Here is a 70,836-nt window from a genome sequence, read left to right as displayed (position 1 = left end):
TGTCCCCACTGGTTCCCTCGGGGCTTTGTGAATCAATAAAAAAGCTTATGGATGCACCTTTTCAGCTGGGGTCTATATACTCAGCATTAGTAACATAGTATCACACAGCCACAACACATCCCACTTCAGCAATTACAGGAAAGAACTTTCCTGGTTTGCACTTATTCTCATGCAAGTCAGAACATTTCCTCAACTCTTTTCTTGCAGCAGCAGCCCTGTACTCCCCCCTTCCCTCTCCCCGCCGCTCTGCCTCTGTCTGTATCCACTCTGCAGTATCTCTCTCTCCAGGCCAGATCCTCCCTGTCCTCCCCCATATCCCAAAACAATACGCTGGGGGCCCCTGCTCCCACAGACCTGGAGGAACATATGTTTTATTTTTAGAGCTCACTCCCTCAGCCCACGATAGTAAAGTAAAAAGAAAAAGAAAAAAGAGAGAGAAAGAGAAAAGCCCTCCTTCTTTATGGTTTCTAGAGGACACAAAGTCAGCGCAGAGAGCTGAAGTATATCATCACAATCCCCACATATCAGTAATCATTACCCAGACATGGCCTGCTATTGCTTTTTTTTTTTATTAGCTGGCGACAAAAGAAGGAACTGGAGAAGCTGCTATTACTGTATATTCTCTTAGTGTCTCTCATTTAGTCTCCCCCGCAATCTCTTTGACTGTCTTCCTCTGCCCCCACCTCCTCTGTCCCCCTCTTTCCAGAAAATGACACATGATTCTTCATAACACACACACATACACACGCACATGCACACACACTTATTTACTTATACAAGAAAGTTAGCCTGATCCGTGTCAGGTTGAGGCACCAGATCAGGAGTAGGGCAGATGATTTGGTTGGGCTCCCAGTATGAACACAAGCTGGGCAGGCTTTAACCTCGGGGCGGCCATGCAGAGGAGAGGGGAGCATGAACCTGGAATATAAGAGCGGTTATTGAAAGCTTTTATTGTGACGGGATGTTGCCGCTGGATGTGGAGCAGCTGTGAAATTTGCTCGGATAACTTCAGCAACAAGAACAAGATAATTTTGATGAAAGCTCAGCAGAAGGAATGAAAAAAACTTTGTTGGAAATGCTTTTTTTTTTTTTGCATTTGATTGGCCCGAACTTCATCCTTATTCACATTTTGGTTGCCCTTCATCTTCTCTTTTTCTTCTTTTTCTTTTTTCTTTTTTAAATTTCAGCCTGGTCCCACCCACTTCCTTCCTGCCACTCCTCACAACACCGTTTGTTGAAACTGGCGTGTGAGGTTTCCAACAGAGACGTGGAGCATAGACACAAGTCGCACATGTCAAGTTGATTGGAGACAGAGCAGAGGAGAGCAGAACGCTTTTTCCCTCCAGTCCCTCTCTCCCTCTCTCTCTCCTGTACCTCTTTCTATGTCTCTTACTCTTTCCCCTTTGAGTTTCTGCCTGCAGGATCCTGTTTCACTGCAGCCCGCATCACAGCCAGACTCTAATGTTGGTGAACCAGATTGATTGTCAACAGAGAGGAATATGAGATCTGGTCCACCTAAAGAAGCTCACTGCATGTGGCTGTGTGTAAGTTTATCTTCGGAGTGTTCGTGGGGCGATGATTGATCAAGTCTTTCGATGTGTTTGAGGAGTACCGTGCGACTTTCTGCTTTTTGAGGTTTTATTTGAAACTGAGCTTCCACTGTGGTCTGTGGGGCGCACATAGGGACTAATTCAATAAGAGGCTGTGTGTCTTTTTAAGACAGCCGCTCTGTCTTTAGTCATCCTCACAAGCGTCTCTTCAGAAGACCCCTTCAAGGTCAAAGTTTATCTGACAACCCCAAACTAAGGATTTAGGATAGGAACTGACCCCCAGTGACCCCTCACCTCTGACTCAGACAGGATTTCCTCCCCGCTGTGTCCAGCATTGAACTTAACCCTCGTCCTTCCATGCAACGGTCCCCCCCCCCCTCTCCACCACCACCACCAGTCCAGTGTGGTGAGGTCCAACAGAAGTTTCAGGCTGCGGGTTGGTGAACAGAGGGCTGCTGTTTGACGGCTGTTGGCCATGTAATAGGATAGGGCCCTTTAACTACTGCACCACTTGACCTGAGGTTCCCACTGCGAAACATCCAGCTGTGCATGTGGATCGTTTGTGACAGACAGGCTGTTAATGTGGAAAATTGGATGAAATGATGATGGAGGAGAGCTCATTTAAATCAATGATAAAGAAATAGAAAAAGGCCAGCCCTTGAAGTGCACACGCAGGTCCTATACCACAGAGTCCTGGTGCATGGTTTACAAAAGGGAGACAGTGGGATTCTTGTGAGCGCAGCTGGGTTCACATCGATACCACGTCCAGTACCTTCTGTCTTCCTGCGCTTCACAAACGGTGTTTACCAGTATTAGGGACACCACAGGGTGGGAGGTGTTTTCTAACCCAGGCTGTGGGCACATCTGTTCCTGGGGACTGTGTGCCACACAGGCCCTGTGCGAAGGGAAGGCCAGGCTGTGGAAAACATTCCCGGCTTCAACTTCTGACCTTCTCGCCCCAGTTAACCCCTCACATTCCTCGTTTCCCCTCCTTGCCTGGCTTCATTACAGTAACCCTTAGCGCTCCAGTATCTTGCACACAGCCTGTCAACGCATAAACCTCTCTGCAGAACTTGTGCAACAGATGAATAATTGTGTTGCAAGGAGGCTTCTCAGATTTTAAGAGATTGAGTGATATTCTATACCCGAAGCATGGATATGTATTATTTATTGCATATTACAGCAGCTAGCTTTTTGTCTACCACAGTCAAGAAAACACACAAGGAGTGACAAATGATTTTTTTCCCCCCCATTGCTTTGCTTTGTTTAACACAGCAGTTTGGTGGATGTGGGCAGCAACTTGCAAACATCTTCTGCCAAAGAAACATATCATATCATATCATCACTGTGATGAGATTTGCACCTGCAAGTATTTAGATATTCCAGGACCAGTATTCATGCCCCCCTGTTAAATCAATGTAGTTACATAAGTCAGTCTATAAGAGCTCTGCACCACAGTCCACCTATTACAGGATTTGAGAGGGAAACATTCCTCAGTGTGGGGAAAAAATGAAAATATGAGGCAGACACAATACCAAAAGCCTTGTTATCTCAAACTGTCATCAAAAGCAAAGCGAGGAGGAGCTGCGCTGGAATCAGAGAGGCATAAAGAGAAAAAGATGGGGGGTTGATAAAGATGGATAGTCAACGAGAGCAGATAAAAAGCCAGGAAAGCTGAGACTATACAAGTTAAGAGAAGAGACACAACAAGGAGCAATGCAAACAAACAGGGATATGCCCTCATGTTGTCTGGTATTTTCACTTCAAAGAGGAAATAAAGAACAAATAAGGTTCCCCTAGACACTTGCTCAATGCATTTTCTCGCTTCAAGTTAATGATCTGTAAAGACACAGAACAATCGAGTTAGCTCTCTCTTATTGCTGTGAAATATCCCTTCACTTTACTGAGTTATCGCATGCTCGAGGCCGGCCACATTAGAATAATTTATGATTAACTTGTGGTCTTTGGGAGGCAGAGGGATGTTAACGGTTGCGGTGCTGTAGGTTAAAAGCTGTGAGTGTTTGGTACGAGGGAGAAGATAACTTATTGACAGTTAGGGAGGCCGGGCAGAGAGCCAGAGTCCTTCAGCTATTTTTAGGATGCTGACTGTGTGAAAGTACACTGAACACAGAATTGATGACACATAGCCAGAATCTGAACCTGTGCCGGATTAGTGGTGTCTCAGTGCACTTGCACTTGTGTATGTGTATGTGCATAAGCGCACTTTGGCACAGAAGCACGTGTTTACATATGTATCCAGTGCTAAGAGAGCAGAACTGGGCCACTTGTAACTTTGTGTGCATACAGTATGAACAGAGGCTAGACTTGGTTTGTTGGTCACCACTGAGAACAAATGAACGATGGACATATGAAAAAGATTTGCAGAATCATCTGAGACAGTGTGGTATTTGTGAGTCTAGCCCTATGCGCCTGTGCTCAGATCTTGTTCTGTTTCCTGTGTTTAGATATCAGCCCTGAGAGCGGCTCTTAGCAGTACAAGCAGTATAATTACTGAATATGGAAAAAGTGCCCGCTGCTTTACTTCAGTCTGGATGGCAGCCCTTCACAGAGCAACCAAGTAAACTATTCCTTTGGTCCTATTTGCAACGTATGTATCTGGGTGTCTTCACAAGAAAAAAGAAAAAAGAAACACCCTAAAGCAGAGCTGTGCACTGTCAACATCACTGCAAACAGGAATTAAGAACAACAAGGCTCCAGAGACAGTGAATGGGAAGATAATCTTCTGGATAATTACATGCAGTATGTTGTTTGGACTTTTTACCATTTATTTGCTGTAGTTGAAAACATTGCAGGCAATTATATTAGCCTGGAGACAAAATGTGACTCTGCACACAATAGAAGTTTATTATTCAGAGTTAATAGGGTTGTTAAGTAGGCTGTGCAAGAGATGGAGGCTTACAGGCTGTATCATCTTTATCAAACAGTGCAGAGAAGAGAGGTAGAATAGACAAGGAGAGAAAGGATGTGATGCAACAATTTTAGACTGATTTCAAACTTAAACCAGGAAGTCTGTAGAATATTGTGCACTTACAGCACTTTACCTATTCATGTTCTTTATTAATTCATGCCCCAATTACTTTTGCATTTAGGTTTTCAGTCCACACTGTCACTGTATCATTTTTCCTATGAATCCTCTCTTTGTATGAGTAAGAAATGAATGCAAGAGAGAAACAAAAAAAGTGTTCTGCCCTTTAGATAAATCAGTGATTTGATCTGAGATAACCAGGTCAGTCATGCAGACACACGCTTGGTAAAATGCAAATATATTTTTCTGCACTTGGGTTCACCATCATATCACAAGACAAAGCATGCCAAACAAAGTTAGCTTAACTTTGGTGTGTTTAAGAAATTGTATGTTAGTATATAATCTCTGTGTGTGCGTATAATATAGTATATGTGTTTGTGTATGTGCTTGCCTGCGTGCTGTCTCATGTTTCTTTCAGGACTTGATCCAGGCCGTTGCTAGGTGCCGTGACCTCCAAGAGCAACATTCATGTACGCAGAGGGTGAACCCTGCAAGGAGGAGTAAGGCGGTATTTAATTTCTGCGCCCTTCCCCTACCACAAACACACACACACACACACACACACACACACACACACACACACACACACACACACACACACACACACACACACACACACACACACACACACACACACACACACACACACACACACACACACCTACACACACACACACACACACACTGTATACCACAAATTCCCCATGGGCTTGCCCAGTGTGGCAAGGTTTGTTCACTAATGGTTCATCATCGGGAACAACGTCGACTCTAATAATCCCTCCCCCACTTTGACTGTGAGAAGCAGAGCAATCTGTGATTTTAAGAAGTGAGGCTTTTCACCTGGGAATAAAGGCTTTGGTTTGAAACCAGTGCAAACTGACTTAAACACATAAGAAATACATCTCCTCTTACTTCCATTAGGCGCAATGAATTTCTGCCCTCCAGATGTCCCACGTCCACCTGCAGGTTTGAGTGGAGCTGGGCCCAGTACTGAGAGGACAAGCCGTTCTATGCGTTGCTGCCAAAGGTACTTTAATGGAGCTGAGCTCCAAGGAACTGAACTGGAGAGAGGAAGGACACAGTTTGTACGACTAGTAGCTAGACATTTATGTATACACATATACACATATAAGCACATACAACCTTTCCTCCTCCTGTCCTGTCCAGTTCAGCCAATTTCCCAGTGCCCTCTTGTAGATAAATGTGAAGAGAGTTGTCGCTTTTTGGACACAAACACAGAAACATTGCTGTTTATCCAACCTGACCACCTTCATACTTTGTCATTTGGCGTGACTCTTTTCAACCTCACTCATCATCCTCCCAGCTGCAACTGTCATTTGCTACAGTTAGCAGTTTACATCAAACAAAGCCCAAGGCAGAGCAACAAAAGAGAAAAAGACAGTGGGCAAACAAACTGGGAGGCAGACTAAATAACTGCGGCCTGTCTGCTGTGTGAGTGAAACACAACCCCACAACCCTGTGTGTGTGTGTGTGTCACTGGCTGTGCCACTGCATCTGTGTGTGTCTCTGTGTGTGTGTGTACTTGTGTTGGCAGCAAACATGAGAAACAAAAGTGTCTCAGCTCCATGCATCTCCACCAGGCCACAGCTGTTGTTGGTATTTGAACTTACAGTAATGCAGGTGTCAGAGCTGCTGTCTTTGTGTGAGCTGTCGTTGTGTGTCTCCCCTGTGAATAAATCAGCTTTGTAAAATGTATATAAGTGTGTTCATGTTCATTAGGAATAGTCTGCATGTGTGTGTGAGGATGGTTCAGTGACAGCAGTCGGCATCAGGACTTCAGGACATCACTTTAGTAAAGTGGAATCTGATGAGAGCTCGGTGGAGTATAGATAGATGGATAGATAGATAGATAGATAGATAGATAGATAGATAGATAGATAGATAGATAGATAGATAGATAGATAGATAGATAGATAGATAGATAGATAGATAGATAGATAGATAGATAGATAGATAGATAGATAGATAGATAGCGCAGACATAAAATGACCAACGACGCCATTGTCAAACATCACTCAGTACATCAGACTACATCAGAGGGAAAAGGTAAAATCAATAATAAATGGTCTGGGTCTGCACCCTCCTTCTACTGACTTTGGTACCAGTTTGGCTTGGTGTAATCCTGCCCTGAAATACACGGATCATTAGTTAGATAAGAAAGCTGACACCACTCTCTTATCTGTAAAGCAAAAACAAAGCCTCCGACTACCAGCAGCTAGTTAGCTTAGGTTGGCTGGTTTAGCTTAACTTGGCAAAAATGCAATAGTGTTTTATGTCTAAAGGGAAAAATGCATCTGCCAAATGACACACATGACAATTCACAGTTTTATTGTGGTTATTGGCCAAACAAAGTCTCGATGGGGGCCAGTTACAAGGCAGCAAACTGTCTTCTGTTTTCTTGATTAAACCTTTCACATAATTTTGTTACCTTTGGACAGAGCCAGGCCAGCTGTTTCCCCCTGTCTCCACTCTTTGTGCAAAGCCAAGCTAACTGGCTGCTGGCTCCAGCTACGTACTTACTGTAGCCTACAGACGTTGAGTATCGATTTTCTCTAACTCTTGGCAGGAAAGCCAACGAGTGTACTTCCTCAAATGTCAGACTATTCCAAGGTCCTCCCTCCTCCAAAGCCATTGTGACCTAAATATTTACTATCTGTGGCCAAACTGAGCTGGTTTGTGTGTCCACTCTGAAGTGTGACTTGGTTCAACAGGTTGTAGCAGCTGTCTTGGACTCACCAGTTGAGCTAACACTGGGGGAGGTGGGAGGTGGGAGGTGGGATCCCAGTCTGTCCATCCCCTGCTGAGCTGGGATTGGCCCTCGCCAGCAGGGGGTCAAACTGGTGTATGGACACCTGAGAGCATCATGCTGCTTTAATAGCTGTTTATAGCAAACCCCTACCCCCCACCACCCTCTAACCGCCCCCAAGCATGTATGTAGGAACATTGGGTTCCCATAGATGTCGGCCAAAAACAAACACCTGTCCCCGAGACTAACCGGAGAACAATCTTGCTGAATTCTCCAGTTTCTGACACACGTTTTCAAAGCAGCCACCGTCAGCACAACTTGGGTCTGTTTTGTGTCCAACATATCTGATACACATAAATAAAGCCAGCGCTCATCACGCACAACTTCTCAGATTTTCTCATCCATCTTCATGACAAATTGTGCTCAGCCGTGATAACAGATCAGCAAAACTATCTCTTGGAAACATCTGGTCTTGAGTCATGACTTGACCCCTGTTTGTGAGTAGACGTGTGTTTGTGTGTCTGTGGTTGTGGTTTTGGTGGTGCATGTCTACTTGTGAGAACGTGCATGTGTATGTGTGTGTGTCTTCTGTGTGTGTTGCTTCTACCCTCAGCATACACACATCCTATGCAGTGTACAGTGGTACCCCTATGGAAAATGCACACAATGTTAATGGGGGCAGAGCAAAGTACAATCTGATACAAAAAAAAAAAAAAAAAACATCCCTGTGAGAAATGCGGCCATCAGGGGTTTGTTTGTTTGTGCATACGTGTATGGAGGGGGAGGGGGAGGGGGGGACATTTTAAGACATTTATGACACTTTAGTCTTTTAGTAAAAAAAAAAAAAAAGGTCTCACAGCTTTCTGTTGCTTAAAAATGATCTGACATATTGACCCGTCAGACTCATTTTATTAATGCAAACATCACCTTGCTCATTCACTCATAATTTATGTCAAAGTTTAATATATTTTGACAGCATGAAAGACAATTTAAGAACAGCAGAATGAAGTTAAGTGATGAATAGACTGTGGGAGAGACATGGACAGCATCTTATCAGTCAAATCTGCAAGCTGCCATTATGTGCAAGGAATAGGGATCCAAGTCTGAGCTTGATCTGACATCTAGTGGTCAACTGAGGTTTTACGCTCTGAAACTGTGTGACCTTAAAAAGTTAGTTCATATACACAATTTAAAAAAAAAGGGGGATCACACTGTATAAAACAGATTATGTACATTACATACATGTTACATGCATGAATGTCATACAACTGAACTAATCCAGTTTCACAATCTTTGTAATGTGTTAACCTTCAACTGTCAGTGAGGGATTACTGAATATCTTAATGTTAGATATGTTTAATTATCATAAATGAATATGATATACAATTAAAAAAAATAAATAAATAGAAATGACACATTAATTTACATCACCTCAAGTAAGAACACAGTCAATCAAAGTGACATGCCTGGCTAAAGACAAAGGCTAAGCTAACAGCACATTTATAAGTTATGATGATAGCTTGCAGCAAATAATGTGAATTGTCATTATATAGTAGTCCAGCCTGGTTCTGCTTCATTGTAAAAAACATTTTATTTTCATTTATCTTATTTACTATTCTGTTTTATGAAAGGTCACTTTTTTGATCATGAAATGTGATAATTTTCAACCGACTGACATTTTCGGGTTCCAAAAATACCACGACTTTGTGACTGAGTTGAAGGGAGTCTGTGTTACGATTGGTAATAAATTCTGTGTCTGATTGCTCCTGCTTATCAGTTTATCAGTTTTCAGCCTTTGTTGTCTTATCCAGATGAATCATTTAAAACCAATTGGATCGTATTAGGTCTTCTTTGCACTGGTCTCTATGGTAACCATGAGGTCAAATGTAAAAGGTCATTAGGGAAACAGATGGGCAGATCCCATCTTACCACAACCCTCACATCTATAAGCTAGGTGCAGATGTGTGGGAGGAAGGATGCTCATGCTTTTGTGTTTGTGTCTGTGCACTGTTCGTGTCAAAACATGTTCACTCTGACTGTCATTTCTGATTTGACAGAAACTGTATGATTAAAATCCTGCAAAAACTGAACACACCATAGCAGGACTGTAAGATAATTACACACCTATTAGTGCCGCTGCATCTTGTTTGAGCCTCATCTTGAAACTAATGAGTGTATCAGTGAAATAATAGAGGTTATGGATGAGAAATTCTCTCCAAAGCTCTTGCTGAATAATAGATTTCCACTGAGATCATGATAATTTACTTCAGCAAATCATTTTGTACCTGTAAAATAAATACTTCTGCAGTGTCTGGGCCTCATCTGCAACTAATTCCCCCTGCTGATTTGATGGCCTAGTTTAATCTCCCATGCCATTTTCTTCTATTTGCCATTGTCTTCTCTCTGCAGATATAATTCTATACTCTTACGGTATTTCAGGGTGGGCAGGAAACTAGAGCCGGGGAGCTTACAAACTGACAATCTGATTTGATTGAAAACACAGTAAATCCCACGCTGGCCCAGCCATTCAATCTCACATCATCGTTGACTCATTGACGTCCCATAAACCCACTTCTTAATCCCAAAGCTTTTTTTTATTATTATTATGCTGTGGTCAGTGTGCCACACATTGCCACAAATCCCCCACTGCCTTAGATTCACCCCGCCCCCCACTGCTCCTGTGTGTGTATATGTGTGTGTGTAGTGATGAGACTGAGCCCAGGCACAGCTGGCATCATCAGCTTGTAACCTGTTCTGCTTTGGGAACATTTGAGAGTGCACTGGCATAAAGTGGATACCTGGGCAAGGTCAGAGAGGCAGCCAGCAGAACAGTACTGCCTGCAGGGCTGCAGTGGCTCTGGTTCTCTGTGGTTCTGCTGCTGATACGGGATAATAAGGACATCCTTTTATACATTTTCTTGGAGGGAGGGGGTTAAGTTTAGATCTGCTTTTCTGGAGAGAGAAAGAACTGCTCAACAGTGCTCTCATTGACGCAGTGCAATTTTGGTCAGCCATGGAAACTGTTTCAAAGGAGGACAGGAAATGTCAGAGAAGAAAAGAAGAGGACGTCATTTGACAAAACAGACAGATGCAACTTTGTTTTTTTGGTCAGGAATTTGAAAACAACCTCGTTTGTTTCATAATCTTGTAAAAAAGAAAAGAAAAGAAAAATACACGACCAATCTGCAACGGGACGTGAAAAGTTTTCAACCCCATCATCCCCCTCCTCGTTCTCCTCTGCGTCCAAAAACAACCTGCTTCTTGCGGAAGGGACAACAACAACAACCAAAATTCCCACTTTTCCTCTTCTGAGGCACTCGGCCAGGGACGCACATCCACAGACAACGCTGGATGATATAATGCAGGGGGAGCCAAACCATGCCATGACAGACATGTGAATAAAAACTGGTTAAAAGAACATAGCCGAAGGAACTGCGCGCTCTCGGCATTCGATGCGCGCCCCCGCCCCGGTGGAGGCTGCCCGACATCCCGGGAAGAGGAGTTGGAGCTGCGCGAGTTAAAGTTGGGCTAAAGGGGGGTTGAGAGGATGCTGCAGAACAATCAACGATTACACTGACATAGCCTATGTGGAGAAACGCGTCCTAAGTGAAGGATGACTTGCAAAGTACTGAGCATATGCCTCTTGTTTTTGGGTTTTCAACATTGCTCATCACGTAAGTCCTGTGAAACAGCAATTGTTCCTCTGTTATCGGTTGCTAGAATATCAGTCAAATATGTCCAGGTGTATATAGGCTATATACATGCATTATCTGCAGGTTAGTCAGCGCGTGGTTGTGTGCTTTAGGATTAAAACAAAAAAAAGTTGCAGGATAACATTTGATGCAGGTGAATAAGTGGAAAATATCACCGGAGGGCAAAATGTATCCTGAGGTGTTGAAGGGCAACGCACGCTGCGATAAAAAACAGACATAATCTTCAAACACTGGTCATGACATTTCACTGCTTTTTTTTAATTTCATTTTTATTTTTTTGCCTGACGCGGTTTCAGTAAAAACGTTGTTTTATGGGCTCACGCGCCAAAGCAAGAGAGAGAAAAAAAAGTGCAGAGGCAGAGCCGCGCCGGTCCTGCAGCAGAAGGTGCGCATAGTGTTCCCCATCACACTGGAGTGTCTGCATTGCAGTGCTTTCTCAGAGCCAGCGTGCAAGTTTGTGCACCGTGTGGGTTCAACTCTCCACTTGTCCGCAGAGCACGATCCCGCCCGCGTGTCTGCTCTATTGTTTCTGAATAGAATCATCAGCATGTCGCATTGATGCTGGTTGCTGTTGTTGGTGCTGAAAATAATCAAGTTGAGGGAGCAGGGTATCGGCGTCCTGACCGGGACCAGCCCACTGCAGTAGTTTTTTGTGTGTTTTTTTTTTTGGGATGGCTGTGTGCACATCACCTGTTCATATACAGAGTCACGCATCCTGCGTGGATTCACCTGGCAGGGAAATAATTTCCCACTGATCAATGAAGCAGTCATGTGGTGCAGCATATGCTTGGACAGAGGTGGGGCTGTGTTGGGGGCTAAAATTGGTGAGGGGGCGTTTGTTCATTTATCAAGCCTGTTATGTATGCACACTAACGAGCCTTTCAGGTGATGTCAGAGTGAGGAGGCTCTGCTGACTGTTTATTAACCCCATACACTGCATTGAATGACTCACTAGTTTTTACATCACTGGGAGATTAGAGATTAGGGATGGGAGCTCATGTGACTTCAGGATGGTTTGAAATTCTGGATGATGGAGTAGAAGTGAAGTGACAGCCATCACCTAATGCTAGTATAGCCAGTATGTTGATAAAAGGAAAGCTAAACCAGGTAGGTGTCTGTGTATTGGGTGTTTATAGAAGTGGATCCACTTCAGATAGATGTTCTCCACCTTTCTGAACTGTGCCAGTGAAGCTACAGGAGGATTACCTTCCTCTCCAGGCACTGCATTATACTGTAATATACATCTATTTTGTACTGATGATCATCCTAGTGCCACTGCTATTACTCGAATGTTCGTCACATCTGGTGCCGAGACGTGAATCATACCATCTTGCTGTAATAGAAAACTGAAAAATGAATGGAAATGGAGGCTGCACTTGAGTGGAAGTTTCATAACCTTATCGAATCAACGCATGCTATCCAGTTAGTTGAGGCCTGTGGGATTGGCCCATACTTTATCTCAGGCCAGTGCAACGCTACGTCTGCTGTGTTCATGTGCACAGTGCCGAATTAAAATGGAGCCTCAGATCCCAGAGCAGTGTGACCCATGCGGTCGGGTGGGGCTGAGCCTTGTTCTTCAGTGTGTGTGTGTGTGTGTGTGATTTTGTACTAGCATACTCAAGTTTATGCTTTGTGCATTCTGTCATGGTTAGCAGTTTGATCAGCAGGGGACTGACTACTTGGTTCATGTGAGGGAAGCTAATAGCTTGTGAAGGAAGCATGTGTTGCTCTATGCTGAGACAGAAGCAAATGTAAACCTGAATTTGACTCTATCGTGCTGCACAGTTTGGGTTTTTATCCCTGGCTGTAGTCAGACACCACCCACTGTGATGCCTGCCTGGGAATTAATAATTTAGTGAAATCCATCTAATAGAAAAATGCTATATTTCTTTTTTTCACTTCCTTCCTCTTACGTTGCAGCATTTCTTTGATAGGGTAGTCGTGTTTCTTTGATATAATGTCGGTGGACATCTGCATTCAGTTCACATTTGCACAAATGCAGGGCTGCTGTCTGAATCCTCAGCTGCTGCACGTCAAGAGCAAGACGGTGACAGCCGGAGGAGGTGCCTCTGCATACTGTATGTAACCTGCAGTGATGATTGTGTCAGCCCAGACAGACCGGCCTACACTTACAGTAGACTGATGATTCAGCAGGAGTGATGATATAGCGCTACGCAGCCACACGGTTCCCCACAGCTTCTTAATGATGAATGGAGAAAGAGATTTCACTGTGTGGGTGACGAGAAGGCAGGAAGAGAGAGGGAGGGGAGGCACGCAGGATCACAGGAAGAGAAAGGGGGTGCAAAGGATTCAGGTGAACCTCAGTTACTGCAACATGACAACGCCTACTTTTTGAAAGAGAGAGAGAGAGAGAGAGAGAGAGGCTGGGAGAGGAAGAAGAAGAAATGATTATGATGAGAGGGGGCATGAGGTAATGGAATGCTGTGAGTGCACAAGAGAGCAGTTGATTACTGGATGGAGATAAAGAGGGAGAGGGGGGGTTCAGAGTGAGGGGAGAGGAGGCGAGTCGTGAAGAGGCTGGAGTGTGGATGGATTGTGTGACAGTCTTGCCATGAAGTGGAGGTGTGGAGCTGCTGAGTGTCCTGGGTTAACCTGCTGCAGTCTGGGATGGAGCAGCTGCTCTTCACATTTAAAGTCAACCTCCTCTCCCTTTAACTACTAATTGAGGGGCATTAAAACAAATCGATACATTTGAAGCCATTAGCGGGCAAATGAGCTTCGGTTGTGTAACTGCAGCACAAAGCCTCCAAATATTTTTGTTTGAAACAGCTTGTTTTTAAGCAGTGGATCACTTGAAGTGTTCTCCACAGCACAGTGATGCAGCATGCAGGGAGCTGTTATCGATTCCTCCGTAAGCATTTCTGTATCGTGTGGGTGGTGAGGAGGCTTCTCGTGCAGGCAGACAGGAGCTGAAAGTCAAGGTCACATTTCCCTTGTTCAGCACGTTTCTTCCACATGAGTGGACGACGGTGTGTCCTCTCAGGACCGGTGACAGGACTCACGCTCCTGTGACTCGATTTTGTTCTTCAGATGATGGCGTATTCATGCTGCATATTATGTCTCACATGACATTTGAAGCAGTGTCAGGCAGCAGATGAAAGCATTCTACGTAATTCTTTGCTGTAACAATCTGCTCTCATCACTCAGACTTCTTTCCCTCTTCAAAGGTGTTAAGATTTTGAGGCTGTGCTGTACCCGTCCTTTCTCTCACTCCACCTGCAGCCTGCATACAAATTGTGCTCAAGCCTCCTGCTTTCAGCCACAGCTCACTGCCTCTTTCTGTTGTGCTCCAAAACCTCTGAGACTGTAAAAACACGAGTTACAGTAAACAACTCCATATGTTCAGAGAGGATTACACTGTGGTGGATTGCACTACACTTTCCTCATAGCTCTACTTTAGTTGGTCCTGTATCTCCCTAAACTTCTCATTCAAGTTAAACCCAAATCCATCTATATTTTCTTGCAGACTATCTATATGAAGTATCTTGGGGGTATTAAAGAGCATACTTCAGCACTTAAATGAGACAATGTTTCACTTGCAGCTCGGGGTGAGGGCATCATGCATTTATCCCCAGCACTGACACAAGCAAGATTAGGTAGAATTATGGTCACTTCTAATAGCCGTGGGTCGGATAGCAAGCCTCAGCAGATGGGTGATGGGCCTATCGGTCTCATAACCACATGCACAACAACACAGCCGCAGCCTCAGTGTGACTGTGTCCTCCCTGTCCAGGATACTGCATGTATAAACACACAGGTATACAGACAGTGGCAGGCGAATACACACAGTAACACGACCACAATGACATCCACATGACGCTGCAACATCTTTTTCTGTCTGGCCGACACACACACGAGATCCATCTTTTAACTCTTTTGAAATATGAAAGAGGTGGTTGTGTAACTGCATGACGTTCACAATAGTTAATCTCAGCTATGGTTTCATAATTTACTCCCAGTCCCACACAGACTGTGAAGAAATGAGGATGCTAAGATGACACATGCTCTGAGTAGGTGTCAGGACACTTAGTTACACCTTGATCCAACTGGTTAAAAGGAGGCTATTTAGTGGCTATGCATTAATGAGGGTTGTACATCTTTGACCTCCCCATCTGAAAAATGTTAATGACCAAAAAAACTAAATGTGTCTGTGCTGTGCTTTGAATTATTAATTGGACTGATCCGGCTAAATTTGATGTTTGTGTCCAATGGAGAATGCGTTCACCTCTAATTAAACTCCAAAATGGTGTTTTCTTATCAGGCTGTGCAGCAGTGCTTGTCTTTGTTGCCCTAGAATTGCATAATTTTGAAAACCAGTTGCAAATGCAGCATTGTGAGGACGTTTATTGAATATCTTCTGACCTTGGTTTCTTCCTTGTTGTCACTGCAGATGAATGTGTTGATCCGCTGGTCTCTGGGCTCTATGCCTCCTCCTTTCTGGCTTCCTCCAGATATAACTTCCTGTACTCCGCCAATTTTGCCAAATTGTACGGTAAGTCCTCAATTTTTTACACCGTTCACCTGAGAGACCTTTCTCGCTGCAGATATTTGAATTTATTATACCTGAAAAGGCACAAGTGTAATTAATAACATACAACATAATGGCTCCTGTTGCAGCATGAATAATGCCAACCCTGACACTACTGTCATTAGTTTTACAATATTAAACTTGCAGTATCTGCGTGTCTGTGTCACTTGGGGCTACATTAGCTGAACTGCTGGCAGTTGAGTTGCATTGTGGGTATAGTAAATACCAGCATTTGACAAATGAGAACAATACATGGATTTAAAAAAGATAACATATTTGTTGTGCTGTGTCCATTTTGATATGTTTCTGGTTTTCAACTGTCCATTATGAATCTGACTGTGTAGAAGTGCAACACTAAAAATTATTCAAAAACTTATCAAAGCACTACAAATATAGACCTGCTTTAATCTGAGCACATAAATAAGGACCTCAGATTACATAATCAGGAAAACAAGGGGACAATTATAGTAACTGTGACTAAATTTGGCTGCAAACTAGAGGAAAAAAAGAATTTAGGCTCATAGTGTAAGTAACTGGTGATATATATTGCTGCTATATACTAAATGCTTGTCAACAAAGTCGCTGAACTCCACCCCCAAATCTGTATCAAGTTCAAAATGGCTGACATAAGTTACAAGGTCATTTGATATCTTAATTGGCTTGGTTATGATTTCTCTCCACCCTCAGGCAGCAGTGGCTGGTCCCCATCTCCGAGGGACAGACAGCCATGGCTGCAGGTCGACCTGGGCAGGAAGTACCGACTGGTGGCCATCGCCACCCAGGGGACGTTCAACTCATATGACTGGGTCAGCAAGTACTCCCTGCTTTATGGAGACCGACCAGATTCCTGGACGCCGTACATCATGCGTGGAGGAAACTCTGTAGGTGCCACTGAGCCATAATGATTTTAGTAGGGGTGTGGGATCAGGGCCATGACGGGGGATGAGAGTGAAGGATTATCTAGTCAAATCTTCACAATTGCTTCTGCATTCAGTAGGTGCTCCATTATAGCCATTGTCCCTGGCGCTGAAACACAAGACAGCACAGCATATTATCTCTCTGAACACTGACAGAGCTAATCTCATCATCAGTTCATCTCCAGTCCCTTAATAAGGTGTTAACGCCACTGCAGTGACTCAATAACTCTCTCGTCTCTTTCCCTGGCTCATCTGTTTGCAGACAATGCCTGGAAACTGGAATTATTATCAGGTGAAGAGGAATGTCTTCCATTACGCCTTTACTGCTAAACACATTCGCCTGCTGCCTCTGGCGTGGAACACGGAGAGCGGAGGGAAGATCGGTGTGAGGCTGGAGCTGTTTGGCTGTCCTTATGGTAAAAATGACTGATGGATGCTACACAGGGATTTACATGCCTCTGATAAAGATCTGGGGAGATTTTGCAGTCCCGGTGCTTAGTCATATTTGTCAATATTCCACTACATTCAAGCGCCAAATATCCCACAACATCTTCCCAGTTAAGACACGACTAAGCTCACCTGATTCTTACTGAAGAACATCCTACACCAGCTAAATACCAACACCCACGAGGTACTGCATAAAATCACCAGATAATCCCAATAAATGCCACATAGATTTGCATATAACCTTGGATGCAGACTGCTCAGTAAACCGTGGGCAGTATTTTAAATCAGTAGTTATATTCAAAATGTTATATATCTAGATATTCTGCTCTTCGTTTCAGATTCGTATGTGCTACAGTACAACGGGGACGACTCAGTGATCTACATGTACCCAGACAAGAGGTCCCGCACACTGCACGACCACTTCGCCATAAACTTCAAGACTCTGGAGCAGGACGGCCTGCTGCTGCACAGCGAGGGGATTCAGGGAGACGTCCTCACCCTGGAGCTGAAGAAGGGCCGTCTCTACCTGCACATCAGCCTCGGTACACCAGGACTCGTAAATTAATTTTCTTTTAGAGCATTTGGGCACACATTTGTTTTGCCCGGGCAGTGGAGAAGATGACAGGAAATGAAAGAGAGAGGGATGCAACAACAATATTGGTCCATGTGACAGTGATATCCATCTCAATAAGAAGCAAGCTTCTCTCAATCGTGAAATCAATATCGCTGGTTAGGTTGTTGGCCAGAGCCCTGAAGTTACTTCCAGCATTTTCTCTCATATAGAGCTGCTCTGTGGGTTTTCTGCCATTTGTTTCCTATAGGAAGCAGTATGGTGCACAACGTGAACGGTCGGATTACGCTGAGCGCTGGCAGCCTTCTGGATAACTTGCACTGGCACTACGTCACCATCAAGCGCTATGGGCGACAGGTGAACTTCACAGTGGACAGCCACACAGTGACGGGCATCTGCAAAGGAGAGTTCACATACCTGGATCTGGATACGCAGGTAACTCAGCATCTGGGTTTTATTATCCTCCTTTAATTATATTAATATTAGGAATATGTATACTACTGTAGGTCAATGAGGCTAACTGATTGTCTTTATACCTCTTAGTTGTATGTAGGAGGAGTGATAGAAGCAAACCTGCCTCACCTGCCCACTGTGCCAAATTTCCGGGGCTGCCTGGAGAATGTCTTCATCAATGGAGTCAATATCATCGACAAAGCCAAGAGAGAAGAGTCAGATATCCGCATACCGCGAAAGGTAGGACTTAATACGGACCATTATTCCACATTCGAGTCATAATACAATAGTTTCCTATGATCTAATGATGTTTTCACCAAAATCAATGAGATATGTTTCTGTTTTCTTCTTCTCACCCTCAGAAAAAGATGCACTACGCTTGCCGTGACATTCTCCTCAAACCGATGACCTTTGCCGGACCCAACAATTATCTGCAGGTGCCGGGCTTCTTCAGGAGGCCTCGCATGTTTGTCAAGTTCAAGTTCCGCTCCTGGGACTACACTGGGCTGCTAATGTTCACACGCTTTGCCGATGACCTCGGTGCCCTCGAGCTGGGTCTGAGTGAGGGACAGATCAATGTCACTATATTTCAGCCCGGGAAGAAGAAACTCCAGTTTGCTGCAGGTGATAAGATCTTTGCCTCAGATGCCTTTGTCTAACAGATAGAGGTAGATAAGGTCATGCTATTTATGTTTGGTTTTGTAAAAGCTAAAAAAAGACAGACTCCTCTCTCGAAGGACTTGCCATGCCTAATCTAGATCGATGAGCTGTGACAGGACAGTCTCTGTTTGAAGGCAGGGACGAGTGAGCTGTCAATTTTAGATGAAGGCTGTGCACATGATCTCATGACATGACAGACATTTCTCCAATCTCTAGGATACAGGCTGAACGATGGTTACTGGCATTCAGTGGACCTGGCCGCCAGAGACAACCTGCTGACCCTCACCATTGATGAGGAGGAGGGCTCTCCACTCAAGATCACCAACCCCTTCACTATTCGGACGGGAGACCGCTACTTTTTTGGAGGTGTGGTGGTTGATTACTTAAACAACAACTGACAACAACAGAAAAATCAACATGTGCCCTAATCCATTTTTTTTCTTGCACTCAGGTTGTCCGAAAACCAATAACACCATACGGAAATGTGAAACCAAGTTGAACCGCTTCCATGGTTGCATGCAGCATATCTTCATAGACAATGAGCAGCTTGATATAGACATTATTCTGCAACGACAATGGGGGCGCTATGCAGAGCTGTTGTTAGGAACCTGTGGCATTACTGACAGGTAGGAAACATCACTTTAAGCATCTAAGCTACTTTAAAATACAGTGTTTTGTCTGTTTTTTATTACTTTTTGCAAAGGGTACAGATTCCAACTCAGATTCTGATCCTCATCTACTCTACAGAATATAAAATTTTATTTCATTAAAAGTAGAAAACCTGCCTAAGACTAAAATAGAATAACTATGCTAGAACTATACTGTATGTTACAACAATGAAACACACTTCATTGATGACATGAGTCAAGATGTTTGTGAAGAATTTGGCCCTGAGACTCATAAACCTTGAATGACTGTATTTTACAAATGGTTTTAGAGAAAAGCAAGAGTTTGGAAATTAAAGAAGGACAGTTACAAAAGCTATTCTTTCACATTTTTAACATTAAAATACTCACTTCATCCATCTGTTGTATTTCCAGATGTACTCCAAACCCGTGTGAACATGAAGGCAGATGCATCCAGTCCTGGGACGATTTTATTTGTCTCTGCGAGAACACCGGCTATAAAGGAGAAGTGTGTCACATGTGTAAGTGCTGGTTTTCTCATAAGCATTTCTTCAGAGTTAATCACATCTGTCCCATTGCTATATTTCTCCCTAATAATAACAAATCTCACCTCTCTCCTCAAACAGCCGTTTATAAAGAGTCATGCGAGGCCTACAGGCTCAGTGGCAAGTACTGGTCTGGAAACTACACCATCGATCCTGATCTCAGTGGGCCGCTGAAACCATTTGAGGTGTACTGCAAAATGAAGTGTAAGTAAAAGCTGTCAATCCGAAAAACACAGCTTCATCAGCAAAGTGTTAAGTATTTACTAGATCCTCTGTGAGTTGTTAATGAAAAGATGAAAAAGCAAGACATCAGGTTATCTTGTTCCTATAATGAGAAATGTGTTATGAAATTTCAAGGGAAATTAAAAGGGTTCATTAAACAAGATCGTTCCAGCTGTTTCTATGTGTGTGTGCGCGCGCGTGTGCGTACTGGAAAGTTGTGCATCTTCTGAACTAGCACTCTGTCTTTCTGACAGTCTTATCAGACCTTAAATTGCTTTTCATATTTTTAATTTTTCTTACATTATCATCCTGTCCACCCTATGCTCTATATCTGTCACACCTCTCTGCAGCCTATAAAGCTTGGACGGTGATTCTGAATGACAGAGTGGATGGTACTAAGGTGACTGGGAGTTCAATAGACCGGCCATATATCGGAGATGTCAACTACTGGAATGCTACCTGGGATGAAGTCACCGCTCTGGCCAACATCTCCATGTACTGTGAGCAGTGGATCGACTACTCCTGCTACAAGTCCCGTCTTCTAAACACCCCCAGTAAGTGGGATTAATCATGTCATTTAATATTTTACTTGTGTGCTAATGGACAACAAGGGAGATGGAAAACATCAAGGAGACTCTTAACATACCTTTTCCATTCCAAATAGATGGAAGACCGTTTGGTTACTGGATTGGCCGCAACAATGTGAGTCATTATTACTGGGGTGGGACCTACAGAGAGGTCCAGATGTGTGGTTGTGCCATCAACCAAACCTGCACCGACTCCAGGTTTCTGTGCCACTGTGATGCCGACTACAGACAATGGTGAGAGAACGACTCATTAAGCCGCTTTAGCTTTTATCTGTGATGCCTGATCTTTAACATCCACCACTGTGTGGTTTCTCAGGTATTCAGATAAGGGCTACTTGGACTTTAGAGATCATCTCCCTGTAAGGAAAATTGTGGTCGGGGATACCAACAGGACCGGCTCAGAAGCACAGTTCACTGTCGGGCCTCTCCGCTGCCATGGCGACAGTAAGCTTAAACTCAAAGTGGTTGTGCTTGGTTGGTGTTGTACGAGGGGTCGTCGGTTGCTGTTTTTTCTCTACATGAATTCCAATGTTTTTCCACAGGAAACATCTGGAACACCATAGCCTTCACCAAGCCAGCCAACATAACCTTCCCCACCTGGAAGCCGGGATCCAGTGCTGACATCTCCTTCCACTTCAAAACCTATCGTGGCAACTGTATCTTCATGGAGAACTCTGACGAACATCTTCGAAACTTTATACGGATAGAGCTCAATTGTGAGTCGACCACACTGTTATGAGGGAGATATTCACCTCATGCAACTGACTGATTTGTCTAGTAATTATTATGTAATTCTTATATGTACTGTAACTATTATTTCTAATTATATCCTGTTTCTCTTTCTAGCCACCCATGAACTTGTGTTTGTATTTATGGTGGGTGATGGCATCCTCAATGCGACCCTGAACTCTCCTGTGCCTCTCAATGACAATGAGTGGCATTTTGTTCAGGCTGAGATCAATGTGAAACTAGCCAGAATCAAAGTTGATTATCAACCTTGGGCTGTGAAACGCTTCCCAGGTCAGACGTTTGTCACCATGAAGTTTAGTCATCCTTTTGTCGTAGGTAAGTTACCTATGCTGCATTTGGAAACTTAAAACTGTCAAATATCTTCTCCAAGTCATTGGTCTTCTAAACTTTGAAGACTTACCACCACTGATAAACTTTTCCTTTGTATCAGGGGCAGGCAATCGAACGCACAGACCATTCTTGGGTTGTTTACGAGGGTTACGGCTGAACGGCGTTCCTATTGATTTAGAGAGCAAAGTAGATGAAGAAAAGGGTATACGGAGGAATTGCACAGGACAGTGTCTCAATGCGTCCATACCGTGCCGAAACAGCGGTCAGTGTATTGAAGGTTACGCTTCCTATACCTGTGACTGCAACAACACAGCCTATGATGGTTTCTACTGCCATAAAGGTGAGTTTGGACACATCTTTCTAGACAACACCTGAACTTACTAACTGCTGTCATGAGCAGATATGGTTTCTACTAGGTATCTAACTCTACAATAATCTCTTCTAAGACATCGGAGCCTACTTTGAGATCGGCTCGTGGTTGAAGTATAACATCCGAAAGAAACCCATATCAGACGAGGCAGCATGGGCCAACTGGATAGACCCGCACTACGACAATTTCAGCCTGGGCTACAACGACACAGCAGATGATATAGAGTTCAGCTTCAGCACCGTTCACACACCAGCTGTGTTGCTGTACATCAGCTCCTTTGTCCAGGACTACATCGCCATCATCCTAAAGACCGACGGTAGGAGAAGCTCAGAGACAAATAATCTTAAGAACTGACCCGGTCATTGAGGTTTTCACACCAAACGCTATTTATGCATCTTGTCTTGTCTCTCCTCACAGGTAGTGTAGATCTGAGGTATAAACTGGGGCTCATAACACATAAGTACCAGCTGACTCACAGAAACCTGGCAGATGGATACCCCCACTATGTCAATATCACCAGACACAACAGAACCATCAAAACGCAGGTTTGCACTCTCACTGCTGTTGCTGTGTAAACTCCAATCTGACGTGGTTTATTCGGTTTATAATGAACCTATGAAACATTTTCTTTAAATGTGTTTTCTTGCTGAGAAAGAGGGTAAACTTGACTGTGTTTTTGTAATTGCTCACATAAAAAATACACCTTTGCACATAGGTCTGGTTAGGTGGCGTTATGTGATTTTACCTTGCCCCACACACAGGTGGATTACATGGAGCCCATAGTGGAAAAGATAACATTAGTGGAGGACGCCAGGTTTGACTCTCCAAAGTCCATGTTCCTTGGCAGAGTGATGGGTAAAAACCTAAATTTACCACTTGTTGATGTTCATCTTGCTACCAGTAGTACAGTAGTATCAGTATTATTTGATCCTATGTTTCCTCGTTGTGGCTGCTTCTTCAGAGGTTGGTGACATTGACTACGAGATCCAGAGACATAACGCACCAGGCTTCATAGGCTGCATATCCGGGGTGAGATACAACGTCTACGCTCCTTTAAAGGCCTTCTTCCGTCCGAATGAAACGGACCCTCCGGTACAGACACAAGGCTATGTCTCGGAGTCCATCTGTGGTGCCTTCCCTCCTGTCCTGGGTTATGTACCATGGGAGGCAGACCCCTGGTTTACCAGCATAGGTGAGCTTATATTACTATGTATTCATACGAAAGGATTAGTGTTTTCCTGTTCATCCACTTAACTGTGTATCTCCCTTTTACAGAGTACATTTATATCCATGATGACCTAGGCTTGTTTTGGATAACAGGTAAGATTTTTTTTCTCCCTGTACTCTGACACACACTCTCTTTAATCGGGCATTGCCCTGAATAGACAAATGCTGTGTATCTGCCTTGTTTCGGAATTGCTGCATTCAAAAGTATGAACAGTAATATGACATTTAGCAATTTATCCAGTTTATTTGAAGCACTGCTCCTCTCTGTCGTTTCTGTTTTACTCACTACCCGCTTGCCTGTCCCAGATGAGACAAATCAGTTTGAAGTTCTCCTTTTTCCCCTAAAATCCTCTAATCCTAAATTAGAGCGGGGATGTCAGATTCCAACGTGGGCTTTTGAGTGTTTATTCAAGCGTCTGGCTGCAGGCTCAAATCTATTACATGGCACAAAACCAAAAAAAAAAACCTTCTCAAATAAACAGTATTTCTAATGCACTGTAGCCTCATTTGTTTTTGCAAGAAATATATGAACTAATGTATGAATTTTAGAGAAATTACAATTATTAATAATTATGACCTGAGGTGAGATCGGAGGAAATTTAAATAAATCAATTAAAAATGAATATAAATTAAAGCCTAAGCTTTGCCTGTACATTTCTGGAAAACATCAATATTTAATATATTTCCTCTTCTGTTGAATCCCTATGATAATATCACACTTTATTACAAGAGGACATGTTGAGTGCCGAGACCAGAGGAACTGTCTGCAGTGCGGTATTACAGATGACGTGGTAAATTAGAGCCGTTCCTCCTGATGAGCAGCTGAGGCTGGAGTCTCAGGATTAAAGTGCAGCACAGAGCGGTCTCTGCTCCATCCCTGTCTGAGACCTTTACCGGATCAGCTAAATTTAGTCTGCATACTGTAGGCCCAGCTCCCTGTTCATCATTGATACATGTTACAGCTTAATAGATCACTCCGTTTCAGAGCTATTATGCTAATGCAGGACATCAGTGTGTCATTAGAGATTAGCGCGCCATTCAGGCATCCCAGCAATGGTCCCCGCTGGTAATCAGACATCATTTCTGTCTGGTATACTGCTCAAAAGAAATTGCACATTTGATTTAAATGTAGCTGATAAAATGAGTGCTGTGTTGCTAGTGAGCAAATTCCGACAGTGGCAATCAATATATGTTTATTTGTCCTTTTACAGAATCATTTTAAAAACCATTTTAGGTGCAGTACTGCTTTTCTAGAAAAAGAAATACTGTACCTCATGATAATATTTTATCAGATGCTTCAACAGAATCGATCCAAGCTCCATACCCATTTATTGGGGGGTGGACGCCTTTGCCAGTAAATGTTGGCAGAAAGTGCTAAGAAACACCGAGGCCATTTTGCTGGTCCATTACACACTGAACACCCTGAATGACAAACAAACACACACCTCTAGGCAATTCAATGTCTCCAGTTTGCCTGACCTGTATTCATTTGGACTGTAGGAGGATGGCCCAAGCAAATGCAGGGGGGGGGGAAACATTTAAAGCTGTGCCCAGAAAGGATGAAAATTGTGGTCTGAGCCTTGAGCTCCAAGGCAGCAGCTTGAACTACAGAGCCATTATGTTGCAAGACAGAACAATTCTGGTACTAAGGCTCAGAGGCAGGTGGTTGGTGCGAGAAGCAATCACATTACAAATCTGCGACTCATTTTGGATGCTGGTTTGACCTTTGGCAAGAACATTATTGCAAGGGTGGCTGTTTACCATCTGAGAAACAGCTCCAGCATCAAAGGTTTCCTGTCTTCGTCAGATGCTAAAAACTTATGTTCATAACGCTACTTAATTCAGATCAAAGTTCTCCTTTGTATTTTAAGCTCTTAATGACCTTGCTCCACGGTGTACATTATATATCATATTACTCTCCATTACTCTCCATTTCCAAAGCTAAATCTGGTCAGATTACATTCAGTATTTCATGGAAAAACCATAGAAAAGTGGCCGTGCTAATGTGAGATTACACCCAGATAGAGATTCTATCCTATCATGGTGTTTTAAAATGCTTATATCTGTGTTTTCTACCTCTATTTGACGCTCAATAAGCAGAGATAGGCAGTAACAATGAGGAGAGAGAGAAAGGGGGAGAGAGAGTGAAGCATATTAAACTTTAACTTGAACAAAATGGATATAAAAAAAATGGGGCTGGCCAGCATGAGCAATGACGCTGTGGAGCTGAACAGACAAACAAAAGACACGGCCACAGGACCAGGAGAGAAGAACCAGAGCTGGCTTATCTGTGTCAAGTGAATTTTGGGATGTTTAATGCAACAACAAACACAAAGCACCAGGGATGCTGCAGACATTTGAGTCACAGACACAGCAGACATCTGATGTGTGCAGTTCTGACCTTTTTTAGTATCTTCACCTGGATCTTACAGGAAAGTGTATATGGGGTTATAATATTGTCATGATAGATAATGTGACACCTAAATTCACCCACACCTCTGATATTGTGCAGTAATGCATCGCTATAAAATCAGTCATATAGAAGCTGCTGCTCATCACTATTTCTCTCCTCCCTCATTGTGCTGCAGATTAAGTCTGACTGTGCTATTTTTATCTTTCAGTCATTGTCATCCTGGCACTGCTGCTGCTCTTCGGAGGCCTGTACAGCATCTACGTCTATGCGTACCAGCAGAAGGGCAGCTACAACACCAACGAACCCAAGAACCTGGAGTCTCCCAGCAGCGCGAGGCCACTGACCGAGACCCTGAGGAGAGAAAAAAAGAACCTCCCGGAAATTGAAGAGGAGTTCAGGAGTGACTAGCATCACAGGACCTATGGGACAGAGGGCAGGGTGGGGGTGGGGGGGTTTGACTTAGATCGGGTTGGGCAGAGGGAAATAGCACTAACAACAACCACAGATACCTATATTGAGTTACTAATTGATTTCTTTCTTTTCTTTTTCTTTTTTACATTTCGTTTTATGTTCCTTTCCCCGGTTGAGTGGGATCTGATGCCTGGTGCTCTACATAGTACGTATTTTGGTAAGTTCTAGTTTTGCTGGGTTCAAAGTTCAAATCAAGCCCCATGTTGCGTGAGTAGCCAACAAGTCTCACACTGTATTGCAGGGTGAAAAACTGAAGTGCCTCATTTGAGCAAGCTTGATCTGAAGTAACCACAATAGCATATTCAAATAATAAGGTTTAGATCAGACACTGTGGGGGGGGGGAGAAGGTATTTTAAGAGATGTTTAATTACAGTTTGAACATCAGTTTAAAGTACTCACACTTTTATTGATTGATTTATTTTCTGAGCCATTTTTGAGCCGGATAAAGCTACTAGTATCCTACTGTATAGATTTAATACCATCTAAAATAATATACCTTTTGATGACAATCTCTCATGGAGCCATTTTCAACACCATAAGCTCAAGATCCCTCTCTGGGTTTGAGCAGTGAGCACATCTAAAAGCTGGTCCGGAAAACCAGTTCAACCAAAAAAAAAAAAAAAAAAAAAAAAATCCAACAAATCGAATCAAATTGGTGTTTGTGAATAAAAACAACCAACCGGAGAGAGAGAACAAGCATGGAGCTTTGAGATGTTTAAGCTTTGAGATGATGCATTTAAAGACTGTAAAAGGTATATACGCTTCTATTTGTTGTATTGCCGCCTATAACAGTGCATTACCTATACAGAATGGCACGTGTAAGTGGTTCAGACTCACCATAGTGTCAGTAGATAGCAGCTTTTGCCGATCACAGTGTGCTCACATTCTCAGGTAAGGCTTCAGAAGTTGAGAGAGTGTGATGACTGAAAGACGCCGTACCTCCAGGTGTGAGAGCTAACAGTCTGGTGTTGGTGTCCTGCAGAATATAAAAACAAAAGTCAGTGTGGTGAAACTCGCCAGGGACAGGGTGTCCTAAATATCCACGTCCCCATCCCCTTCTGTCTTACTTCTGGTTGCTAAGGTTATGGTCAAGCTGCCAGTAGCTGGGTGCTGCAGAGCACAGACATCTCTCCAATGAATAATACCACAAAAGAGCCAGTCTTCTCACAACAACAACATCATCTACAGTAATAAAATATATATAGCTTTCAGGAAACTGCTGCTCCTTATTTCCCTGTGGAGAAGCATTCATATCAACACACACAATAACATACAGTATGTACAGAGGACCACAAGAGTGTAAATGCTAACCTTTTACGTAAAAACTCACTAACTCACACTGCTCGAGTATTTTTGCTTTAGGACGGTAGCAGATCGCGCTGTCGTCACCACTGTTGCTTGTTTAGCTGCTTCCAGTGGAAAAGTTCAAAATCCTTCCTATAGTCCGATGAAATTTCCTTCTCTGGCAAGATGAAATTTCATTTGATGTGTGGTGCAACCAAAGCTTAGGGCTTCCATTTCTCACTGCAGCTGTTTTCCACTAAAGCACCATTGTGTATGTGAAAAAAAATGAGGGTAAAAAGAAAAAGTAATACATTTGCCTCATATTAGCTATGCATATGTAGAGCATGAGTGCACTTTGCAGTAACATGCAATAATATGAGCTTCTCTCAGCTTCCAATGATGTTAATGTCTCAGTTTAATTTGCAGATGCATAATAGCAAATAGGATGTAATGAGTGTATACGTGAATATATGAAAAATGTATTAAGCGACACTTTCTTTTTCTTTTTCTAATGGTTTGTACAAGTTCAACGCAGATGAATGGAGTGCTTTGAATGTAATTCCTTTGACTCTGTAATGTACGAGCAGACGCTCCAGTGGAGACATGTTTTCACTGAGGGGCTGCTTCAGCAGTGAAAGTAAAATTATTCACGGTAGCTTTTTAAGAACGCTCAGGATAAAGAAAGTACAGCACTTGTTCTCTGTAGCAGTAATACACCTCCGAAACTCAACGCTGTTGGTTTCCCTCTGTTACGGGTGGACAGGACTGTGCCGAAATGTACAGAGACAGAATGTACAGAAGATATATAAAAAAACATTGCATTACTGTAAAGACACGACTTGCTAATAATGTATGAAAATGTACAGATTTGGCCAAAGCTGCCACTTACAGGCTCTATTTTTGAGAATGTGCTGTGAGGAGATGAATGAAAAATGAAAAGTGACAAACAGAATGAAAACTGATTGATACAGAGAAAAAAAAGTTTATGTTTTTGTTGTTAAATGGACAATCGCCACTCAAAAGTTCATACTAGGTGCAAGCCAACACTCTTGGCTCCAATACGCTTTGTTGCCTATTAGGGAAGAGTCGACTTATGTATTATATAAATGTATACACCTTACTGTACTCATTGGTAAATGGATTATAAACAATCAGCCTAGCAGTGTCATTTCATTACAAACTCACTAGTTATTTCATGCGTGGTCCCTGGAGCGTGTGTGTATGTGTGTGTGTGTGTGACTGGACATCTAAGTGTTTTGTGTATTGTGCCCACAGAGATACAACTAACTAATATTACATAATTACAAAAAAAGAAATAAAAAAAGAAAACGTGCACTGATGCCAACTAACCAGCTCACTTATTGTAGTGCACCAATGGTAGTTAATGAGCCAGAAGGCCTGGGTGACACTCAGTGAGGCTCCTCCGTTGTGTTTGTATGTGTCATTACAAACATACTGGACCTGTGCTGAATTGATCTCGCTTCCCTAATAATGGAGGCCAGGGTGTGTGGGTATAAGGGGATTGATTATAAATGACCAGTAGAGGGAGCAGACCAGCAGGATGTTGTTAGCTCAGACTGGGTATCTGCTGATTCCACATAATGTGAAACTTAGTGAGTACTGTTTAAATTTTAAGATTAGGATTAAGAAATAAGAACTAAAAAAAAAAAAAAAATCAAATTCAAAAGAGCACAAAGCTAAATTAGGTTCAGGATTTGCATGTGATCTTGCTCTGTGTTACATTAACACCTATTATAAGATTTTAGTATCTATAAAAGCCTTAAGACCTTTTTAATAATTCTTAATACAGAACAGCAGGTACCTAGTCAAGAGTGATGTCATGTATGAAACCAGATGATGAGACACCAGAGTGAGGAGTGGGCGGGTTCAACTTCTCTGCACCATCTAACTGTAAATCTGCAATGAATACCAGAAACTATGATTACGGTTGTGTTTGTGACCACACTGATTTTTTCTGTTTTGTTTTGTTTCTTTTTTTTTTTTTTGTTCTTCAGTAACTCGCTTGGTTTTTGTTTTGTAATTCTTTCACTGTAAATGACCATTACTGTGTGAATCAAGGCATAGCCAACCTGTCACCTCAATAAAAGACGCTTGAAGGAAACTGTCTGCGTTGAACTCTGTGATGGTTCTCTTAGGAACACACATAAAGACCAGGACAGCTTGTTTTAATGTATAAAGTTAAAGTTTTATTTTTATAGGCATACACTGTACATAGCAGTAAACTCCATTTTGTTCATCTCTACTGAGAAAGATCTCATTTCAAAGTGGGCTTTCATGTTGTATAAATGAAAAACAAGAGTGAGTAACAAATCTGGACATATAAAAAAAAAAGAAAAAATGATAAATGATATTTTACATTCACATGTGGGGGACTTTTAATATTTGGTCATACACTGATAATTTTGTTTTTTTTCTCCCATTGCTTTAGGTTACCTTGAATACCTGTTTTATTATGCAACACATCCACACTGGTTCAGCCTTTTTTCTGCGTGGAAACATTTGGCACTTCAATGATTCTTAAAGGAAGACTTTTTACACTTTGTGAATTACTGAATTACCCCCTGAAAGTGTTGGGGGCTTCTAATATCATGAAAACATGATGAGAAATGTTATGATGTGCACGTTGCGTCGCTCAGAGTACCAACGGAATGAGCTGATGTGTAAAAAAAACCAAAGGAGGGATGAGATCTCTTCACCATCATCTGCAGGTTACATTCAGTCAGTCGGTTTCTCGTCTGGTTGCCTATTTTTTTCTTTTCTTTTTTTTGCTGAACAATGATATAAATGCACAATAACTTATATTTACCATAGAAATGTGATGGTGACGGTTCACAGAGGAACAAACCTGCTCACGTTCTTCCAAAGAGCCAGAGGGTAACATCACACTACAATACCAGCATCTGACTGAAGCTATTGCTGTGGCTAACATGTTAAATGGTCTGTTTATCCAAGAGACAGCACATGCATTTCACTGATCTTCATTAAGTATGATGGAGAAGCTTGCGTTATGTATTGAGAGGTCAAAACAAAAGCCGGTCTATAAGTACGGTAACAAAAACTACTGAGAGAGTAACACACTGCGGCGCAGCCTCTTTGCTCTGACAAGATGGAACAAAAAAAAAAAAAAGAGATGTGCAATATGGATTAATAGTATTTCCACTTTAAATAGTTTAGTTTCATAAGCTTGGCGTATACAGTCTTGCAGGTAGGTGGATGGGTTCGGACAGATGAGGAGGGGGGAGGGGGGGTGGGAGGGGCAGACGGCTGGCTGTCACTGGAGGAGGTGGTACGGTGAGTCTGCAGAGCGGGAGCATCTGCAAACAGCACGGAGGGACTTTCTATTTTTGGAAGTGCAGTAGCGAGGGCAGAGAGACAGTGACTGTTCATAGAAAACTCGTCAGCTAGACGTGACGCTGCAGAGAGGGACAGAAGCATTAGTGGGTGGCTGAGGAGTTAAGGGGGCAGGCTATGGAGGTAGGCAGCAGGTGCAGCTAAGTCATGTCCACCTCCCTCTCTATCCCCACATATTTGAGGGCATCGGCTTGACTGTATCTGTGGGAAGAAGCAGAGACAGTCTTAGCACACAGTATCTACACAGACCAGGATTGCAGCCGCATAATATTGTGCAGCAAACCTCATGTTTCATTTTTACTTTGAAGCTGCTGGAGAGTCACAAAAAGGCCAGTGACTCTACCTGTAGTCGAAGAAGAGCTCCTCTCCTTGCAGGATAGCTCGTTTGGCAAAGATTCCAATGCGATGGTCTCCGTTCACCATGACCACTGCAACCGGCGCAAACACAACATCAGCCAACAAAAACACACCCCCTCGTTTCCGCCAGCCCACTCCCAAACTCTCACAGCAGAACAACCAGGCGGAGTCAGTTTTTACCTTTCGCGTAGCAGTTGGGATTAACCGAATGATTTGCAAAGCGGATTTTGTTCCCCTTTCGTGTGGCATCCACAACGAAGTCTACTGAGAAAACACACACACGCACCATAGTATAGTATATTAAGGATTGCTTAATATACTGTGACAGTGGGATGACTGGCAGGCAGCGTTTAAGGAGAAGTGGGGAGTACTTGCCATTGTTCAAGTTGAAAAGGAAGCTAGACATGTATTTGTCATAGATCCTGCCCCGTCGGTCAGCCTCATCCTGGGAGATCAGCTGATCATCGCACACGCATACACACACACACGCACGCACACACACACACACATTCACAACAACCACTTTAAGTACTTCAATCAAGCTGAAAGCTCATGAACCAAATTATCTTAAACTGGATGGACTTGCCTCTCCGCAGTACTCCGAGATGAACTCATTCTTCTGAACCGGCTCTTTGATGAAGGTGCCCCACCCGGCCACATCTGACGGAGCCAGCAGCAGGTGCTGGAGAGGAAGCAGCTTATTAGTAATCTATGCCCACGTTAAAGGGATAGTTCAACATTTTGGTTAATTTGCCTATTGCCATAATCCCTATACGTAGTCATAGGAGTAGGTTTATTACATTTAATTATCGGTGTATGTTGTTTTGAGATCCACAGGGCAGAGACGCAAGATGCTCAGTGAACACAATGGAGGTGAATGGTACAGGTCCTCTGTCCCTCATCAAACTAATCAAATACACAATCCAACAACTCCAAAACGCTCTTGTGGACAAGTTGTGACCTGCACATTCACCATGCTATGAAATAATAATGTAACATTTCGAGACAGAGTTGTTTTCCAGGCAAATGCAGCCGAAACTACATTCCAGACACAGTGATTTCAAAAGCGCAAGTAGTTCCAAGTATTTGCTTCAAGTGTCGTAATGTTACATGATTATTTCATAGCGTGGTGAATGTGCAGGTCATAACTTGTCCACAAGAGTGTTTTGGAGTTGTTGGATTGTGTATTTGATGAGTTTGATGAGAGACAGGGGACCTGTACCGTTCACCTCCATTGTGTTCACTGAGCATCTTGCGTCTCTGCCCTGTGGATCTCAAAACAACATGCAACTATAATTAAAGGTAATGAGCCTATTCCTATGACTAATAAGGATTATGGCAATACATGAATTTGCCAAAATGTTGAACTATCCCTTTAAGTTGTATCCAGAACACCCTCTAAGTGTCTTTGTGTACCTTTTTCAGGCCTCTCTGGATGCTGCAGTTTTTGCAGGAGACCACCTTGCTTTCCCAGTGGTCCGCAGCCCCACAGGTCATGCACAGATCTGGGTCACACTCCCTCACGGCCAGGTAGCAGGGACACTGTTTGGTGTTACACTGAGTCTTGCACCTGCATCCTGGGAAACGGTTCTGGCCTGGAAAGCATTTAGACACAGAGCTGCTTAGACCTGGAGGAGGGGGCGGTGGGGTGAAACACGCTGAGTAGGTTAATGGGCAAACTGCATGCAGGTGGTGCAGAAATATAATACATTACAAAACTTGGCAGAACACAGTGTGATTGTCATTAATAGCTCCATCTCATAATGCAGCAGCAGCAGCAGGACTGAGGCTCAGTGGCTGACTAATGCTGAGCAGCTCATCGGAGACCTCTGCTGGCAAATATGCTCAAATGCAATTCTGCAGAGTGTAACACAACACCCTCCAGGCAGATGAGCAGGAGGATCAGGCAGGAATAACCAAAATGTCTTTCCAGCGGCCTCCGCTTGGGGAGGACCGAGCTGGAGGCATCGCTCGCCTTCCCTGTCGTGCTGTTTATAACCTCCCCTTCCCGGCCTGTGTGGGTTTTATGTGTCTGTATCATCAAACAGTGTTTAGCTGGGGCTGCCTGACTCATACTGATGTTGGAGATGATGTTGTATATCAGGCACAGAGCCTGTCACATCCCTTTGATTCCCCTCCAAGTCTTTAGAGCACACACATGTGCAAACTGAGGGCTGCTTCCTGTTTGGCCGCGGTTCTCCTCGGCTACGGGAAAAGGCGAGGTAACAGTCGGGTGAGGAGGGGGAGGAGGGGGGAGAAGGTGACTGAACCACAACTGATGAATAAATGAAGCAAAACCATCCTCTTCAAACCATAGCAAAATGTTTACTTCATCTTATCCTCTTGCTCTGATGTAAACTCTCCAGAGGGTAAAAATACAAAATGCAACCCTCCACCATGTGGCCATTTTGGAAAACACAGTTTTGGGTTGTTGCTGCAGCAGCCAATGCCTCACTGTGAACACAGCTCTGCGTTAAACAGACACCCACCTATCCCCGCCGGAGGACGGCTTCTCCTACGACCGCTGCCAGAGAACTGCAGAATCGTTTTCCATTCTGCCGCCCTGCTCTATTGTGGCCTGGCATAAAAAATGCTTTAATGCTACTTAGAGCTTCCAGTGGAAAATGCGGTGACAAACATTTTTTTCCTTTCAGCTTCACAGAGGCTGAGCAGTCGACTGTTGTGTTGTTGTTTGTGTAAAGACGAGGGAGAGGTTAGTCACACAGGTGAATATAAACAAAAGAGAAAAAGAAAAAAAAAGGTGGGACTCACACTCGGGCTCGCACTGACAGAACTTCTCACAGAAATTCTGGGTCATCACACACGGGCAGGAGCTGTCGCATGGATGGTCAGGGTGGTCACATGGTTGGTAGTTGTACACCTGATTGGATGAGTTATCTGGAGCAACAGAGGACAAAGCCCTCAGACTGGCACAGTAAGCTGTATTGTATTACAGAGGGCACTGTGTGGTTATAGTCAGACTGTGATGTTTTACTGAGGAGGAACCAACGTACCTTTCTTCAGCTGAATCTTGGCCCATAACCTGTCGCAGCAAACAAGCACAAGGAAAAAAGGCTTTTGGTTAAAAACTCATCTGACATGGTTCACATGCACTCTGGATCGTGAACTGACTCATCAGCTGCTCATCTTGGCCAGGACATACTTGGAAAAGCGATTGCTAATCTCTTTGGATCTTTTTCCTGAGTAAATAGAGGTTAATTTAAAAAAAGAGACTTCGTTTATTTTACCCTTCTTCTATTCGTTTTAACTGAGGGCCAAGCTCTGTTTTCTTTTTGCAAGAGATCATGTTTCCATCGTTCAGCAGAAAGTGGGCAAACACAGAGATAATAACTGCTGATATCCTGCCTGTGTTTCCTCTTCTTCTTTTGGGGCGAGATGCCTCCGTCCTCCAAAGGAACCCGATGGATCAGGACTTCCTTCACTGCAAACTCGTACACCTGGGGGGCAACAACAACAACAACAACAACAACAACATAAACACACAGATGGATAGAAATGTATCCCCAGAGTGCACAACTGTGAAGAAATTCAGTTTCCTTCACCCTCAGATGTTGTGTAATAGTAGTGCTGCTCAAGCTGGAAAGCACATCGCCATGATTACGCCACTGCCCCCCCCCCCCCTCCCCCCTCCCCCCTCCCCACACACACCCCCCCCTCATCCTCTGCTATCAAAACCACCACCACACATAGTACATCTGTGAACAAACACACACACACACACGCACACACACACACACACAGATTTGACCACCTCTGGCTGCCAAAACCCAGATTTGGCCTCTTCCCGAGGACACAGACATACATAATGATGCAGCTGGTTTTAGTATTTCAACTCGATTAAGCAGTGGGCGTGGCCTCCGATACGCAGGGCGGTGACAGACAGGCCGGTGCAGATTCTGGACTCGTCTGGCCGTGGGACGGGAGGCACAGCGAGGGGTTGGATGTCTAGGTGTGAGCCTGCTTCAACGTGACTCAGACAGATAAACATTCTTTTTACCTGTTCTTTCGTGGGTGTGTTGTGTTCAAAAGTTAAAAAGAAAAAGAAAAAGAAATATAAGAAAAAAAAAACACAACCCACAGCTGACATGACAATGACTCAATTGACATGAGTTTGGGAACGTCTAAGTTTAAACCACTGCATCATGGGAACTATATGAGAGATGTTACATCTGGTAAGCATCCGTGTTTATGGTGCCACATGCCATTCGCTCTGTAGTCATCCCAATTATCCACACCATAAAACCACAGGCACAGGATACATGTGTTGTTACACTTGCACTGACGCAAATGCAACAGATTATTTTACAACAGATACGCATCAGTTTCATAAAGTTTTAATCTGAGTTCATCATCTAACATTTAAAGCGACACTGCTTCACTGCTTCGGCCGGTGAGCAACAGTTGAGAAGACCTGTACCTCACAACTGTAACACTTTTAACTGTTTGTGTTTTCTCATAAATCCTCCTGCTTCTATTTCCTATTTCTCACCACTCTCTTTCTATGCTCTTGTTTTATTTGATGTCTTTTTTTTCTTTTCTGCTCCACTGAAGCATTTAAGGATTTTTTTTTTTTAATTCCACTTCCTGCCTTGTTCTCATTCCAGCATCTGGCATTTTTAAAAGGGGGAACTCCACCGATCCTACGCATCACCGTGTGTTTTGAGGTCTTTGGGAGCGCTATAAAGCTTGTTGAGGCTCCAGATGGCGCTGCACAAAGTCTTTTGCCTCAAGTGATGTCACTTGAGTTGGTTTCAGTCAGGTCTGACAGCTACAAGTTTTTAAATTAATGAAAAAATGTGAATTTATGAGCTTATCAGACCAGTTCCTTATACAGTACAGTATTTGCCTGAGGCTAGTGTCTAAAGGCTACATTAGCAGCTCACACACTTGAAAACAAGACAGTTAGTCTTGTGTTTTGGCAGTTGAGTTGGATTGTGGGTAAAGTAGGCAGTAAAGTGCATGAAATGAATATATTTTCAATTGAATCTAAGAATGTCATAGCAGTGAGCAGCACTGATAAATTACTGGAGTACTAGCAATGCAAAGAAACAGAATTTGTTTAGATCGGAGCCATATTTTGTTACAGTATGTGCTATTACTCACTATTAGTCAATAAGACCAAATAAAATGTCTGTATGATGAATTAATACAGTGGAGTCAGTGCAGTATGCTGTGCTCACATTCTGAGATGTAAAAAAAAAAGTGTAAAGTGTGCGAACATCTCACCTCCTTGCAGTTCTTGGTACCGATGAGCCGAGCGATGGAGCAGAAGTTGTTGAAGTAGGTGCCGTGCAGCACCCTGAAGAGCGACTCCTCGGCCCCACTCCACTGGACCACACAGCACGCCTGCTGCTCCCCTTCATCATCCCCTGGTCGCATCTTGGTGGGAGTCTGGCACCGTGAATTCCCGTCTGCACACACACACACACACACACACACACACACACACACACACACACACACACACACACACACACACACACACACACACACACACACACACACACACACACACACACACACACAGAAGTATTACTGACTAACTCCTCTTGGCCCTCCACAGACTCACATTATGGTCTCTGGATGTCATTTTGTGCATCTGGATGAACACAAACACACACACAAGGGACCAAAGGCTTTGATTTAGCTTTTTGGATATATACAGGACTGATGCTTGTACACCCACAGCTTCAGGCAAAGAGCCGGATGTTGCTTGGCAACAGCCTGAATGCAGCATCGCTGTGGCCGCATGCTTCGGCACTGAGTATCTTTATTAATCTGCTCGACAATCTGCTTTTTCCACATTATCTCAACACGTGTGAGAGCGTCTGCTGAGTCATTGGCTAAGCGTGAGCGGTTTCCAAGACTAACAGAGACTTCCACCGAGGCACCAATGGAGACGAACAACAACCTGAGAGCTCCAGGGGAGAGGAGAGGGATACGATAAAGATTTCGGAGAGAGATTGCTTTTATTTCCCCCCCGCTGCTCTCAACATGAAGATGTCGATAGAAATAAAAAAAGAGAGAGAGAAAAACACAGTAGGAGAAGGAGGAGAGGGAACAAAGTATTTACTTAAGGGCTGAAACATGCAAACTAATGGTTGGTTTATTTTGTTTGGCAAGAGAGAGCTGATATTGAGAGGGGATGGAAGCCGGGGGGTGTGGGGGTGTTAGGATATGATTTGACAGCTATCATCTCCAGCCAAATTTCAGGTTTCAAGGGAGCTGCAGTCAGACAGCAGACAGCATTCCAGATGGAAAACTTGTGGTGAAGTTATGGTAAATGATGCCTTCACTTGCACAGTCATTCAGTGACTCAGACCCTAGGAAACACACAAAAACAACTGCCTATGGACTTTCAGAGCATGCAGCATTTCTGGAGTGAACCATGTAGTGTAGTGTACATCACAGTAGCTCAGGAAATGGGAAAACTCAAGAAATATATATTTTTTTAACATTGTCAAAAGTCAAACTAAATATAACACTAGAAAAAAAGAGAGTTGAAGACGAACAAAAATATTATTTTTTCATTACTTGTGATGCATTAAGGTGTTCCATAGCCCTCCTTACTGTGAGATTTCAGTCCTACCTGAGGAGGAGGTGGTCTCGTGGTCACTTTCTCCCTCTTTGCTCTCCTCAGGAGACCCAGAGGGTCCAGGACAGGCGGAGCTGGTGGGACGCTGCTGCTGCCTCCGTCGCCTCCGGGACCTCTGTGACCGTAACATATTCTGATCCACAAACTCTCTGGCCCCTTTCTTCAGAGGAGAACAAAGGGACAGAACAAAAGACTATTGCATCAATACAAAATGCACGAAATAAGTTGTGCAACTGTGCATTTGACATACCTGTAACAGAAAGCAGTTGACGCCACACGGTTCGGTCTCCATGCGGATCTCCTTGCTCTTCCTCTTGTAAACATTGGGTGTAGCATGAAAAGCTTTATGAACAGAAAACAAACATGTTCTGACTCTGCTGCAAATCAGGTACTTGGCTCTTAGCAATAACACTTAAAGCAGAAATGAATTTGCAGGAGAAGCGGCAATAAACGTAAATCAAAAGCCATTTACGGTGGAGGAAGCAGTCGTATTTGAAGCAACGCCTGCAGAAGAGCGTGTGGAAGGAGTGCAACGACTGCTCCCGCTGCACAGACTTCGCAAAAGGTCCATCCAGGTTGGGGGTGCAAAGCGGGGGCAGCTTCACTGGACTGGGGGGCTCCAGGAGGTCCTTATACCTGTGGAGGTGACAGGAGGAGGTTTTTAATGGTGTAACAAATGTGAGGATTCTCATTTAAAACCTGTTGTTGGTCGACTTTTTATGTTTTTCTTTCAAAACCAAAGGGCTTTCAGATGCTGATGCAACCGCTCCTTTAAGTCAGAGAGCGCCCGAGAGGGAGCCACCATTATTGCTTTCCTCCCCGACAGCCTTGGGTCTCCATGGTGAACACTAAGCAACGGCCTGCTCGTCATTGTGCACACAGATCCCCTGGTTGCCCCTTCACTTTTCTTACTTTTCCTTCAGCTCCTCCGTGGTGCCCTTGTAGGGGAACATGGAGGCGATGGCTGTGAATATCTTGTCATTGGGGATCTTCTTGTTGCTGCTGCACAGGTCCCTCACTTTGGTAACGAGAGAGAAAGAGAGAGAGAGAGAGAAAAAAAGAGAGACAGTGAGCACAGTTTGTTTTGTCCACAAATCCGGTTTTGATGCAGATTCACAAACAAATCTTATGTAACGTGTTCTTTCAAACATTTTGCAATCCAGCTGAAGTTTTCCCAGTTCTCAAGTCCAGTTAGCAACAACGTGCTCTGAAAACAATTCTCTGTGTCGAGTGTCGTCACGTAATGAGAACACTCTTTCTTTCGCTGTCCTTCATCCATGTGTGTGCTTGTGTACTTGTAGCTGAATGACTGTGTGTCCAGGTGTGCTTCCATTTCACTATCACTAAGTGTTGGCAGAGTGTGTGTGTGTGTTTGTGTAGACAGCCTAGTTTTCCTATAAAGCCTAGTAGAAGAGGTCATTAAGTTCTGTCATTAGAGCTGGGGCATATCAGTGTCATGGACAAACAGGTTCTCACACACACACACACACACACACTCACATGCAGCGCTGCAGATAAAGCTTTAAAGTAAACAATGCCTGCTCAAGAGCTGCTGTGGCAGGGCGACCTTGTGGCAGCTGCACAGTGTCATGAGGGGGGGGGGAACAGTGGCGGCCTTGTTCACGCCGCAGTCCTCTTGTTCTCTCGCAGGGACACAAATAACCAGCTGAGGATTTGCTCACCCTCAGTCGTGCTCCTCCTCTTCCTCCTGACGAACGCCACGGCCCCAGCTTTGGTCTCCTCTGAGCCCTCCACGGAGCTGCTCCTCATCACTCTCTCCTCCTCCTTCTTCCCCACAGCTGTTGCTGCTGCCGTCGTCGCCGCCGCCACCGCCGTTGCTGCTGCTGCTGCTGCCGCTGCTGCTGCCGCCACCGCTGTCGTCTCTGCCACCGCCACCGCTTCCTCCTCTTCCTCCTCCTCCTGGTCGGAGTACTGGCTCAAGGCCTCCACCAGCTCTTTGAAGATCTCATCACTGATGAAGCCGCCCTCTGGGTCACAATCAGAAACACAAAGTGTCAGCACAATAAACTCCACATACCCTCATCCTATCCTCAATATGTCCAAGTTCCTTTCTAAAAGTAGAACAAATACAGACTTTATCCTCAAATAAGGGTCAGGGTAATGAGATTACTGATGGTGCACACACCTCTGTCGCCATGGACGCCATCATAGTTGTCGATCAGCTCCTCCAGGAAGGCCTCGTCCTGCTCCAGCACCTCGTCGCCCATGTAGGGGATGTTGTGAAGGAACGTCTCATCCTCCACCTATAGGACACAAAAAAAAAACTCCTGTCAACAAAGGTACGGCCGCTGCCTGATGCTGCACGTCCACCTGCGTTACCTCTGAGGAGCTAGTTATGTGTGAAAACACCAAAAAGAGCCACTGGTCTGCTGGAAAGAGATGAGATGACGAAATGTTTTTCACATGGTCCTGCTTAGGAGTGTTTCTCAGTCCAGCGAATGTACACAAATGGACTGGAAACAAAGTAAATGTGAACCAGGTTGTGCTGCGAAAGGAACAGCGTGTGTGTAACCGGTTTCTGTTCTGGACCCATATCACCTTTTGCAGATGAAAAGTACACATTTTCAAAATAAAAGCTATTTTGGAACAAGCGAGGAGGGGTGGGGGGTGGTGGGTTGTCCTGCTTGCAGTTGGACTGTGTGTCTTGATGACTGGTTTAGATGTTCGAAAAAGCCAGGAATTTCAGAATGGGCTCACGGGGGAACATGTCCGTCTACGCCGCCGCAGAGCACACGAAGAAATCTGCTTTAATTGGAATCAGGTGAACGAGTGAAAAATATTACACAACGTGCAGTTCTGCACCTGTAACAACAACACTGTCGCTTCGCTTGCATCACCCCACACACAACACAATGTGATTCGTTTTAATACCATGAAGTTGTGCTGCAGAGGAGACCACGAGTACATGAAGGGGATCCCTGTCACCGTTGACAGCGGCCTCATGGCGATGGCTTGAGCTTTGAATCCTGGGAAGCCGAACTCCACTGTACACATCTGGAAGAGAACCATACATGGATTGAGGTTGACAAGAAGCTATATCCATTTTATATCTATGTAATATAATACACATGCTCCTCGACCTCCTCCCCCTCCTCCCTTACAGGGGGAAATAAACCCGGTAAACACAGTAATAGCAAACCCTAAGAGCGAACAGGGGGGGAAAGAGGAAGTAGTTGCTGTTGCGCCCTCAGGCTGTTCATATCATAAGCTCCCACTGGGATGCAGACCACTGTTACTGTTAGGCTGCTGCTGTTTGATCCATTTCTGGCACACCGCTTTGTCCTGAGATTATTTTAGAAACACACCTGACAGCCAGGTGGGAATCAGAGCAAAACATTTGGGGCTCGGTGAAGAGGACTCGATGAGACGACGTGATGAGAACACGTTCACTCGATAATAGATTCAGACAGGTGAGGCCAGAAGGAGAGGATGGGGACGACGAGGACAGAGCTGTTTGGTGCAGGTGAAATCATGTGATAAAACACACAACAAGACAGACACACACACACACACCTTCTTGTTGGCCATAGCTCCACTAAGAGTTGACAGAGGGATGGACTGAATCCTGAGCTTGGACCACTCGCTGTTTAGGATATTTGTCTGCTGCTCAATCTTCTGTCTGTTGGACATGAACAGGGTCTAGATAGACACAAGCAGAACCAAGAGTGTGTCACACATGCAGCATTAACATACACAGCATACAGTATACAGCACACACCTACTACAGCACAGCCTCCTGTCAGTAACTGTGTCGACTCACCTTTACCTCCTCCGCTTTTTTAAGGCGTTTTAATTGGCGAAGGCGCATGTATTCAGACTTGACCCTCCGTCTCCACTCCAGCAGGCTGCGGGAGGGGGCAAAGGAGGACGGCTGAGGTCTCGGGGTCGGCGGGGCAGCATCGGTGCCAGGGGCTGGGTCTGAAGCAGCTGTTTCCTCCATGACAGAGATCCTGTGCAGGAGGAACCAGTCAAACATCAGCAGAGCACATTGAAGGCACCAGGAACCAGATTATGATTGCACTGCATGATTGCATTCAGGGTAAGTTTTTTTTTTTTTTTTTTTGCAAAACATTGTCTGACTTAAAAAGAAGTGATTTCTCATAACATTAATACAACTTTACAGAGCGTGTGGTAAACACAGGCTGTTTTCAACATCTACTAAATCACAATATTTCTCTATAATACAATTATTATATGTTAACATACTCATAATAGATAGTTTTGGTGTGATATGGTTTATTCCTTGTCTAAGGTGCTATTATTACTATTACTATTAAGTCTTATGACTATATAGGCTACTGCCCCCCACCCTCCCGCCCCTCACAGACAAAAAACTTCCCCTTTCACTCTTACTGGAAGTCTATTTGAAAGAGTGCCCCCCTCTGTTAGCAAAACAAAACTGACACCTAACGTTTAAGAGCTTTACTCACAGGTGCTTTAAACTAATCACTCCTCCGCCTTTAGCTGCTCTTTACAATTGGTCACGACTGATCAAAAACAGCGAAGACAACCACAGTGAGGCTCGCGCACATGGAGAGATAACGTGTCCGTGAATGTAACAGCACGGGGGCATCCACATTGCTCGGGAGTGGGCGTGCCTCTTCAAAAAAAAGCAATACGAAGCAGAGCATAGAAAGTGCGTAGTACAGTTTTTACGTGTTTCACAATCACATTTCTGAACACCAAGTTCCTCGTCCGAGCCAGAAACACTATCGAAAATAATTACGAGGCTAAAACTGAGCTCGGGAAACTGCTACCATGCTGTTTTTTTTTTTTTTTTTTTAAACCCCACTGGAGTCGTGCACACGTTTCAGCCACAGCTATGAAGTGAGCTACGTCCTGTAGCTGCAGACCCGTGCAAACACAGCTACTCTGTGTCCATTTAAATGTGCAACACTTTATTAAAAGACGTGCGCACCGAGCGCCACAATGACAGCACATTATTGTAGCGGAGCCGCGGTCACGTCCACCTCTACACCCAGTGTCGCAGTTATTAAATACCTTCAAATCCACGTCTTGCGTCCTATTTGAGCCTGCAACGCGATCGAGTCCCTCTCTGTAAATTTGATTTTTTTTTTTAAGTGGAGAGATCCGGAGCTGTGTTATTTACTATAGATCTGACGCAGATATCGTGTCCGGTCGGCGGGGGGATCTCAGAGAAATCACTACGTTATCCACGGGCATGGTGCTGGTGCTGGTGGTGGTGGAGGTGGTGGTGGTGGTTGTTGTTGTTGTAGCTTACAAATAGCTGCGCACTTGGCTTGGTAAGAGCCAACCCGAGCAGGAGGGTGACGTCTTTATTATGATCACAGCCTTTCCAGGCAGAGGAGGATTTATTACTATTCTGCGTTCTGGGAATAAGAAAAAAAAAAAGTAGCGTGGAGCAGCCACGGCGCGGCCGTTTACACGCACACACAGGAACTGATGCAACTGTCCACGGCGCTACATCGCCATCTAAATGCAATAACACTCTGATCGGTACATAGATGCAATAACGCTTAAGAAACCAACCCACTTTATGTTATCCACAGCTGTAACCTACACCAGAGGAGCGAGTGAAACACACAACGAGGCAAAGTCGCTAGTGTTTTTGAAATACACACCATGAGAAATATAAACAAGGAATATCATAGTGTTTTTTATGGTAAAAAGCAAAATGACTCACAAAAACCGGAAAAGTCAAGTAGCCTAATATGCGTATTTCCATTGAAAGTGCAGATAGTCGTATAAATGAGACGTACGATAATCTGAGATTTAAAGCGGATTGATCTCGGGGTGAAAACTAGAGCCACAGTTTTCTTCACATTCCAGTGGACCTGAGTCGGATGGAAAAACAGCTGTGCCGCCGTGCTCCTCCAGGGGGAGCTCGGCTCGGCTCGGCTTGGCTCGGCTCGTCCTCGGTGGCGTGTGTGGAGCTGTCGAGAGCGAGCACGGGGGTTGGATGATGAGAGACCTCAGGCCACGGATGCTGTTACGTACTTCACGTAAAACACAAATCTGGGGAAAGTTAGGAGCTGAGCACATGACGATCAACGTGGTCTGTAGCAGCGACAGCACAGAAATGTAAATGTAGGATTTAGAGCCATTTGTGGGCTACTATCAGACATCACGGTGAAAAACTAGAGGGTAATAAATCTGGTTAACAACCTTCATGTAAACTTATAGTGGTGTTATCAGATCTAGAGCACACAGGATCTTGCTACATAACCTGAAATGACCTAATTGGCTACATGCCCCTGCCATATTTAATTAGGCTAGATCACTTACCTCCAAATAAGCATAAAAGCTACATATCCCTTCTATGTAGCCTATTTATTAATAATTGTATATTATGTGCTTTTATACTGCTATAAGGTGAATTGACTGTAATGTTAACAATTATATTAAGTACTACAGAATAAGTTAGCTAATAAATATCAGCTTATAACTACATTATAGTGTGAATAGTATATTTATTAACATGCTTATACTGTTTTTAGCTATTATTTTTCATGCTTGAAATAGACATTGCTGCTCTGATGATGAACATGTCACAACTTTTCTAAAGGAAGTTTCCCACGGAAACATCCAACTTTTTTGTTTTATACCAACACAACACACTTGTATGATATGACTTGACAATATTTTTTGGGCACAGAAAGTGTCATTTCGCAAGACTTATTGGCTCAATCGAAAAGGGAGGATTTTAGGATTGGTTAAGAAGACAGACCTAGAAACAGGGATCTACTTTTTTTTTTAATGATCATTTTTATTTTAGCCTGTAATGCTCCTCTTGACTGGGATGTATCACTTCAAATATTCTTTAAATGTGGCTCTGTTAATGAACTTATTATATGTGAGACCGAACAAAAATGTATGTTTTAACCCTGTGTTATATCTCACAACTGTTAAACTGTTTCTTTCTTATATTCTGTTAGCATTTACAACCATCTTTCCATTGTATAGGGTATGATCTTTTCAAAATAAAGCTTTAAGTGATCGAAGGAATTCACAGAAATGTTGCTTCTCTGACACACAAGATGGCACTGTTCAGTTACTTTCACCCAGTGACCACATGTGCACATGTCTAATTTGGATCAAGAAAGCCAGCTGGGCATGCTGTGGTCTCATATCGTGCCATACAAACATGACTGACTGAGGTGTGTTTCCCTCTGATCACTCTGTTGTTGTTGTTGCTCTCCCGTTCCGCTGTTTATGCTGTGCATTCCTGGTAATTGATTATGCATCCAGTGAGCAAAAGTATCTCAGATGATACAGCCTGTTTGGTGTGTCTACACTGGTATTTGAAGTAGCCCAATGCTGATAGTGAGCTGTCAAACAATAGCAAACATAAACAGGGAGATAAGCCTGGGGAGCGAGACAGTTATCAGCAGGAAGTATTTAATTGTGTATAGTGTAAACTGTGTGTGCGGATCTTGGCAGCTGTCACTGTGACTCTTCAGAATATGTTGCAGCGTTTACGATCCGTGACAAAGGCCTGGAGATGAAAAGATTCACGGAGTAAGCTGGTGAAATAGTTACCTCTTAAAATATGAACCGACTGTAACTGATGCGAAGAAGCATTTCCTCATAAAAGAACAAACTTTCACTTATCCTTAAAACACGTTTGAAATATGAATATGTTTTCCTCTCTCTCGCAGGCAAATCTATTCAGCTATTTATCTTCATTCACACTGCAAATTTGATGCAGATGGATATATTTAAGTTTCTATTCATGGGGTTAAAAAAATAAAAATAAAATAAAATAATCAATCAGTTATATAAAAAAAAACAACAGCAGCCTTCTTATCTAAAATGAAATGTGGAAGCAATTTTGGCCCAGAGCTATACCTGGCTCTCTCCCAAGCAGCCGGCAGCTGTGAAAGAGCACTCGCCATTCAGTGACGTGGACAAGTGCATCAGCACTACTGGAGATACTGGAGATCCCTGCTGCTGCCTCTCATTACCACAGAAGCTCAGCGTTCTGTCAGACGCAGAGGTGGTGGGAGTTGGGAGGTCCATGGGGTGGGGGTGCGGGGGTTTGCACTGCTGATGGTGTCACGCAGCACAGATATTAAAAAAAAAAAACTCCAACATATTCCTGACTCACAGCCACAGACATACGCAATAAGTCTTATGTTCTTCAGCCACAAAAAAACAGAAGTCATAGTCTGGGAACTGTTTCTAATGATGATAAATTAAAGTGGAACTTCACCAGTTTTACACACCAGCGTATGGAGGAGTATTAGTGCACAATAAAGTTGTATAACATTGTTTGTGGCTCCAGAGGGAGCTGTGCAAAATATATTTTTCCACCCTATAACTGATACTAGTGTTAAACTAACTCAGAAGAGCAAACCTTTAAATCGCTAACATCCAGATTAGAAGCACAAAACCACAAGATTGTGATCATACATCTCTCTTACTCTCTTTCAGGCTTCATAGCTCCTGCAAAAAATGTACTGAGCACGAAAATACTGCTGAGTAAAACATGCAAAACATGAAAAAAGAAGCTGGCACATATCAAAATAGAAAGAAACTGGTGCTGTATGAGAACAGTAATGATGTCTAAATATTGCATGCATTATATATTAAAATCAAAGCAAAGGTAGAGGCAAAGAGAGAGAGAGAGGGGAGGTGGTGGGGTGGGTGGGTGAGAAGGTGTGGCTCCCCCCTCCTGCTGCTTATGTATTTGAAAATAGAGGGTGGGATGAGCAAAAGAAATAGATAAAGAGAGAGAGAGGGGGAGAATGAAAGTGATGGTGGACCACAGTAGCTCTAAACCTCATCACACACTTCCTGTAGTTTACAGAGGCTTCCTGCACGGTGGTGGAGATATCTCATCCTAGCCCCCACCAGAGAGAGAGGACAGGCAGAGCAGTAGAAAGGCAACATGACCACAACCACCATGTTCTCACTCATCTTTTCTGGGTGTTTCATGAGTCTACTCGTCTGGGGTAAGTTGAGACATTTACACTTACTCTTTGCTCCACTATGATATAGTTTCTTTACAGTACGTGCCCTCTGTCTCACCTCTCAGGAGGAATGCCGTGGGGCTTTCAGTGACAGAGTGGCTTTTAGAAAGGAGCTTAGCAAGTCCCATGATGGAGTTTTTATACTTACAACAGTTTGGTTTGAGGGTCACAGAGTGATTTTGATTAAGGTGTGACTAAGCTAATTTGTTTTTAAAAAGGAGGATTTTGTGTTGGATTATTACAATTTATGTTACGGTTCATGCTCTTGTTGTCATAATCGCTCCTAATTTAATTAAATAACATAATTTACTCTTGTGGGAAGAGAATGTATTTTGTTTGTATGTATAGTTAAATATATAGCTAATGGAAGAAGAAGAAGCCCTGGCAGACAAAGGCAGGATGCAGGGACCTGTTTACTCCTTGCAGCCCTACTTCCTGTCACTTCCTTTCTGCTCTCACAACAAATAATTCACTTTAATCATTCCTCTTCTCAATCACATTTTTTCTCACTTTACGTGTTTATTCCAAATATTCACTTTTTTCATCTTTTCAGGAGGTAGCCATACTGTGGACGGTCTCTTGGATGAGCAGTTAACAATGCAACCTGCCACAACAACAGGTATACAAAAGAAAAAGGAATTCAGCTCATGCTTGACCATTAACACTTTGACTAACCTCTCACCTTCTCTCCACAGAATATCACTCAAGATACACGATGACTGACAGTGAGTTTTCAACCTTCACTAATACACATTACAGACCATTAACTGCAGGTATTTATGTGTCTATGAGAAACTGACTATACACACTGATTTAATCTTAAGCAGAAATACATCAATTCAATCAACAATTAAATTTGAATGTACTGTATTATCTTACAGTTTGTGATAGTGATTATATATATTTGTGTCCACTGGGGGGTTGTTTTGGATCAGTTCCTCACACTCATTTGCTCGGACTGACTAACACAGAAAGCAGAGCTCAGAGATCCTTTTCTCTGCCAAGATCTCCTTGTGTGTATTATCTTGAGAATCCAAGACAAACTCCTGGGGAGGTCTCTACCAGTGAGGGGTCAACAGCAGTAGACAAAGGGTCCATAATGGTTTGAGGTTAAAGGTTAACTGAAACCTCATTATGAGCAGCCCCCACCTGGCTCAACTTCCTGAATTTGTTCGTCATTCACCCCATGCAACGTCTGTGATCAACGCATGAACTCGGGAGTTGTGAAACAACTGGAACTTTGGAGCAGCGCCCCTTTCACTGTTCCTCATCCTGTGCCTTCCTTTTTTTTTTCTTTCCCCTGACTGTCCCCCCTCCTTCCCCTGCCAACTCCCCCCAACTCTGAGCTCCTCCTCTGCTGAAAAGACACATTTCCTGATGTCATTACTAAATCAAAATGCTGCTCGGCAAACAGATGTTGTGAGAGGCCCAACATGTGGATCCAGTGACACAAATTCACAAGTTGGTCGTGAGAAAACATGCGCCATACATTTCACTGTTCATTCAGTGAATGAGAGCAGCAGAGTACTCTGCTCTTTAAAGTGGTGAGCAGTGACAGTGAGAAACTACCTTACAGATGAAGTCCACTCACGAGCTCCTTGTGGCATAAAAGAACAGAAATTTTCCCACACTCTTTCTTTTTGTGTGTGTGTGTTTTCTTTACTGGTGTGTGGGTGTAAAGATGGTTGGACTTTTAAACAGCTGGTCAGCAACAACTTGTTCCACATTTGGTCAAATTAACCTAAATATGAAATCAAGGCTGTCTGCACAGCACACCCTGCAGAGTCATGATTACATCCACCCCAAAACGCTAAGCCCTAAATGTTTACTTATGTTTCCTATTTGGCAGAGGCAGCCCAAAAGGCAAATAAATCACATGCTGTGAGCTGGCCAGGCCTTCGACTGTGAGAAACTGAGACTAAAAAGCAGAACAAGAGTTAAAGAGTAAGGGTTTTCAGATGTGAGTCCAGCCCAGCTTGGGTGTGCTCCCTTTTATTTGGGAGAATGGAGAGGACAATCTCTGTTGCCTCCACCCCTTTAAAAAAGGAAGAAAATCCTAAAGAAACGTGTGCTGGAGAGGGGAAGAGCTGCTGCCAAGGCGCAGGGCCGTCAGACAGATCTTCGAAGAACATCTGGTAACCGCGGGTAACACTGTTTGGACATCTGGTAACCGAAGGTTACACTGCGTCTCTTCCATCCTGTCGCGTTTCCTGTTATGCCTCGCTGTACACAGTCTAAGAGGTTTAGGTTTATTATACATGGTCATCAGCTGGAGAGAACGCACCTTTATTCATTTTTTCTGACATGAAGGGAGCACTTGGTTTCATTGGGGTATTCCTCTCCTTTCTCTCCGGTGAGTGTGTGGTCTCCCTTCTACAGCTGCAAATGCCTGCTTTAGTGCTTGACATGTGAAAGGAACTCATGAGCTACAACGATTCTCTTGTATTCACATGTGTCTTGAGTGCATAATTTTACTAATTAACTGATCAGAGAGGGCTTACACTGTGGATTTGAGGAGGGCTTTACTGCTAATAGTCTACATTACTAATGTTTTAATATAAAAACCTGATTTTTCTCCCTTTTTAGACACCACTAATGGAGAGTCTGCCTCATATATCGGTGGGTGACCTGTCCTCATAACCACACTGTAAACAGTCATCCAGAGTTTAATGGAGATCTGAGGATGTGCAACACATCTTTATTGTCACTTTCTAATCTTTGTCTTCTTCTCTCTTTTCACCCCACCCTCCCCTTTTTCTTTTTGTATTCTTCTGCACTTCATATAGCTTGTGGGAATAATTCACACCATTGTTTGGCATATTGCCACATCTGCATGGAAGATTTTGGTGCTTTAACAATGGATTGCCTTTCAACCCTCAACATTTTTTGTCTCCACAAATTTGAGAGTGATATGGGATCACTAAACAGCACAGACTGGTGCATTTGGGATCTTGTGAGAGGGTGAGTAACGTGTTTTCTATGTTTGATGTTTTTTTGTTAAAAGAACATGTTGCTGAAGTGTTTTGACAGTATCTGAATCACTCTCCCTGTCTCCACTCTGCAGCGCGTACAGTAACCTAAGCCGTTGCACAGAGGACATCTCTGATTGTCTCCTGATCCCATGGCCCAACCGTCTGGTGGAAGAGACCTTTGTGGACATTCACTCTTTCTATTTCAAGGATTGTCCCACAGAGGAGCTGAGTGACCCGCCACCAGTCGTCGTCTTCGCCCTGGTGATAACTCCGATCTGCCTGATCCCTGTCATGGTCAGCCTTGTGGTGTTCAAGACTAAGAACGGGGATGGCAGCTCCTGATAATCTCAACATCTCTGCTATGCTCACTTTTTCTTTTTCTTTTTTTTTGGACTCATGCTTTCCCTCTGCTCTCCCAACCTGAGGACTGCATGTTTACCCACAGGCTGCTGCTGTGCTTTCATCTCACCAGAGGAGTGACTCTCTCCGACAAAGTTCACAACAAGAGGAACTCTGAAATCTGAGCAATAAGGAAAGCCTATCAATAGACTAAGTCTGAGTCAGAGTTAATGTCATATCCTGTGGCATCACAACTGTTGCAGCCATTCAATGACGCACTCCCTGATCTTAACAGAGACTGACTGTGAAATCTATGTCGTTATAAACTCATGTACTGTACTGAACTGTACTGTGTCTCTTAAACATTTTTAAAGAAAGAACCTATGACAAGAAACCAGGCGGGAAATCTGAACATTGATGATGATGTGGTTACATCCAAACTGGATGCACATGTTCAGAAAACAGCTTTATTTATAATAGAAAATGAAAAATCAATATTCAGGTTTATAATGACAAAAGCTCTGAGGCTTGCACCGGTAAAAGCAAAGATATATTTGTGTTGACACCCTTCGTTACGTTGGATGTAGTACTTATAATAATTATTACTGAACTTCTGAATTTTCAATCTGAACTCTGCATTGAGCTGCTAATTATTAGACAATGTGCGTGCGGTCTCTTCAGTCCAAATCTGAACTGAACACAAGTGTGTGTTCATGTGTGATGTATGCAAAGGGTCCTCTATGTATATACAGGGAAGACAGAAAAAGGAGTATACGCTGAAGCATGGATGTGGTTATGTGAGTCATAGAGTATGGAGGTATGTTTGAGGTCAGAGGTTACAGATGGGACACAATGAATAGTTAGGCCTAGAGAGGGAGATCCTTTTCCTGGTATTGTCTATTTTTTGAGCTATGAGAAGCATTTCAGCACTTTCCACTGTTCAAACAGACATGACAGTCCTCACGCTGATTTAGTGATGAGCTTACTGACGCAAAGTTTATCTAGCAACTCACATCCTGTTAGAGACAAAAGACACTTAGTTTGTCCATGCAGCATAGCGAAGAACACTGAGCGACGACACAAAGGTAAAAGTGCCATCTTTCACCTGGATCCTGATACGACGAGGAAGTCATTGTAAGGGCTTTCAAATTTTGAACAAAATGTGTATTTATAATCTGTTATTTTTTGTCAGGACTTACTGTACTGTCTGAGAGAACACATTCTGCCTGCTCTCACACTATGTACTGTATGCATTTTTATATATATATATATTTTAAATATTTTATACTATTAAATCTACAGCTGGATTGTTGGCTCTGTTTCTTACTCATGTGGACTGTAGGTTAATGAAGCCCATGTTCACCAGGATACACATTAACAGAGCTGTGGCATCATTCTGACAGAAGTGCCCTTTAACCTTTGTCAGTATTTGATTAAACGCTCCTTTCCCTTGAGTGCAGTGCAGATGGCATTGCTTTGTGTGCCTCAGGTACTGTTTCACTGTATCTTCAGCGAGCAGTATATTGTGCTGCAGTTGCTATGCTGCGCAAGTGCTCATGTAGTGAAGAGAAGGCAGTGACAGCAGTCATGTATCACACCCTCATCTGGCACAAACAACACTGCAGGGTGGACCTGTGTTTGTGCGCACTATATGTAAGCGTGTGTGTGTGTGTGTGTGTGTGTGTGTCTGGCAGGGCTGGGTGGGAAAGTGTGTTTGGTGACCTTCTTCCTCTCTAGATGCCGGGGCCATCCTCGTCCCCACCCCCTTCTGAACTAATCCAACTCTGTGTAACTCGGTCTCGTTGCAGCGCGCCAGAAACATCTCTAACGCTCTTATGTAACATGTGATTGTGAAAACCATATTGATCATATTTTATCAGTCATATTACATCAGTTGTTTCACAAAACCATATGTGAGCACATTTGACAAAGGCGAACATCGAAACTTGACGTATAGAAGAGGAGTGTTAAAAAATCTCTGTAATCAGGAAATTTTGCCCTCTAGTGGATTATTGACAAACTGCTCCATGACTCAGGAAGATTTTGAACATGGCTGTAACAATAACCTATTTTTCAATCCCTGAGGTGTGAGGAGACTGGGGTAAATCAGTGTCTAACCCTGCTGTCCCTCTGGATAACTGCACAACTCCACAACCGGGACATACTGTATTGTTGCTATGGAGAAAGTGAGACAGTGGTGAGCTTAAACTTCAGGCTCATATCTGAAGCGTGTATGTTGATTACATTTTGGCAGCATCAAAATTGGCAAAATAAGAAATAACATTTTGATTTAGTCCTTTACTGGCCCCGTTTTACGTAAGATCTGCACTGACGCTGAAGAGAGTTGACTTGATGCTGTAGTTTTGATCAACAAATCACAGACGGGTGACAAAATAAAAAACGTTGGCTCTGATTTTGTATCAAGATGGCACAAAAGAAAAGATCTGAGTGACTTTGAAAGAGGGTTCATCATCGGGGCACAGATGGCAGGAGCTTCAGTCCCAGAGTCTGTTCAACTGGCTGGTGTTTCAACAGGAACAGTGATGAAAGTGACATCTGCATTTAGTGTTAGGCTTTCTATGATAAAGAAATCACTGAGCACACACTGAATGAAGGTGAAGCATGATGAATCATCCTCCAACATATTCTGCACAAAAGAGCAAGTGCATGTGAGTGCTTTAAAAGGAGTATACCTGAATACTTGACGCCTACTGTATTGACCCCCGACACCCAGGGGATACTGTGGCTTTGCTAGGCTATAGGGGCATTTAGCTGGCATGACGTGGCTCCACTGCCCCCTTAGAGGGAGGGGTCACTGCAGATCAATACAAAGCTGTTCTGAGTGATCATCTTTATCCTGTGATAAAACATTTCTGTGCTGACAGAAGTGGAAGTGGTCTCTTCCAAAATAACAAAACCCCATCATGAAGGGTCACTGAATGAAGCTATTTGCAAACACATATTTATATCGCTATATACTGTAGGCTATATTATGAATACTTAGAGTATACTGTATATATAGAACTGAGGACAAAACCTGCATTGTGTTTGCTCAGCACAAAAATATACCAGACATCCTCATCTCTCTGCAGCACTCATCTCCCTCACAAAGCTCAGCTATGTCTCCAGTTGCAGGGCGCCGCGTTTTGACTTGAGAAGCTCTTTCACAGCCTCTGGGTCCTTTCACCACAGGAGCTGATTACTGTTACGTCCTCGAGACCTGGCAGAGAGGTCGGAAGGACGGCAGGTAAGGGCATCCGCACAGCAACGGCTGGTTCCTTTGGCAGCAGTTGCTGCTGGGGACTTTGGCTTTACAGGCTGCTGATAGTGTCAGCTTCACTTCTTCATATGAAGGAACATTGGGCAGCATTGATGACAGCAGGTCAACCTGCGCAGCTGGCAAGCGAAAGTCAGATTCCTGGAGCAGCTTACGCCAAGTTATTGATGAGTTTCCAGTATCTGATTTGATTTATAGATGTATTTATTCATAAAAATCTGTTTGCGTGATGGTTTTTCTCACTAGTTTACTGGAGCATTTGCACAGTGGAGTTTTGCCAAACTTGATGAAAATTAAAAGATTGTAACCGCTGATGCGACTCATTCGGTGTGACATGAGTAATTACTTTGTTGTGCGAGATCTGAGCAGCTGGCCCTGCTGTGTCAGAGCTGACCCTTCAGCTAGATGACACCGAGCTGGCAACACGACGGTGCATCCAAGTAGGTTTGACATCAAAACTGCAAGTCGATCAGTCAGAATAAATTCAAAGAATTACAGAGCATGAACAACCATGTTCCAGTGCCATATGAGCATTTGAACAACATGAGTGAGGATGTTTTTTGGTTCTGTGGCAATGATGGAAAATTAGATGGGCCTGCACCCACTGAAAGCCAACATGATTGGTTTGATGTGCATCCTGGGAGATATATCCCTGAGGAAACATGCAGCTGCTGCTGGACCACAAAGGAAGAAGTGTTCTAACTGATATATAAACACAGATACAACTGATAATCAGAATCAGGAAATAAAAACAATGGACCAAACCAAGATATTACCTCAAATCGGAAGTGGAGGAAGCCCTGGGCGTCTAAATTAAGTACTAGATGTAGTACATAAACTAGTCTTGCAACACTAAGCCACTTGAGGGCAGCAGAAACAAGCTGTACACACACTGCCATGTTATCAGTTCCTGCCAACACTGTCTTCCTGCACTTGGAGGCTGCAGTTTCAGGACCCTAGTTTTTTATAACAGCGCCATTTAGCAATTAGAGGTAGGCTACTGGGAGCTGATTCAAGGACCATAGTTTCAGGACTGCATTTCTAGGACCTCATTTTCTTGAAAAGCTTTGGAAAAGTATACATATAATCATGTATGAACATTGTAAATAGTTCAACAGTTGAAAATTTGAGCTCATTTTGATCTGGATTGAATATAAGAATATAAATTAATCTTTATCAATGAAATAAAAACATGATGTGACCTGTGTAAACCTCTCTGCTTTGTGATTGCATTGATTTATGCAGTTGACAAACCCGATTAAACAGGATGGGATAATGTTTTATTGTTTATCAAACATGTGAGTAGCAACTGTAGGTAGCAGTGTTGTAAAGAAAACATGGTCTTGAAGTTATGGCCCTAAAAGGGTGGTCCTAAAACTGTAGCCTCTCCATTTGCAGAAACACGCAATGCACTTTTGCTGATATGAGACTGCCAACTTACACAGAGCAATATTACCATTCATATAAACTATATAATATTGTGCATATATTTTAATCATCAACCTCATTTGAAGTTGTGGGTGAGAAAATCACTTAGAAATTCAAAGTGCAACTTTACAAGAAATACTGTGATTGGAGAAGATGAACTGATTTCTGGCAAATATTATAAGTGGCTCTGCAAATTGTGCCACTGTATATCGAGTGGTACAGTGAAGTCAACAGCAGAGTCAAGAGTCTTGTGGACCTATGGTAGTTTATTCATAGTCTGACCTATAGTGTAAATTTATCAAAGTGAGTGTCAATTGGTGGATACAATAAAAAACAATATGGAAAAACGCAACATGTTTTATTGATTAAATGCAATAGGAAAAAGAACTGACAGGTTTGTGTCGCTGCTGCAAACTGGAAGTTTTAAACATGGTGGATGCTGAGTTTCATAAGAGTACTGTAGAAACATAGAGTTTCCGCCCTCGAGTCATTCTTATTGTTACGTGATACACATCTGTGTCACTCTGCATGCTGAGAAGATTCAAAATAACAAACTAACATGATGAGACAATTTCCAAAGCCTGCCAGGAGTAACATGGCCTTCGACCTTCACATCTTATCCGAAGGATTTATGAAGAGCCTGCGAAACACGACCCACAGAAAATATAAAAGAACAAAATAAACACGTGGAACAATGTTGCTTGGGCTTAACTTAAAAATATCTGACATTATTGTTTTACCCTTGTGGACTTGCTGGCTGGGTGGGTGGGTGGGTGGGGGCCTGACTGAGATTGAGGCCTGTAATTGAGCTCCGATGACAGAGGGGGGTGAGAGGGGGCTGCGGGCAGCTATTGCCAGCCTGATTCACATCAGGACAGACAGAGGGAACTATCCAAGAGTACCAGGCCCAGCTGGATGTCAGGACATGTTTGGAGCCGTGGATAACAGAAGAAGACGGGGAGTGAGCGAAATCAGTCGTGATGATGGACTTCTTAAGGACACAAAGGCAACTTTTCTTCTTAAAATGCGGACCCTTGAAAATATGGTGAGCAATGTTTCGAAAGTATTTTTTATCTAGGCTTACACAGGGCTATGAAGATGTGAAGAGCTGTGCACTTGATATCAAAGGTGGCCTCTAGATGGCAGTCTTAGAGAGCATTTCCTCTGACTGAAGGCACTCAAAAGTTGCACCTTTCAAGTAAGAGAAAGGAGAGTACAGTGTGTATTATATTGTTTGATCCTTCGGTCACAGGCATGCAGTGGTTAAGGCTGTGAAAGCAGCTCGCACTCAAACCTCAGGTCACTCAAATTCATTTAATACTTCTGTTTGGTTACTCCCAGTTTGAGTCAATACAGGTTCTCATGCACTGTAGCTACGATTAGTTTCAAAGCAAACAGAATAAAAAATAAGTTCAATCAACCCCTAGAAACCAAACCTTTCATGCAGGTACATTTAATGGTCTGGCTCTGTGAAGTGAAGTGCTCTGAGCTCTGAGACGCTTGGCCCAGCTTTGTTGAAAATCTGAGTTCAACTTATATTTTGTCCTTGCACCAGACAGAGCCGCTGTCTTGAGAACAGGTGGCGAAGATAACAGAGAAAGAAAATACTCCACTTTAAGAATAGCAGAGAGGAAAAGCATGTGTGTGTTTTTAAATTCATAACAGTGGCAGTCCAACAAAGCAGATCAAGTAAATATTTAATAAAGCTTTTTGGTGTCAAAATACAGAAAGCAGCGAGAAAAAAGTGTGCTCATTTTAAAAAGGCTGTTAAGATTTGTGGCTTAAACTGATGTTTTTTCAAGTTTTTTTCTCTCTGAGATTCTCGGTTCAGAACAATTATTTTCTCTAATTCACCTCTGCTTATCCTCCATGCAGTGAGTTTAACAGGAGCCTCACTGTTGTTCCAGTACGATCACCTGGTTTCTGTCTCTTGAAAAAACATGCCAACTCTGGATGGTTGCACCTGCACTTCACCCGCCTCCCGTTCCTCTCACCCTCCTGAGAGACAGAAGCTTTTTACCACGCGAAACAGCCAGATTCACTCCTGTTTAGCAGTAAATAGCATCACTTTCAATGCACAAACGCTGAGCTTCTTACGTTTATCTACAGAGGAAAATACAGTTTTTCACATATCTTTTGTTTCCTGTTTGGGAAGTCTAATCCCACAGTGTTCTTGAAAGATTTTTTCTTCAGACTCAAACACAAATCACATAAGGCACAAAGGCATTTATTTGATATAAAATATCCACATCTGCATGCGCTATACCCTACACTCCGAGATGCTCATCACAAAAGAGCGAAAACAAACATACTGTACCTACCAGTGAAGACACAAACATATGCAGTCAACAGTATAATACAAGATACGACTTGAATGTGCAGGTATGGTAAACATTTGAGGAGAGCGTGAAAGGAAAAATAAGAAAAGAGTGTGTGGGAACTTATCCCATTTTAAAGCTCTGACAAACTCAAGTGTCCGCATGTGTTTACAGGGACAGTGTGTCACTTCTACAATACAATACACCACTTGACAATGCTTCAGAGACTGAGCCTAAACAGGCCAGTCTGTATAGCCTGTATATTATGTATGACTTTTATGTAAATGCACCAATGACGGTGAGCAAAAACCTTTGATCTAGGCTTCTTTGTGGCTGGGACAGTTAATGCTGCAGAAAGCATCATGGATCTGTTGGGAAAACAGAATCAGGAATGCAGCGTTTGAGATTGTGAATAGGACCCAGGAACCTGATAACTACGCCTGCGATGTAAATGAAGAGCTGATACTCAGCCCTGCAGCCTCATATACACAAAGGTTAATGACAGCACCCACACACGTGCCATTTACTTTGACAACAAAGTCCTCCATTGTGATATTAACACATCCTGATTGCCATTTCCCCCCAATTGAAGAATTATAAAGCCATTAGTAAATGAGTTACTGTGCACAGTCTTAATAACTGGGACTTCACCTGAATCCACGCCCATCTCATTCACCACCACTGCCTCATAGTGGTGACCGAGATCATAATCACAAAAATAATCAAGTGCATCTGATCATTTTCTCCTCGAGTTTACTGGTTCATAAAAATGAACAATTGTGTTTTGAACAATAAGCACATAACTTAGGGAATAAGCATTTTTTACTGGTCCCTCTGGTTCTGCAAGAACTGCAACACAGGCAGTAAAAACACTCTTTATCTTAAAAATCCGGGTACAGAGTCTCTTAAAAGAGATTTTAATGACACAAGGTTGTATGTACTGTAAACAAGAAGTAACTATTATTATAGGCACATCATTTATAGACACTTTGATGTGGCACATTGTCATTGGCGTAACTGCTTTCTCACTAAAGTGAATCATTTAGCTTAAGATTTCTTTAAAAGGAAAAACAATGAGATGATGGGACTGCAAATATTTTGGCTTTCATGTGCTCTACAGAATTTTAGAATATTGTGAACACAATAGCAACAATTGTGATTTTGCTTTACAGAACATTTTAATAATAATGAGTATAATAGTCATTGTACTTCTAAAGTGTATTGGGTTACTGTAAAAACAGTTTCAGTTATGACCAATGTGCTTTGGTGAGCAACATGAGCAAGGGTGTGTCCCTACGCTGTCGGCTTCAAGCCCCTATGGGAAAAAAAACTGCACTCTTTGTTTTCGCCCAATATCAAAGCAATCCCTTTGAATGGACTGCAAACACACAAAGCACGCTTTGAAGAGTACAAAAAACACAATTTTGTATTGAAAAATTAATTATTATTTATTTCTTTTAATAAAGCACTCTTCTGAACTCAATTGACAGACACTCACGCACAAATAGCTTTGGCAAAAAAGGTTTATTTTATACCTCAGACTACAGTGTCAAGGTAAATACAGACGAGCTCTCGGTGTGTTTTATTAAGCTATGTGCCCTCATCCTCCAGTGAGTCAGCCTTTGATTTCCATTTCTAAAGGTGTCATTTTAAACCCGGATGATATTGAAACAGACAGAGGCTTCAGCCATAAAGGGGGATATTGCTGCCTGGATTTATAAACAAATTAAACTCTGATCTTAAGCAGATTTATGGAAACATAATACCCAGGTATACAGACACATGTCAGCAGCAATACGTCTGTTAAATCATGCATGTTGACTGTGCTAGACTGTCGGTAAACGCCAGAGATGGAGGGATGAATTCTGCTGTCAGTACACATGACGGCAACAGTGGTTAGGAGGGGTCTCTAGTATGACTGCTGACCCAGGGGTGTGAAGAGCTTATCCCACACCTCCACCTTCACGATGGCTTTGCCAAGGGGACACATGGTGGCCTTGATGTCTAGGTAGTTGCCCACGTAATTGATTCCTGAGCCGGTGGCTTCCTCCCTGACAAACCCGTGCTCCTGCTGCTTCTTCTCATAGTACATTTCTTTGTACAGATCCTTATCGCAGTTACGGCCCTTTTTATAGATGCCCACCGCAAACCAGTTCTTGTACACGTGGTAGTCCCAGGGCACCGAGAACATGATGGCCAGAGTCTCAATGTAGTCGTTCTGCATCCGCTCGAAGAGGTCGTAGGTCAGCACGCCGACGCTGCCGGTTGCTTTGCCGCCGGACTTGGTGAAAGTGCAGACCTCTGTCTTAAGGGGCCGTACCGTGGGTTGAGGTGGGTTGTATGTCTCCCCATTCTCAAGGTACACCCTTAAACCGGCACAAAAACAACAAACAAATTAGGATTTTTGGATCTATATGATACATTTCATACTGTACAAGCCCAGAAACACATAATTCCAGCAGAGTATGGACTTACTTGGGGTTGAGGAGGCAGTAGTTGTTGGTGACGTTGGTGATTTCAATGGTAGCACTCCTCCTGCTGCTCACATCGGCTGCTACTGCTTCAGCTGACTCTGACATGTTGCAGTGGATGTGAGATCGGCTTGTAAGACAAAAGCAATTAATTTGTCAACTAGTTGGATCAGACCACATCGCAGCTGTGACTAGCATTAGGCACTAACGGGCCTGAAAACACACCAGAAACTACAGAAACCACACTTTTTAGGATACCCTCTTGACCTCTACTCTGCTGACAAGCTGTACTGGAATTTACACTAATCTTTCAAAAGCTCACAAACACTGGCATTGAGTATGAATGATGCATTTCAGAGGCAAATGAGATTTCAAATGGCTGCCAAACTCATTAGAGAATGTACCCTCAATGACAGCTGTAATGAAGTTCAAGTGAAAACACTAGAGAATAGGAGAAAATAACCTCTTTCATCATCAGATACCAGACACAAACGAAGCCGCTACATGTCAGAGTCATGGGATTAATGAGACAGTATCTGTACCATCTAAAATTAAATCAAATCAAAGTCTTTTGACTTACCTGCTGAGAACCTCTGTTGGTGCTCCGAAATTCCAAAATGGGGAAAGTTACCTAGAAGGGAGGTGCCGCAAGTTTTTTTTTTTTTTTTTTTTTGTAACAAGGATGTACATCACCCCGGAAACCCTCCCACATCTAACCCGATCCCAGTTTGACGGTGCACGCCCTCCTTCAGCACACAGAAACAGTAAACCATAACCCACATGAGAACAACAAATACTCCTCTAGGATAAAACGACCACACCCTGCAGAATGTGGAAAAGTCAGATCTCAACCCGCTCAGTAAACTGGGATCACTCACTTTGCACATTCATGAGTTACTCTAGGATTATGGGTATATGTGGATGTGTCACTGGCTGAGGTGGTTTAGAAATCTCATTCCTGTGGTATTGTGCAACTGATAAAACAGCAAACAGAACGAGTTAAGGCAGACATCCCTGGAGCTCCTTTTCTCTTACTCTTTCTTTTTTTTTGAAGCTCCTGCATTCCAAATACTGCACAAAAAAAACACCCAAATCCAGAGCAAGATGAAGCGTCTCACAGCCAGCGAAGAACAATATTGTTATCTAGCCGATTAAAAAAACATCTATGCAGATACTCCATCTGTTGCCACTCATTAGGATTGGATGGATCCAACTAAGAGATTAGAAAATGATCACTGTTCATCAGTAATAATGAAAGAATGTCTCTTACACATGAGGCAAAACTAGGGAGAAGGTTTGAATGTTTTATTATCATAATCAAAGAAAAGGGTGTGTACTATGTACATAAGCCCAAGGAATAAGCTAATGGAGAATCAATGAGCTGGCTGTCAGATATTGATATCTTTCAGTTTACACAAAGTAAAGATGACAGCCAAATCAGTCTTTCTCTCCTCTGGATGACAACATGCAACAGTAGTCGGATCAAATGGGGTTTATTTATTCTGTGGGTACAAAAGCAGTACAAGTACAAAACAAAGCCTCTCCCACTCTAGCGACCCATTTTATCGTAGAGCTCCACTTTAACAATGGCTTTACCAATGGCAGACATTGTGGCCCTCAAATCAACATAAGTGGCTTTATATTCAAGCCCACAGCCGTTCGCCTCAGAGCGGGTTAAGTTGCTGAGGTCTTTCCCATCGTACATCTGGTCATACAGATGTTTGTCGCAGGCACGGGAATGCTCAACCACGCCCACGGCCAGACGGTTCTTGTACAGGTTGTGGTCAAAGGGCACGGAGAACATGATGGCCATGCGCTCGGAGCAAACCCGGCTCTGCATATGGAACAGGTCGTAGGTCAGGAGGCCGACAGCGCCCGTGGCGGTGTTGTCGTCCTTGGTGAAGGAGCACACTTCGGTCTTGGTGGTGCGGACCGTGGGCTGGGGCGGGTGCTGACAGAAGCCGCTCGTCATGTAAACCCTACACGGGAGAGCCAGGGGACAAAGCATTACTGTCACTATTAATCAGCTGACAACTTTTATGTCACACTTCCCGGACTGTGGATGAAAAAACACAGTTTTGTAAGTTTTGTGGAGATTGTCAGTGCACTTTTTTGAGTGTTGGGCTTTCCAGGGTGAAACACCTTATGCTGATGGATGGAGTGTGACCGAGCGAGTGCTGCTGTGGACTTCTAAGCAACAGTGACTGTACCTGCATGCGATGTGCAATGAGGCGGTGTGTGTCACTGCATGATGGATAGGTGGATGTTCTAAGCAAAGTGATGTTACACATGAAAACCATCCATCCAAGATATGGTCCATCCTGCCACAGCTAGATAAATGTGCACAAATTCCAATAGACACCGGTAATTCTTATTTATCTTATTGTTGTTTTTCTTTCACTCTTGAGAAACGGGGTGTAAAATAAAACTAAATATTTATTTATGCATATTGGAGCCTACAGTGGTTTCATTACAAATAGTCTTATTTCTGATTAAATGGAGAAAAACCACACTGAATCAACATAAGATTTAAAAAAAAAAATCTGACTATTATTCTGGTAGTATATATACAGTATACATGAAAAAAGTGTGTGCTTCTTGTTTCATAATGCTGATTTGTAGTTATAATCTGACAATGTGGTTTCAAAGCTCTTCAAAGCATTGATTTAAGCCTTTTGAAATGAATGCCTTTTCTTGGGACCAATCAGACTTAAATATACACTGATATTGTGAGAAAACAAGAGCAGATTCAGGTAAGTCTTACAAGATTTAGTGAACCTGCTCTGCCTCCACTTAAGAGAGAAAAAACACAACTTTTCAAGAACTAATTACAGATTCTTTGATGAACCACAGAAGCACTCGAGTAAACAGCATTGTTGTATTTTTGTGTACTATATTATCTCGATAAATCCGCACCTCTTTTCATCTTTGCTTGGTATGAGATCCCTCTGTGCACAGTAAACACTCCATTTTCTTACATATTATATTCTCTGAACACGTGTTAGGACATTTGCAGACTTACTTGGGGTTGATGAGGCAGTAGTTGCTGCTGACATTGGTTATTTCTATGGTGCAGTTTCTGTTGGTGGTGAGAGTGGCTGACACCGCCTCTGCTGTTTCTGGCATCTTTGACTGCAAGAGGAACAGGGCTAAAAGCTTAGAGCGGTATATCTGCAAAGGGGGTCAGCATTCAGCAGGTAAAAAGATGCTTTTATAGAAGCAGCCGTGAAAAGAAGAGACATTATGTAGGTCATAAGTCTGGTTGGGTCAAAAGCAAAATCGCAAACCTTTCAATTGTTTAAAAGGCAAGTTACTCTTAAACCAAAGCTGAATTTCTTACTCTCTGTTACAAAACTATTGAAAGAATTTATCATTACATGCTACTGTGAATATAGAATGCGAAAAAACACCTTACATATTTGATAAGAGTTATTAATCTACGACTGACAAAGAGATTTCCTGCCGTAAAACCAAGACACAAACCACAATTACGTTATTATCTTGCTTTAAGTAAGAGTAATTAGCTATATTCACCTTTTTTGGAGTTGAACACCAAGGGTGTGATAAACGGCAGCGTTAAGTCACTTTTCTCAGATCGTACACAGAGGTGTAGAAAGTGAGAGAGTCTCCCTTGTGTGATTACGCCTCTGTGGCGCTTGTTCCAGCACAAGCACGGGCGTGTCCGCCGTTAAATGAACATACACCGTCCCTTATGGAAAATCATATCTCAACAGGAAGCACCTGGGCCACCAAATGTCCTATTATCACAGTTTATAGTAAACATTCTCAACAATGCTAAATGGGTCATTAAACTAATTTTTGCATTCATTAGACAGTATTCCTATGATGGCACATCTGTCTTCACATGACACATGGGAGCGGCTCATATCACCTCCTGAGGGACTGAGGACTAAAGTGGATTATTACTCTCTAACATGCAACTTTATACAGCACAATGTTGTAAAATATTATCAGATCATCTCTGCAGTTAACTTTGGTTTATTTATTGTTCTTCTGTTATTGCATTAGTCGAATTAAACAGATTTTTCAATAAAGTCATCTCCTTGTTCCTGAGGGACCCCTCAACGCTCAGAGCGTGTGTTTCATAAAGATCCTTAAGGAAGATTTCATGCTCTGACTTGTTTAGGATGAAATCTGCCTTCTCTGGGGCATTGCTCAACCGATTGTTTGTTGTTGTTGCAGGTGATGGCTAGCGACAGAATCGTCTGGAAAGCCTCCCTACATCACTCACAAATTTCAACACACTGTCTGACTCTCGTATCACTAATTCCTTCACCGTCGACTCGGCTCCCACCGGAGCGTGGAGTAGAGGAGGAGACACTCCCTGTCTTCCATGGAGCTCACAAAAACAATGTATTATGTAACACAGTACACTACAGTGCAGTGTTATATTTATCCTGAAGATTACAGGTCCCGTGGGTCCCCCCAATTAAGTATGTTTTGCAAACTTTGTGCGTTTTGAGATGTGTTCATTATTCCACCAGCCCAATTCAAGAAATATTATAGCATCTGTTCTCCTCCATACATCAGGCGGCTGGAACTCAATTTCAATCCTTCAACTTGAGTGCTTGAAGTCACCAGATGGCACCAGACATGCATTTGCAAAAATCCATTTGCACTACACAGAATTTTTCAGTAAATGTTTGCTATCTGATGGTTAGCCAATAGCCAGTGACCATGGCAGAAAATCTCCAGCATACATTACATATTCAGCATGCCCTTCATTATGTTCTGTGAGAAGGCTGTGGCTGCATTCAAACGGTGTGTGCAATCCTATATATCAAGAGCTATACAGGTCTGATGGAAAGGAACAAAAGAAATGAAACCTCAGCTGAATTTGTAATGTTGCTAACGCTAATGTCATCACTGAAATCTTACTAACATCAAATACAGTCTCATACTGCTGAGTTGAGCCCAGTCTGAGCAGCGGAGTCTGAGATGTCCCGCAACTAAAACCCCCTTTGACATGACCTCTCCTCTGCTGCCACCCACAGGGCAAACTTCACATCTGGCGTTCATGGTCACAAATAACCTCCCCATCGGGTTTTACATGCTTCACCTCACTTTTGGTTAATATAAGAAGAGCTTATGTCAATATTTCATCCATTTCTTTGTACTGACTTTGTTGTTATAGTATCACAGGACTGGTCACTTGCCAGAAAGCGTAGGCTATACAGTGTTTCAAATGAATACATGTAAGAATAAAGAAACACAGAATCAAACATTTTGACCTGGTGCGTTAAGCAGGCACCACATGTGTTGAGGCTATACTGTAGTCCTTGTGCAGGCGGCACCGGTTCGAATCCCGCATCGGACGACCCTTCCCTGCGTGTCATTCCCCATCTCTCTGCCTCCCCATTTCCTGTCTCTCGCGACTGTACTATCAAATAAAGGTATGAAAAAAGCCCCAAAAATATACTAAAAAAACCACACAAAAAAAAAACATTTTGACCTGACCGACAAACTTTAACCATCGTAGCTGAACGCCCCAACCCAACCAACCCTATCCCTCAAACAGGCAGCCCTGCAAACTTGCGTGCTCCAACATCCTGGGCTCCAAAATCCAGACACAGGAACAGTGCAACCATCAGCTGATTAACTGTAAATGAGAACAGAGCCAAATTTCCTCCTCACATTGAGCAGGTCTGTTAAATTTCATCGCCCTATCATGTTATCCGTGACGTCTCTGAGAACAGCCAGTAAGAGGCAATCAAGAAGGTGACAAAAGGACAGAATTATCAGTAATCTCTGTTCGGGGGCTGCTAAGGGTTTTTAAAGTATTATGATGACAGAGATAAATGTATGCTGAAGATGAAACCAAATTTAATTACAGAAGCCATAATATCATGTCACTCACATCCCTTTTTTCATCTGTCGGACATTTGGTCCTGCTTTTTCACCTTTGCACTCAGTTACAGGAAAATAGGTGTCAGGTCAATGATTTGTTGGGACTGACACTACAAATCCCTTTTTTTTGTCAGAATCATGTGACAGATAGAAGCAGCCATCATGAACCCAAAAAGATCAGTTGCAGCTGAACACCTACAATATTTATTTAACCACCATCAAAAAGTTTGTTTACTCTTTTGTTTATCCAGCCTTCATTAAAGAGTAGCGTTGAATATCATGTCAACAAGTTGTCACCAGCAAAGGCTTAAGTGTGCTGAAAACAGCAGAGCCATGAACTGCAACGTGTTTATTTGTACAGCTGTAAAGACGACAGTACAATCAACACCTTGTTAGAGCTGCAGTATTATTAATGACAAGCTCAAAGGCAGCAATATGAAGTGTGGCGGCAAATACTGGAGGTCGTAAATTACTGAGGAAGCAAATAATACACAAAATCTGGCAAAGAGGCGGGACTAAAAGATGCAGCTGTCTAACCGCTCTAGTTAGCGAGCATACAGTAGCATTAACTTTCAAATTCTTGTCATGATAGCTCCTTTGAGCTTCTCTCCATTTACCCCTCTATTGTTCTGTTTACTCTCACTCTGCATTTTGTAACTGGAGAAATTAAATAAACTACTCCGAGTTAAGAAGCTTTCAAACAATCTATGAGCAAACTTGTTAGCTTGACAACTTAGCTTCATTTAGTTTCATTTTTTTCCCCTATATTGTACTTCTTTAAATTCAAATTAAGACAGTTCGAGATAGACAAGGAAGTGTGCACCAGACAAGGAAGTGTGCACCAGAGCTTATGATATAATATAATAGCCTATAATAGCTTATATAATATAATATATGCCCCATGCAAATCCATTTCTTTTACATTTCTGATCCTACATGGGGATTTCAATTCAATCCAATGGAATGGACGTTTTACAAATTCAGCTGAATTACCCCTAAATGGCCCATACTGTATTTATTGATACCAATGGGCAGTGAGAAGCAGGTGGGCAGGCAGGTGGTGCATCAGGTGACATAGTGGGGACACCCGGTGGGCAGGTGAGGAATAGCAGGTCTGACACTGCAGGAGATGTTAATAAACAGCTAGATGAATCACTTAGTGGGAACAGATGCAGAGGAGCAGGGATGGAGGGAGGGGAAGGGAGGGATAGGGGGGTGGAGCAGCTGTTACCATGACAGCATCACTACATCATTCACAAATAATTTTGATAGTATGTAATAATATGTGTAGAAATATGAGACTGTCGCAGGTCACAGGGCTTTCTAATAAGGTTTATGTATGATATTTATCCCCAGATCAGGTGCAGTGGCGTCGACGTTTTCACAACTGATTTACAACAGAAAGAAGAAGCCTCAACAAAAATATCACATACATGTATCAGATATTAGCCTGCTGCTTGTTGTGCGTCCAAAATAAATCACAGAAAAAATACCAGCATTAGTATTTCAGTGACCAAAATAATAATAATAACTAGTGTGCACTCACAATATTTTTTTAGCAGGGTATTAACTCTCAGCTGCAAAAACAATTTTATCTTTAGTATCACATTTGGCCTTTTACAGTTTTCACACAAACACAATAGCAAAAATCCACCCAGCGATTTATAGCAGGAATCTGATATTTTACAAAACATTTTCACATCTGACTAAAATATTAACTCTTATCATCTGCAGCTTAACTAAATTGTCAATTATTGATTTTATGTGGGTGTTTTTTTAGTTTTTTTTTAAAAATTGAGACAGACTCCCTCCTCTTATGTCCATTCTCAGAAAGCTGGTCATCCAACTCTTGAAGTCTGATTTTATTTTGACCTTTTCCGAGAATCACTCTTTCTCTTCCAAATGTGATATCGACATTATGGAGCTCTGGGATGTAGAATTGGCCACTTAGGACGTGTGAAAACAACCATGATCATAAATTTCTCCTGCGGCGCTGGCTGAGGCAGATGTGCCAGACCAATTTTAGATTGATATGCCTCTATACTTCTGAGATGCATTAAAAAAAGCACATTGCTGTTTAGATTGTTAGTGTTCTTTGTGTCTGTATATTTTGTGTGGCAGACGTTCATTACATTAAAGATTGATAGGTTTTTTTTTAAAACAGTGAACGGTGAATACTTGGCTAGCTTTGCCTCAGTTAAACTCCAACACCTTGTGATTTATGAACACGTTCATGTCCCATCTCATTATAACCCCTTTCAGCGCAGCATATGAAGTCAACCACTTTGCAGCTCTAATGATGTGTAACATCAGTGACATTTCTCCCTCTCGAGGACACACTCTAGTTCTGTCTTCATCTCTTTGTTGTTGTTACACTGGATGATAATTGTTCCTGATGCAACGAGTTGGTCCAACCCATGACGACAACGTGGGTTTATATTGATATAATAATTAATTTATGATATTATATTATATATAAACACTGTCCCTCCTCTTTAATAAATCACCCATTCTGGTTCACTGTCCGTAACTTTTTTCACATTATTGTTGTGTTTATGTGACATTTTGAGCACAGCAACATATTCAGAAAACTGTATTATGATACTGAGCGGTTTTTGAGGCCAACACCAGTAGAGGATGCATAAAGACCCTAATACTCTGAACTCTAATTCTACAAATCCATGGAAACTTTAAAGAAAATACAGATCTGATAGGAACACATGAGGAAATGAGGAAATGAAAAGGTCAGGTTCCTGTGGTGTGTTTGCTTCAGGAATACAGTCTTATATTACATATTTGTTTTAAAGGTCTGCAGGCAGACATAATGCACTCTGTCATGATTAGAATTTGTAAGATTGTGTGATTGTGTTGATGATGATGATAATAGTAATAATAATCATGACAACCTTTCCATGTTGATCAGTTTGAAACTGTGATATGATTCGCTCATTATCCTTATGGGAAGAGAAAGATAGATTTATCTTTTCTGACAGATGCAACAGGAAAAATACAATACAGTTTATTCGTAGTGCGGGAAGGGGGTGATTTACAATTATAGCTTGAGTTACTTTCCATATATTTTGATTGTTTGTGTTTTTTAATTATTCAAGTGGGAGCTAATAGTAACAGTGCTCTAACCCAAATACTTTTTTGACACTCTTGTGTTAATATACAAAGCTAGAAATGTGATTCATGGTTAGCTGTCTTTTATGCTTAAAACAAAAGTAGCCTACTGTTATGGTTTCTGACCGACCAATGCCATTTCTACTTGTGGCAAATACGTATGTTTTGGTCTGGCTTGTTTCATTTAAACATGAATTATATATTTTTGGGTTATTCGTCCAGTAAGTTCGAGTTCCACTGCGTGTTTGAATAGACTGAGGCGAAGACATCTCTGTTTGCCTCTCCTCAAGTTCCTACTGTGTTTATTGAGACTTATTGAGCCTTGCTTTTCTAATAGCAATAGTAGATTGATGACAGATTTGGAGAGATTGTTTTAATATAAACCGGGCTGTTTCAAATTTTAATTATCAGCGATAGAAAGGTACTTTTGTACAATAGGTTCCTAATTCTTCAAAGAAATTAATGTGATTACTTTTTGATTACTTTGACCTTCAAGTTACTATCTACGGAAAGGATGATGCTGGGTTTACTTATCTGACCTGTGTTAAAGCAGCATAATGGATGTTTTCCTAAGCTTTTCTTTTCTTTCTTTTTTTCTTCTTACAAATAAATCTTATTTATTTAGGCCTAATTGCGCTTGAACAAATAATAACCACTAGAGGACAAGGGTTTCGCGCTCATCAGAAGTGGAGGCATTCATTCCTTCGCCACCTAAACAAGACGACCACTTGAGACTGTCTGTTTGAAACCCTGCATGTAGAGTTTCTCAAAAGCAGAAATGTAAAATTCCAGACAATCAGTTAAGCCAGAGATTCAATCATTGAATATAAATACCCTTTTTTTTATACTCTTACAATTTCATCAGCCTTGAGAATGGGAGATTCTGATTAATCCCTTCAGTCATCAAAATGGTCTTCAAAGGAAAAGGTTCTCAAACGTGTGGTAATGGGTGGGGGGGAAGCGGAGGGGGATTATGCAAACTTCACAGTGATTAATTTTGGCCTGAGACGTATCTCTAGTGATGGTAGCCGGGAGAGGAGCATATTGATTGATTGCTGCAGGGGGCGCGAGGTTCTGCACATTTACTTTTTGATGAATAGGCTGTCAGGGCCACGAACAACCAAATATGGCCCCATAAATGAATGTTTAAGCGATTATAGTATAAGTGTAAATATTACACATCCATTAAGGAGGATTACATTTGGTGCCACTTTGAAGAGGGGAGGATATAAAAGGGACAAGACCGCAAAATATCTCACAGCAGAGTAGGTGCATGGAGAAATGTGGTTTTAATCTGCATGTATAATGTTTAAGAATTCTAAATAGGAAAGTCCTTGACATTAATCTGTGTGTGTGTGTGTGCGCGAGTACTTGCGCATGTGTGCATGCCTGCATGTGAGTGTGTGTGTGTCTATGTGCGCCGATGTGTGTGTTTTCGAGAGGGCAAGGACTGGAGATGTGGGCTTTTAAGTTGACAGAGCATGCCAGTGCATCCACCCGCTCAAATTACCACGCGATAAAACGCATCCGGGGTAATGCACTGGAGGTGAGAGTGGGAATAAACGCCTGCTTAAAAGATGATTTGTGCTCAGCGCGGATTAATTCCCCCACCTAAGAAAAATCAATAGCGCTGTGTGCAATAGGAATACATTTGTGTCACCTCTTGGGGACAAGGAAGTGAAAACAGCTCTGAAGCAGGTTTATACAATACACATCAAAATGACTAAAACCTGGCCAACAACTAAAATGGTTAGACGGCTCATTCTGGAGAGCTGCCAGTAATTAAGGACTTCCTCTCTTTGTCTTTCCCTCTCTGCGTCTCACAGCTCAATGTGAATTAAATACATTTCGCCAAAATAGCGCTTGTGTAATCTTTAACTTTTGAAGCTCCAGCATTTGATCGCTCAAAATATGCAAATATATTCACCATCATTCATTGTTCAAATAAGCACTCCCCATCTCAGTTTGGGCACGCAACCTGCACCACTCGACCCTCAAATGAGCAATCTATTTAAATGGGAGACGGATTGCTTAATTTATAATTATTGGGAGGCAAACTTCATGTATCTAAACTCACATAACATATTAATGCCTGTAGACGCTGTTGGAGAGCAGCTCTCACACAAACAAACACACACGCACGCACACATAGAGATACTGATTTCAAACACAAACAGAAAGTCCAGTGGGAGAAACCCCAGTGTGTGTGTGTGTGTGTTTTC

The 70,836-nt window shown here is 42.8% G+C and overlaps 5 protein-coding genes across 13 annotated transcripts; 2 read left to right on the top strand and 3 right to left on the bottom strand.

Moving 5' to 3' along the window:
• Window positions 1-10,852: 10,852 nt before the first annotated feature.
• Window positions 10,853-26,169, top strand: cntnap1 (contactin associated protein 1). Its single transcript, XM_083977990.1, has 24 exons — window positions 10,853-11,037; window positions 15,488-15,589; window positions 16,313-16,506; window positions 16,805-16,958; window positions 17,328-17,531; window positions 17,811-17,995; window positions 18,104-18,253; window positions 18,376-18,637; window positions 18,890-19,039; window positions 19,125-19,299; window positions 19,714-19,820; window positions 19,926-20,048; window positions 20,417-20,620; window positions 20,731-20,887; window positions 20,970-21,097; window positions 21,196-21,369; window positions 21,500-21,718; window positions 21,834-22,073; window positions 22,180-22,419; window positions 22,521-22,648; window positions 22,865-22,958; window positions 23,065-23,295; window positions 23,379-23,423; window positions 25,952-26,169. Exons 1-24 carry the CDS (start codon window positions 10,977-10,979, stop codon window positions 26,149-26,151), a joined length of 3,927 nt encoding a protein of 1,308 aa, XP_083834116.1. The 5' UTR covers window positions 10,853-10,976; the 3' UTR covers window positions 26,152-26,169.
• A 3,795-nt stretch (window positions 26,170-29,964) lies between these two features.
• On the bottom strand, window positions 29,965-43,740 carry ezh1 (enhancer of zeste 1 polycomb repressive complex 2 subunit). Of its 6 annotated transcripts, none has more exons than XM_083976577.1 (20): window positions 43,606-43,740; window positions 41,625-41,814; window positions 41,378-41,503; window positions 40,736-40,858; window positions 39,990-40,107; window positions 39,526-39,831; window positions 38,756-38,861; window positions 38,316-38,479; window positions 38,094-38,185; window positions 37,838-38,003; window positions 36,475-36,659; window positions 34,594-34,685; window positions 34,242-34,270; window positions 34,000-34,125; window positions 32,644-32,822; window positions 31,814-31,909; window positions 31,603-31,684; window positions 31,408-31,491; window positions 31,214-31,298; window positions 29,965-31,071 (listed from the first exon to the last, which is right to left on the bottom strand). In XM_083976577.1, exons 2-20 carry the CDS (start codon window positions 41,802-41,804, stop codon window positions 31,011-31,013), a joined length of 2,400 nt encoding a protein of 799 aa, XP_083832703.1. In that variant the 5' UTR covers window positions 41,805-41,814; window positions 43,606-43,740; the 3' UTR covers window positions 29,965-31,010. The 6 variants fall into 6 exon arrangements, with proteins under 6 accessions (XP_083832703.1, XP_083832701.1, XP_083832705.1 ...); XM_083976575.1 differs by having other exon boundaries at window positions 43,530-43,735; XM_083976579.1 differs by lacking the exon at window positions 43,606-43,740 and adding an exon at window positions 42,866-43,298 and having other exon boundaries at window positions 31,172-31,298.
• A 2,894-nt stretch (window positions 43,741-46,634) lies between these two features.
• ramp2 (receptor (G protein-coupled) activity modifying protein 2) lies at window positions 46,635-51,310 on the top strand. Of its 4 annotated transcripts, XR_014595548.1 has the most exons (7): window positions 46,635-46,800; window positions 47,372-47,437; window positions 47,514-47,543; window positions 49,405-49,437; window positions 49,605-49,779; window positions 49,883-50,832; window positions 50,887-51,310. XR_014595548.1 is itself a non-coding variant. In XM_083976718.1 (6 exons), the coding sequence occupies exons 1-6, from the start codon at window positions 46,737-46,739 to the stop codon at window positions 50,130-50,132; spliced, it is 618 nt and encodes a 205-aa protein (XP_083832844.1). In that variant the 5' UTR covers window positions 46,635-46,736; the 3' UTR covers window positions 50,133-51,310. The 4 variants fall into 4 exon arrangements, 1 of the variants encoding a protein (XP_083832844.1); XR_014595547.1 differs by lacking the exon at window positions 49,405-49,437; XM_083976718.1 differs by having other exon boundaries at window positions 49,883-51,310.
• Window positions 51,311-59,061: 7,751 nt separating this feature from the next.
• On the bottom strand, window positions 59,062-60,228 carry apnl (actinoporin-like protein; the record flags this gene model as incomplete). The annotated part of the gene is made up of 3 exons (XM_083976403.1): window positions 60,204-60,228; window positions 59,628-59,753; window positions 59,062-59,518 (listed from the first exon to the last, which is right to left on the bottom strand). The coding sequence occupies exons 2-3, from the start codon at window positions 59,729-59,731 to the stop codon at window positions 59,062-59,064; spliced, it is 561 nt and encodes a 186-aa protein (XP_083832529.1). The 5' UTR covers window positions 59,732-59,753; window positions 60,204-60,228.
• Window positions 60,229-61,120: 892 nt separating this feature from the next.
• Window positions 61,121-63,248, bottom strand: LOC310989369 (uncharacterized protein). Its single transcript, XM_083976406.1, has 3 exons — window positions 63,158-63,248; window positions 62,646-62,755; window positions 61,121-61,602 (listed from the first exon to the last, which is right to left on the bottom strand). Exons 2-3 carry the CDS (start codon window positions 62,747-62,749, stop codon window positions 61,173-61,175), a joined length of 534 nt encoding a protein of 177 aa, XP_083832532.1. The 5' UTR covers window positions 62,750-62,755; window positions 63,158-63,248; the 3' UTR covers window positions 61,121-61,172.
• Between the last annotated feature and the right edge of the window lie 7,588 nt (window positions 63,249-70,836).

This window comes from Trachurus trachurus, assembly GCF_905171665.1.
Source record: "Trachurus trachurus genome assembly, chromosome: 8".
In the NCBI taxonomy this organism is placed as follows: domain Eukaryota; kingdom Metazoa; phylum Chordata; class Actinopteri; order Carangiformes; family Carangidae; genus Trachurus; species Trachurus trachurus.
This window is presented reverse-complemented; position numbering and strand designations above follow the sequence as displayed.

Coding starts and splice junctions, on each gene's coding strand:
- ezh1 (XM_083976577.1), bottom strand. CDS start 41,804: ATGGAGGAAACAGCTGCTTCAGACCCAGCCCCTGGCACCGATGCTGCC. Junction 40,108..40,735: donor CTCTGCAGCACAACTTCATG/GTATTAAAACGA, acceptor TGTGTCCTATAG/GTGGAGGATGAGACGTTCCT. Junction 31,685..31,813: donor TCTCGGAGTACTGCGGAGAG/GCAAGTCCATCC, acceptor TGCGATGATCAG/CTGATCTCCCAGGATGAGGC.
- LOC310989369 (XM_083976406.1), bottom strand. CDS start 62,749: ATGCCAGAAACAGCAGAGGCGGTGTCAGCCACTCTCACCACCAACAGA. Junction 61,603..62,645: donor TACTGCCTCATCAACCCCAA/GTAAGTCTGCAA, acceptor TCTCCCGTGTAG/GGTTTACATGACGAGCGGCT.
- cntnap1 (XM_083977990.1), top strand. CDS start 10,977: ATGACTTGCAAAGTACTGAGCATATGCCTCTTGTTTTTGGGTTTTCAA. Junction 20,049..20,416: donor GGTGTACTGCAAAATGAAGT/GTAAGTAAAAGC, acceptor ACCTCTCTGCAG/CCTATAAAGCTTGGACGGTG. Junction 21,370..21,499: donor TATACGGATAGAGCTCAATT/GTGAGTCGACCA, acceptor TTCTCTTTCTAG/CCACCCATGAACTTGTGTTT.
- ramp2 (XM_083976718.1), top strand. CDS start 46,737: ATGACCACAACCACCATGTTCTCACTCATCTTTTCTGGGTGTTTCATG. Junction 47,438..47,513: donor GCAACCTGCCACAACAACAG/GTATACAAAAGA, acceptor TTCTCTCCACAG/AATATCACTCAAGATACACG. Junction 47,544..49,404: donor AAGATACACGATGACTGACA/GTGAGTTTTCAA, acceptor CTCCCTTTTTAG/ACACCACTAATGGAGAGTCT.